Here is a 72,089-nt window from a genome sequence, read left to right as displayed (position 1 = left end):
ATGGTTTTTATGTGGGAGACCATGACCTGAGCACAAAAATTGTGATGGTGTAAATGTAGAAAAAGTGGGGGACAAAACTTGGGAAACAATAGAAGTTAGTGGATAGAAACAGCAGTAGTTTTCTTGGTTTGAGTGCACTGATTTCAGATTAATTTTACCTCAGTTTTGGAGGGTGTAAAGATCCATCTTAATTCTTAAATCTAAATTTCAAGTTCCAAACCAGTTTTCTTCCATAGAGACCAGTGCTTGGGATGGTATTGCTATTTCCTTTCTTCTGATTCTTGTTTGTTCTGCCTCAGGAAACCCTATTGGAAGAATTATGACTGAAAAATTAAAATATAGGCATTTTTGAGTTGCAAGTAATAATATCATCAGAATGGCCATAAAAGTTACACTCTAATTCCTAGTATGTGATACATCATTGGAGATCCAACTGATCGCTAAAGCAGAATTCACTACTTTGGCTTTTGAGTTTTCATTTAGGTTCATAAGACTTCTGTATATTCAACATCAATCAGCTGATAAACTATAAAAATTACTTAAAACACATACTATTATAAATTATTTTTTCTTTTTTTTAACATTTGTTTGCTTTTTTTAAAATTTATTTTAATTAAAGGGTAATTACTTTACAATATTGTATTGGTTTTGCCATACATCAACATGAATCCACCACGGGTGTACATGTGTTCCCAATCCTGATCCCCCCTCCCACCACCCTCCCCATACCATCCCTCTGGGTCATCCCAGTGCACCAGCCCCAAGCATCCTGTATCCTGCATCAAACCTGGACTGGCGATTCATTTCTTATATGATATACATGTTTCAATGCCATTCTCCCAAATCATCCCTCCCCTCCCTCTCCCAGAGTCCAAAAGACTGTTCTAAACAAAAGGATGCCTGGTATCATTGAAAAATGTGATCCTTGCGTATGTAAATAATAGAATGTATGGGTTCTAAGAGGTCCTTGGTAAAGGAAGATAACTTTAAATCAAATAAATAAATGTAGCTGCTTGTTGAGATGTCTGGAAGGAAATAGCCTGAGAGTCACTTTGCTCAGAAATCTGGTGTGGAGTTAGAACATGTGGAGTTGGCGCACAACTGCCTTCATGTTTGAAATGGTTCGTGTTCTGTTATCTCTGGTCTAGTCTAGCACAGATGGGAATTGTGGAAACCCAAAATATCATAACAGATACCACAGTGCCCCAAACTAATATATTGTGATATTGGCAGAAGAGTTAATAAATTATTTTATTGTTTACTGCCATCTAGTTAAATTTAAGTATATGTCACAAACTGTACTCCCCTTCTCCCAATTCTTATCAAGATTACTTTGTCTTGGAAAGCTGTCAGTATTTAAACTCATAGCTTTTACTATCAGATGAAAACTTAACGGCTGTCAAGCCCTAATTATTCATTTTATAGATGCTTTTTGCTTTGCTTTATGTAAATGAAATAAAATTATTTGTTTGCCCCTTTCTCATTCAAATATAACAAGTTTAAAATGTAAATAACCAGAACAGAACTTGAAATTCAGGGTGCCTCCATAAATGTATCCCATAGAAGATTGAAATAATGACCTCAATAAATCTTAGCAACATGCCTGAGAAGGTTGCAGAAGGTTCTTGGCAAAATTCATCTTACATTTGGTAAGCTTTGCTTTCTCTTCTCCCTATTTTTGTGTTGATATAGTTTCAAATCCTTTCACATTCCCCACTATTCAATTTGGAAGGTACTTTAATTCATGTTTATCTTTCAAAATATTGTGTCCATGACTCAGAACAGTATAGTGGGCATAGTTGGATCTAAAAAGAAGAGATGGGTTCTGTGCTTGGCTCTCAAAAGAGAATATGAGGTACCCATTTAGTCTTCTGCCTCAAAATCATATTGTTTCAATGACATTGATTCATTTCCAATGAATTAAACAACTCAGCACAGACTCACATCTGCCTGAAAAGGATATCTTATGTGTGGTGTGATTCCAAAGAATGAATTTTAATGCCACAGAGGTTGTAATTTTCAGGGATGCATGTTTCCTAGCTGGTCTGTTTCATCCTATGGGTTTGTTTCAGTAGTATAGGAGGGGCTTGTCAAGTCTGATATAAAATTTAACAATGCAAGACAAGGTCTTCCAGAGTCATTCTCATGTTAAATCTAACACAGAACTTGTTTATAAATGGATGCAATTGGCTTTTGCAACTTTGTTCTCCTAGATATCAACATAAACTGATTAGGGCCAAATCCTCCAAAGGAGCATCTTTTATTTTCAACATAGAGTGGGCAACATGACTGCATTTGTGTGATTCTTTCTAGAAACTAAATGTATTTTCCTTTGCCTCCCAATCCCCAGGGTAGGAGTTTAGTGTCTGCTGAGTTTTTAACATAGATCTTCCCCTGATTTAACAAAAAACTACCTCTTTCACATTTCAACAGGTTCCTCTGAGACCCAGCATTGTAGATTTGTTGAGAAAGCCTGTGTTTAATCTTCTGTCCAATTCCTGATGCTTTAGATTTTAATTTTAGATTCTATTCCTTTTCTACTTTTGATTCCCACCCTTTCTCTCTCTCTCTCCTCTCTCTCTCTTTTTTTTTTTTTTTTGACCCCTCTTTGTCTTTTTTCCATTCCATCCAAAGGGCACTGCACATAATATTACAGGAACAAACATACAAATTTTAATGCAGTGCATACACCTGCCTGTTTTCAGATTTAAAGCATCCCCTGGGCCTTAACTGTGTCAAGCTGTGCAGGTTCCCCCAGACCACCAGAGCTAAGGCATCTGTTTTACTGTTTCCTGATTCAGGACCACGGAGAGTTCCCAACCTCTTGACCTCCTGTCCTGGGTTAAATGAAATCACTTCAAGGCTTGACAATTTCTTCACCTATGACCAAATATAAACTGTGATATTAAAAAGCAAGCAGATAATTTGAAAAAAAAAAAAAAAAAGCTATGACAGTTTTCTTCTTTGTCCTTGTGGTTATTTGCAGCCTATAAGACTTGTGAATGTGTCAGATGGATCTGTTCTCTTGTTTTTTAATAAGTGTACTCTGAGTCTTTCCTTATCTTTTATATATATATATATATGTGTATATATATATATATAAAATCAGCAGCTACTCCTCAAGAATGCTTAATTCGCGCTCTAAAGAATACTGCCTGTCTTTCTCTGTATCATCACACCAGGTTAGAGGGCATGTTTCAGAGCTGCAGAAGGTATGCATTTTGAAAAATATTTTTCTTCATCCCCTAATACCAGAGGTTCTGATATTCCCATGAATACACGAACACACTTGTCTCGAAACTTCATTGATTTGGGTTAAGAATTAATACTTTAAAACCACAAAATACTAAGATGTTAGAGAGCAATAGAGGACCTCTTTCTCTCTCTCTCTCTCTCTCTTTTTTTTTTTTTCTGTACATTGCTGTGATGAAATAAGAAGTGGGTTTAAATTTTGAAGTTTACAACCCCTTAACTATTTTTAATCTCAGCTTATGAATTACAGACTGTTATAAAGGAATTATTTACATTAGTGTAGAAGTTTAGAAAGACTTTCAGGAGGCTGAGGAACAAAAATTTCTTCATTTCTATTAAGCAGTGATTAATAAGCACTTAGGATTGATTTTATCATAATTAGGGAGATGTTTTTGAGGAATATTTCTCTATTTATTTGTGTACCTTTTCTCTGGCCTCAGATAAAAGACAATTTTTCAGACTTTATTCCTAGAAGGAGAGAATTGTCACACTAGAAGGAGCCTTAGAGTTAATTTCACCAGTAATGAGCCTGAGACCCCAAAGATCTTCCTAGGTCACATGGAACTATAACTTTCTTCTTCTTCCAGACTCCTGGTCTTCCATTCTGCACCATCACCTAACTGCCCTGAAGAAAGTGGCCTGGAGACAAAGGGGAGTATCACTTTCACTGTGAATTCATCTAATTCCTTGATTTTAGGCTACCTTCATTTTGTAAAGGAAGGTAGAGCAAGTAAGCAAAGAGTTATCTCAGTATTTCAGAAGCTTATACAAAATTTAGGGTTAAGTACAGTTATAAAAATGGATTAACATTTGAGAGCTTTCTTATGCAAACCTTTCCTGTTTTTGCAACACTTGCCTGCTGACAGTGGCAGAAAAAATGAGTTTTGCTCTGTGGCGGTGTTGTTCCAGCCTAGTAAAAGGTCTTATGCCTCAAAAGTGCACAGACTCGACCTGTACTTGGCATTTTTCACTGCCAGCAAAACCAGCAAAACAGCAGATCGTGCTTGGGAGATGTCACTTGAGAAAGAAAAGGCACAATGGGCTTCATTTTTTCATCAAAATTTCCTTGGAAATGAAAGACGAGTTTCCAGAGGCAGAGATTCTCAGTTTGTATAGCTGTGAGGCTGCTTAGGGTAAAGTCACCAAAGGATAAGACTTGGTACTTATTGGACATTTGGTGATTTCTCTTTAAGCCTTTTTGCTTTGTAATCATCTCTCACCAGCACTAATCTACCCCATTCCACTCTGACCAGGCACACACACAGTGAGGGGCTTCAAAAGGAGGGCAGGAAGGCAGGATGAAAAATGTGGCTTTAGGGCATGGGCAGAAAAAAGGAAGAATCTTATCAAGGCAGGGACTGAGGAGATCACATATGCGTCTGGTCAGAGCAGGCAGATAAGGTGTTGGCCAACAGCAGCACCCCAGTCCCCTGTTGGAGATGAAGCTGATGAGGGCTTCTGCTATGTTTACACCAGAGAGCGGCAGGTCTGCGTGACCGATGGAGGCATGCGGTGGGCCTGTGAACCACAATTAAATGGTGCAGGGTTGATTCAAATGCTTGCATCCATGTGAGCTTTCACCTAGACTACAAGATGCTTTCTTCTTTAAATTGTTTTTATACATTTAAATGCTATCTGATACTTAAGAAAACAGCTTTTTCAAAGAAAGGGCTTTAAAGTATTTTCTTTAGTGTACAATATGAAGGGTGTTGTGCTATGCAAAGAAATGGGCAAATGTTTATAATCCTTATGTAGGCACAATTGGATAGGAACAAACAAAAATTCGATTAAAAATACACATGTCTAAGCAATTTTTACATAAAAGAAAAAAAGACCATTTGTTTTGGATTACCTCACAATTATAATATCTGGGTAATTAGAGGGACTTCTTATAAACAGAATAGACCTGTGGCGGATTCATTTCGATATTTGGCAAAACTAATACAATATTGCAAAGTTTAAAAATAAAATAAAATTTAAAAAAAAACAGAATAGAAAAATAAAGGATACACAGCCAAGGAAAATAGAGATAAATAACAGTTTATAGAAGTTACGCACCATGGGCCAGGAACATTGACATTATGTGGGAATTCTTTAGAATCTCTGGCCCCACCTAAGACCCACTGAATAAGAGTCTGCATTTGAAAAAGATCCAAGATGATTCATACAGACATTAAAACTTGAGAAACAGTTGTTTAAATGACCAAATGAATCAAAGAAATGCTGAAATTACAAAATCACTTTATCTTTTTAATAATTTTATTAAAAATTATTAATGATTTTATTGAATGATTTTAATTATTTTTGATTTATTTTAATGAATTATTATTGATTTTATCATGGCTCAATTCTAACTGAATTATGCACGTGACTTCAGAGACCTGAATACAGATCTACCTTGAAGTCCCATGGGGAATGAGATAGTGACCACTTGGGGAAGAATTGTTTGCAAGGCTGTTTATAACATCACAATTCACAATCACAATATCAAAAAAATGGATTCTAGACTGGTGGCCAGTAGTACTAAGCAAGACACAGACTCAGATAGAGGGTCCAAAACTGAAGTAGGTATAATTGTTGAAAAGGTGATCAATCAGAAGGATCATAGAATTGGCTTGGAGTCCGTCTAATTCACTGTCCACAGGTTTGAAACCCAGACACATGATGAGATCTTCATGGTGAAAGTAGTGATCCTTAAACAAGGCCAAGCAGAACCAAAGTCACCAGACAGTTGCCTAACTCTCAACTATGAAAGCTGTGCTGAAATTGATGGGATAATAAGCAATATCTGTGATTTGGGGAAAAAATAATAATGTCTAGCTTTGAGAATCAGAATTGACTCTAAAGTTCATGCTGCAAAATCTGTGGTAGAAAATTAGTATAGAGGCCAAATTGCTTATTCCAGGACTAGGATTCTGAGGTAGAATTTATTACATTAGATGTTCACAAAGCAAACCACAGGTGGGTCTCAGAGTTTATACCCAAAACAACAACAACAACAAACAAACAAAGAAGAATGTCAAGGTTGTAGGAGATAAAAGAGTAGAAAGGAGTTGAGAACTCTTCTTGGATGCAATAGTAGAGGTTGATGAGACTGAAAGTGAGTTGAAAGAGGAAACTTTGTGCAAATATGCTAGGCCATTCTGTGGAGAGAGAGACAGACAGAGAGATTATAGGATTTGGCTCATGTGTTATTGTTGTTGGTTGGTTCATTTGGATCATGCTGTTCAGCCACTCAACTGTGTCCAACTCTGCAATCCCACAGACTGCAGCATGTCAGGCTTTCCTGTCCTTCACTATCTTCTGGAGTTTGCTCAAATTTATGTTCATTGAGTCAGTGATGACATCCAACCTTTTCATTCTCTGTCACCTTCTTCTCCTGATTACAGTCTTTCCCAGCATCAGGGTCTTTTCCAATGAGTTGGCTCTTTGCATCAGGTTGCCAAAGTATTGGAATTTCAGCTTCAGTATCGGTACTTCCAATGAATATTCAGGACTAATTTCCTGTAGGATTGACTGGTTTGATCTCCTTACAGTCCAAGGAACTCTCAAGAGTCTTCTCCAGCACCACAATTCAAAAGCAGCAATTCTTCAGTGCTCAGCCCTTCTTTACAGTCCAACACTCACATCCATATATAACTACTGGAAAGACCATAGCTTTGACTATATGGACCTTTGTCAGCAAAGTGGTCTCTGCTTTTTAATAGGCTGTCCAGATTTGTCATAGCTTTTCTTCCAAGGAACAAGTGTCTTTTAATTTTATGGCTGCAGTCATCATCCACAGTGATTTTGGAACCCAAGAAAATAAAATCTGCAGTGTTTTCACTTTTTCCCCATCAATGTTGTATGGAGGTCTATAAGTCCCATAATTTGCAAACTGGGGAACAGGGAAATCCAAAGGTATAATTCTGCCTGAGTTCAGAGGCCCAAGAACCAAGAGCTCCAATGTCTCTAGGAAGGAAAAATGAATATTCCAGCTCAAGAAGAGGGAGAAAATTGGCCCTTCCTCTGCCATTTTGTTCCATTTGGGTTTTTGACAGATTGGATGATGCATGCCTACACTGATAAAGGTGATCTCTCTACTCAGTCTGCTAAATCAAATGCTAATCTCTTCCAGAAACACCCTCCTCACAGACACAACTCCATTTTTTTTTTTTTTAACCAGCTATCTGGGCATCCTTTAGCCCAATCAGGTTGACACATAAAATTAACCATCACAGACCCTTTGAACATCATGTACATACTTGTTTTTTTCAGGTGATATTTACAGATATCTAGCTCCATAAAATGATTGCCATGAACAGAAGGGTAGACCAAGCAGGTGGGTTGCTGCTTAATCTTCCTTCCTCTTGATCTTATAATAATTCATTTCCTTAGTGCCAGAAAACCTCAAATCTTCTCACATTACTACCTTGTTTGTGTGTGGCTCATGTCTGACAGCTCCTTAGTGTCAGAGGTAAGCCTGATAGCTGTGTTTCTTCCCCTCATCCAATGCTTTATACACTTCATTGTATAGTCTGCTGGAATTGGCACCTACTGGGACAGCACCACTGAGAGTTATTTTTGAGAATCTTATATCTTCATGCAGATAACTCCAAGTGTTGCAAACTGACTATTTCTTATGCTGACCCTGTCCTCTGACCCACAGCACCACCACTCTGGGGGCATGACTGCTGGGTCAGCCTCCTCAGCCCAGGATCTAAATACCAGCTCTCACTGGGATATATGCTCACTTGGAAATTAATTTTCAGGATCTCTACCCATCAAAAAATACCTAATGACAAGTCAAAAATAGAGCCTGGTATCACTGAACTGAATGTGTCCACAGAATTTAAAATTCTGTCATCTTTTACTCCTCAAGACCTTAGGTCTCTATGGGGTCTGCAAAGACAATAGGTCTGTATTCCATGGTGACTAGAATGACTTAGAGGTTAGAACACAATTGTAAAGGAGTGGAAGGGGTATGTGCAGGGAATGAGTAAAAGAAAGAGCAAGATGAAGTTGAAGTCATGGGAATTAATTTCACAGGAAGGTTGTTATTGCCCCCTTTAGCAGCTAAAATTCACATACAGGCACATCTTAAGTAATGTGTCGAGCTGTCCGGAAGATAATTTGAATCCTGTCAAGGCAAACAAGAATATGCTCACAAATTCAAGAGCAATATATGTGCAATTTGCACAACATCAATTTCTTTGGTTGTTTTTGGATGGAGCCATCACCATCAATTAAGTTAGTGACTCTTTGATTCAAATTACTTTTTGACATGTAGTCAACTAAATGGCTCACACAAGCATTATTTTCTGCAGGGTTCCCTAGGCAGTCATATAGTAAATGTAAACAGGTGGGAAGGCAGAACAGCACTGCTGTAGAAGCAGCCTCCTCCCTGCTGCAGCAGAGAGAATAATAACATGAAGAAATATGGAGGCATTATTAGATGGCCTGGAATAAGGCTTCTGAAAGGAGAGATTTGCATATTTATTACATCGTGCTACTGATTCAATATTTCTCCACTTGAGGTTGTCTCTTAACCCCACATCAGGCTGTTATAATCAGGTATCAGAGGTGAAGCAAAGGTAAGGCTGCCTCTCCAGTCATAGAAGGAGAGCATGCCACAGTAAAAGCTTGACTTGGTAGAAGGGTGATGGAGAGGAGTGATATTACTAACAATATCAGTGAAACAAAGCTTCAGGGAGTCAACGTGTATTTAGAGTCCTGGAGGTGAGAGAGGATTATTTCAGAGGATAAAGACAGTGCTCAATAAAGAAATGCATGAAATGCGAGATTGGCTTCCAGCATCATTTTCATTATCAGGATCAACATCAGTATTACAATCAAGGCCAGTGTCATCCATATTCAACATAGGCCTGGCCAAGGATTTCAAAATACTGAACAAATTCTCAGATATTAGGAATTACTCAGTCCCATGCTTAGATGAGCCCACCTTGAGATTAAGCAGGGACTCCATATATTTTGTTCATAGCACATTCCCAGAACCTACACATATCTGATACGCGGTAGGTAAAAAGTATATAACAAAACAAGGCTCTAATGGATAAAGTCTGAAAAAATCAAAGAATGAATTAACTCTCTATCTGGTTGTCAGCACAAAGGAAACCTAAATTCTGATCATTCTGATTTTGCATTAATCAGCTATATGACCTTCAGCACCTCTTAAGTTCTGTGAGGCTCTCTTGTACCTCTCTTTAAAATGGCGTGGGAACACAAACCTTGACCACCTTGGGCCATTAGAAGGGTAACATCACAGAATCCAAGTGAGAATAGCTTGACAATCTGGGAACACTGAACAAAGTAAATCGCCGTTTTTGTTTTATCATCACTTTCCACAGACACTGGTTCTTAAAAAAGAACATTTCTAAAGGGAGGAAGCAGTGCAAATCCCTTAGCTGCCTGCACCACAGTCCAATTTGATATTTCTTATGCACAAGATAAAATGCTTCATGCTAAGATATACAATTCCAATACCTTTGTGTTTACTGGTTTATAAAATTCAGGAGCATAAAATCCCAAGTTTCCCTGGGTTTTTGCCAAGCACAGAATACAGATGGAAAGCTGAACATTAAGCCTGTTATGCCAAACTTAAATTTGACCATAAATTGCCAGATAGTTTCAGTTCAAAGGAACATGGCAGTATTATCTTTAAAGCAAATTACAACTGAAAACCAGAAACCAGGGCAGAAAAAAAAAAAAAAAGAAAACTGACAGGGAGGAAAGTGTTGCAAAAGAAACAGGGACAAGGCAGTGTCCATTTTCAGCTCAATCCAAATGTTCATTTATGTTATCTCATCTTTTCTCTTACATTAAAATAACTTTTACTTACTCACTCATTAAATAAACATTTACATTATGCCCCCTAGGCCCATGGCCTATGGAGGTCATAATTAAAAAGGCAGACTTATTGCTCTGTATTAGAGTTCTTAAACAGAAAGTAAACTCAGCTAACTTACGCAGAAAGAAAACTTGCTGTTAGGTTAGAGGAAAGCTCTGGAATTTTCTAAAAGGCTATGAGGAAGCTCAAGATTTTGCAGCAGATACACACAGTGTATTCGGAACAGATGGGATCCTGGACGCCTGGCAGTTGAAATTCTCTCCATTTGCACCAAATCCTACTGTTGGATTGAATACATCAAAATCACGGCCTCCATTTGTGTGACACGATGCTTAAAATCTACAGTCATGAGAAAGAGAGTCAGACTGAAAGCTTCAATTTCATCCCTTGTCTGAACCTGGGTAGTGAGCAGAGGAGTCTGGTAGAAAGGGCCAGAAAGAATCCAGCTTTTATGCAGAAAGACAGCCTTTGGATGGACAGATGCGCTGAGCACTCATGTAAAAGCAGGAGGGTAATTCCTAAGGAGACCAATGTGCTGTCGGGATCAGGGCGGTGCCCAAGCAGTGAACGCAACTGCTCATCTTCACATTTCCTGTGCCTTACTCAAACACGAGTGTACCACACCAGCAGGGACAGGCATGAGTAAGCAGTGCCAGAAATCTGAAGTGTAGAGAGAGAATGGAGTTCAGAGAAAAGAGCAATGAAGGAAAGTGTTACATGAAGGATGATATTTAACATCAGAAAAAATTTAGCCTCGACACTGAAAATCATCCTTGTTTACTGTTCTCATTTTGCTGGTTCTCTGAGTTGTAATGGTCTGTGAATATCATTCTGCTCACTATCAGGAGTGACTCACTTTTACCAGTCAAACGGGAAACAGGATCCTTCTGGGGCTCTGTCCTCCACAGTTCTCCCCTCATTCATTCCCTTTGGTGGGGTCTAACATGTAACCAGGTGGTCACAGAACAGAAGCATAAGGGTTGATGAGGAACACTCATTTCAGTTGAATTTTGCTCTATCTTTCCCTAAAATTTAGAACAAATATTAAGCTCCAGAGAATTTTAAAATTCAGAATGCTCATGTTGGACCAATAAAATTTGACAAGAGAAGTAGAAAAATAGACTGGAAATGATGCCTTTTAAAACCAGTGAAGTCAAATAATACAGCTAAGGAGTAAGAAGAATCCCTAATATAAATTCTGATACCATCCACAATGAACCCAAAGTCTTTGAATGTGAAGATTCGTTTATTCCACAGATGTGTAGTGGCCTCTGCCAAGTGCAAAGCCCTTTGGGAAAAAAGTGAAGAGAGAGACAGTTGATACCATCCAAGGCCTCTCCACCTACAGGTGGGGAATCACATATTGAAGGTATTCATGAAAGTAGCAGTGTTTTCTAGAGCTTACTTGCATCAGCACAGAACACTGGGGATGGGAGAAATTTTAAAGACAGTTCTTGAGTTTTGTGATTTTGTTTTTCAGTTTCATTTCAGAGTTCCTGATAAGCTGACTGAACCACCTTTGTTTGAGGAAATGAGGCAAAGAGCAATTCAGTTGTAAAATGGTTCGAGTGAAAATTGCCCAGTCATGTCTGACTCTTTGCAACCCCATGGACTGTAGCCCTGGACCTCTGACCATGGAATTTTCCGTAATTCCATGGAATTTTGCCAGAATAATGAAGTGGGTAGCTGTTCCCTTCTCCAGTGTATCTTCCCAACCCAGGGATCGAACCCAGGTCTCCCATATTGCAGGCAGATTCTTTAACATCTGAGCCACAAGGGAAGCCCAAATGGTTCAAGGAAGTGTCATTATTAGCAGTAAGTCAGGTAGAAGGAGGTATAAAGAAGGTAGCAAGAAGGTATAAAGAAAAATCCACATGAAGAAATTATAAATGAGCAGGTAAGGTGTAGGTACGGGAGATGGAAGAGATTTGGAGGAAATGGTGCATCCAGGAAGCGACAGCAGGGAGAGGGTGAGGATAGATACTGAACATCCATTACCTCACTGAGTTCTCCCAACAAGCATATCAAGTAGAATGTGTTACTTTTACATTTTACACATGAGAAAACTTAGACCCTATGTTTATTAACATATCTATTCTCTTAGAATGAATAAATAGTAGTATTTCTTCATTTAGGGCTACACAGCATTTTTCTTCATCCCAATATCATATTGCATTAAAATCATTGACTTATGTTTCTCTCCTAATGCATATGATCTTCTGGGGTGGGGGAACCTGCTTGTGTATATTTGAATAAATGAAATAAATTAAACTGTTATTAATTTATTTAGAATATAGTATAGCATTATTTCCCATCCCCCCCAAAAAAAACAAGTTTCAGTAGTGATCTAAGAGACCTCTGACTTTTCTTCCAAATGTATCCTTATTCTAAAACTTTTGCCCTTCAGTCTCTTCTTAACCATTTTGAGTTGCCCTTACTCTCCTCAGTCTTATATACCATACCCAACCCACTATGACCTTTGGGACCTTCTGATGCAAGTTAGCACCATCCTTTTTCTGATTACTGGACAGATTTTCTAAACTCATCTCCCTTCTCTTGGGTGAGTCTCTCAACATCAAGAATGATCCAAATGAAACTGATCAAATCATGGGACCCCCCTGCTCAAAACACTGCAGTAACTCCTCAAGGCCCTCAAGGTAAAAGTCTGTACACTGTCTAAGAAGGTAAATGGTACGTCATTTACCCTCCCCCTGTCTCTCTACTCTTCTCCCCTAGTCTGCTCCGGGTACACTAGGCACAGTCCTGCTCCATGGCATTGCACTGCCTCTTCCACCCACCTGGACTTCTCACCCTAGGTATCCATGAATCTAATTCCTTGCCTCCTTTGGGCTTTTACCTGATTTCAGGTGAATGAATGAATGGATTCTCCCTTTGAAATAAAATAAAATTTTACTCTTCTCTAAATTACAGCCTTGAAGATTCTGAAGAAGACGTCATAGACTCTATTCTGTCTAAGCTCTCTGTCTCAACTGCTCTTCCTAGGGTGTGGTTTTCAGGTCCTCTCATCTGAAGATTCACTCTAGATTTCTCATGTCCCTCTCAAAATGTGACTCTTCACCTTGAATACTTCATCTGTGAGATAACCATTCCCAAACTCATCAGATCTTGACTGACTGAGTAAACCAATCATAAACCATACCAAGATCACTAAGATTGACAATCGAATTTATTAATTAATTTTGAATCCTTTGTGCATTAGTTCCACAAAATTATGATTTTCAGAAGTAGTTTAGTTGTCAGTCAGGTACTGACTGGAGCCTATATGCTATAATTTTTTTAAATATATATATATAATTTTATTTATTTATTTTTGACTGTGCTGGGTCTTGGTTGCTGCAGGGGCTACTCTTCATTGCAGTGCACAGACTTCTAATTGTGGTGGCTTCTTCTGTTGTGGAGCCACGGGCTCTCGGGCACACGGGCTTCAGTAGTTGTGGCATATGGGCTCAACAGTTGCAGTTCTCAGGCTCTAGAGCACATGCTCAATAATTGTGGCACACAGACTTAGTTGCTCCTTGTCATGTGGTATCTTCCTGGACCAGGGATCAAATCCATGTACAGATTCTTTGCCACTGAGCCACCAGAGAAACCCTGCTTTAAATATTTTACTTCTTTATGGGGAAGAAGACCTTGTTGTACAGATACCAATTCATGTATGGGTACTGGTTCTTTCTGTTCCTTGTTGCAGCATGCTGCAGTCATCCCTAGTGTGTTTCAACAAAGTAGTATCTACATGAGGCTGCAGGTCAGGCCTTGCAGGGCTAGGGTAGATATTTTAAGACTTCTGAGAAGTGAAGGCCCTTAGGGAAACCTAGCCACTGTCAAAGGAGCCACTCATCAGCCAGACCTTTGGAGGTTGATGGCCAGTTTGCTTATGACAAGTGACTGACAGGCTGTGAAACTACAGGGAAGATATATACAGTACACACATGGACGCAGATTGATTAAATCAAATGGACGAGAAAGGGCATGATGGTTGAAAAAGCAGTGTATGCAGTTCTACCCCCTCCACAAAGATGGCCTAGATTAAAATAAATGATAGATGTGTAAATGATAAGTGATCTCACACCACTGGCATGAGGCTATGTGCACGAGAAGCAGAGGAGATGAAAACCTTTTTAATTTTTTTTCCCCAGCTATGATGAACTAATCAAAGGAGAGAGCATTAATTAAAAAGGAAATGTAAATTGCCTTTATAAGGGCAAGACACCAAATCTGGAGTCACTGAAGCATAGTATACGCGTGTTGTGAGAGAATAGTTTCCTTTACATCTTGCCCTTAGCAACCAAGGAAGACAGAAGTTATTCCGGACCTTGTTAAGGATAGAGCCAAGTTCTCCATGTAAGAAAGAAATCAACAAACATCTAGGATTGATTTATCATAATATATTCAGATAAAAAATGTTCCTCAGGGTATATGTGGGGGAATAGCATCTCAAGAAGCTAATATTCTTTTTAAAAAGTCTAGCTTTAAGAATGCAAATTATGCAATAAATTGAAGCTTCTAAAATGTTATTAACAATAGTCATAAAACCCTACTACTATGAAAAATCAGAGGATATTGTATTTAATTGAAAGATGTAAGGAATGAATGCTGACTATAGTCATCCTGATAGAAGTCTGGGATTCAAAACCAGACAAAGACTGGAGGTGATGGAGTGAAAATACTAAGATGTACTCTCAAGTGTTTGAAAAGTTCAGAGGACATGTTAACTGGGTAGCTAGAAATATACGAAGGAGAGCTAACATTTGCAGAAATAAATGAAATAAAATTACATAAAAATTAAAAATTCTTCCATCCATCACAATTCTTGACATCTTTACACAATTGAAGATCATGTGATGATGAAGTTGACTATGAAGAGAATGATTTCAATGGTAACACAAGTAGATTATGGCCATTAACAAAATATTTTTCCCTTTGGTAGAAATTTGGTCACTTCTGGAGGAATCACAGCATGGAAGTATGGAATCACTAAATCTCTTTAGTTCAAGAGGAAAAGAAAGAAAAGGATGTTAAACCTCATGTTCAATAGGAAATCCATTATCTTGTTCTTTATCCAAATTGTAATTCAAGGTACACACTAAAATCCCTACCTCCTCTGAAAGCCTTTCCAATATTAAGTAATATGGCACATGTTCATAAAATAAACTCACACACATGTACACACACAATGCATCTACACACTAATCCATATGTTAATGAGCATCATATGCCTACTCCTTATATCTTTTTACCCTCATCATTCTCTTTCCATTCATTTCTCATGCTCCACATTGCGTATTCTTATGGGAGTTTCTATTGACAGTACTAAAACATAATTCTTTTTGCACAAACCCTCCAGTGCTTCTCATTTCACTCTGAGGAAGGCTCTTCCAGTGACCCATAAGACTCAATTCAACCTCTGCCTTTACCACTCTGCATTCCCCTCTCCTGTTCTTTTCCTGTCTCTTATTCTGGCCTTTTTCGTATTCCTCAAACACCCTAGACTTGTCCTTGTTTCAGAGTCTCTGCTTTGAACACTGTTTTAAAACTTTTCTTCTCTGTTTTAGGTATTTGTGCAAACATCACCTTCTTGGTGAAAATGTCCCTGACAAACTACTTAAATATAATCTGACTCCCAACCTTCCAAACCCTACTTTTTTACTTCATCTCTCTCCGTAGCACTTCCTAACATTCCAGATTTTTTCATATATATATATATATATATATATATATATATATATATATAGAGAGAGAGAGAGAGAGAGAGCACAAAGAAAATAGAAAATAAAACAGAAAATAAAAAATGAATATATATATTCATTTTTTATTTTCTGTTTATTCTCTTTTCTTATCTTCTTCTACCTGTTCCCGCTTCTTTGTGCTACTAGAATTCAGCTTCATATTGACATACACTTATCTACTATGCGGATGGCTGCATCCCCAGTGCCTAGATGAATGTACATTCATTGAGTTGATAAAGCACAGCCCCCTCCCACACACATAGTCTTACACACACACACACACACACACACACACACACAGATACACAACCTTATGAGAAGGTGATATAGCCTGTCTTTTTATGGATTAGGAAATGTGACCTAGAAGATAAGCAACTGGCCTCAGATAACAAAGGGATAGTTGAGACTGAATCCAGGGAAATCCAGCTTTGAAAGTGAACCTATAGGTTTGCCAACATACATGTTCTAGAATGTTTCCAGTGACAGTATTTATAATAACACTAAAATGTCTATCAACGGTAGAGTGGAAATATTCACACAATGGGATGCTATGCAGTATGAGCTTACTTTGAGGAAAAGAAACCAGAGCTCAAAAGTCCACATTGTATGATTCAGTTTATGCATAAATGTACATGTGCAAATAAGCAAAGAGCAAAGGACAAAGCGGATTCATTTTGTTAGGGTCAGGATGGTGCTCACTCTCCCTGAGGATGGTGGTAATGGTAGGGAGCAAAAGGGAACAGAGATGAGCCTTTCAGTTCAGTTCAGTTCAGTCGCTCAGTCGTGTCTGGTTCTTTGCAACCCCATGAATCACAGCACGCTGGGCCTCCCTGTCCATCACCAACTCCCAGAGTTCACTCAGACTCACATCCATTGAGTCAGTGATGCCATCCAGCCATCTCATGCCTTTGGGTACTATTAACATTCTCTTTTTGATCTGAATAGAGGTACATATGTTTAGTTTGTAAAACTTTATTGATTTTTACCCTTATGATATGTGCATAATACCATGTGTGTGTGTGTTAGTGACAAAAAGGCTCCTGTTATGCATACTGTTTATAATTATCTCCAAATGAATGCAGGTGAGACTTATGGACAAGGTGAGATCAGCCTACCTAATCACTGGACAAAAGTGATGGGGCAGTTACTCCTATGACTGTGCTTCCTTTTGTAAGACTGTATTACAGGTTATAGCAGATTGGAAATTCTCCTGCTGACTCTGAAGAAGTAGCTGCCCCCCTGGAAGAGAGCTGTGTGCCTAGTTCTGAAGATGATCTAGAAGCTTTGAGTGACCCTGGACAATTGCCAGCGTGAAAACGGGACTTCAGTCCCACAGCTGAGTAATTTAATCCTGAAATAGCCTGTATGAGTGATAATTCAAGAAAGTCAAGCCTGTAAGAGTCAGGTATTAACAATGGGAAAGAAGCATCACTGTCTTATCTCTCCCACATTGAAATTTTTGTATAAGATCCTTTCAATTTGGATAGAGTGAGTCATTGAATATAGGAAGACAAATGAACTTGGCTTTGCGACAAAAAAAGAGGTAATTTTTAATAAGCAAAATTAGTATTTGATTTTATTATTCAATATTTAAGACTTACTAAAAATGTGACTTTATTCTGTACTCCAAATTACTGAATGCAAGCACATCAGTTATATATTTATATATACATATATATATATATATATATATGCTGCTACTGCTGCTGCTAAGTCACTTCAGTTGTGTCCGACTCTGTGTGACCCCATAGACGGCAGCCACCAGGCTCCCCCATCCCTGGGATTCTCCAGGCAAGAACACTGGAGTGGGTTGCCATTTCCTTCTCCAATGCAGGAAAGTGAAAAGTGAAAGTAAAGTCACTCAGTCATGTCCAACTCTTAGCGACCCCATGGACTGCAGCCCACCAGGCTCCTCCAGGCAAGAGTTCTGGAGAGGGGTGCCATTGCCTTCTCCTATATATATATATATATTTTATAAATGAATGTAAACATTAGTTATATATGTGTGTGTGTGTGTGTATACACACATATATATGTCTTCATGAATATAACACTTCCACAACCCAATAAAATAGTTTGAGAATTTTATATAGTTAATGAGAATCAGAGTTAAATTTTGTATTCAGAAATGGTATTATTGTCCATCACAAGTTTTATGATTCTAATGAGAAATAAATAAACTTAAGCCATTAAATGAGCAAGATGGACTTCAACCTTTTGTTCATAATCACAAAAACTCGGACTAGACCTGACAAGAGCCCCTTAAACAGCATGTGCCTGGGTAAGGAGACAGCCCTGTTCACTTCTGACTGCTCAAACTGAAGCTCTGGGCCTTTCTATTGCGTGTTGTCCTATGTTAATTCTCTGCCTATAAATTAATATTATTCCATGCCTCGTCCCGTCTCTTCCTTCTCTTTTCTCTTTGCTTCTTTTTCCCTTCCTTCCTCTTTCCTGCTCTTTGTCCTCTGTGTCATCCGTCGTAGAATGAGGTGCTTTAGGGGAAGTTTCAAAATGTGGGACCCTTTTCTGTGTCATCCTCTATGGTGGGAATAGTACCGATGGGACCTGACAAATTACTCTCTGTGGAATGGACGAAGGAAAGGATGAGCAAACAAATGAGCGAATGACCTGTGTCCTCTGCTAACGAGACTTGGACCTGTTCTCAGGGGCAGTGGCTCCATCCAATACCGCCCATCTGTTCAGAGTCCAGGTAGCCGCCAGGTCTCCCCTCCTCGTTGCTTTACCCCAGACCCGGGTGACAGTGATGGAGCTGACAAGATGTCAGCCGACCCTTATTGATTATGCATGATCTCATTAGTAAAACCTTGGCCCAGTGTGACCTATTCCTTGCTGGGAAAGACTGTGATATACGAGGACCAGCACTTTGTCACTTGAGGTTAGGCAAACAGGAAGACCGCTTAGGACCTGGGGTGCTGAAAGACACAACCCCTCCTGCTCTGGGAAGGCGGCAAGGAGCATAAAGCACACAGGCCCTATGTGGGTCAGACAAGTCACTGAGAGCCCATCCTGGCTGCGAAGCTAGTTATTTATTTATGTTTGTTTGCTAAAAATGCATCTGCTCTGGCAGCCCTGGGACACTTGTCCTAGTAAATAGCTAAATCAGAAATGGGGCAGAGAGAAGCGTGGCTGGACCAAACGTGCTGAGATCCTTGAGGTCTGAGGCTGTTATTCCCTTTGGTACAAGGGACGTGTTCTAACGTGTCCCTTCCCCCACCCCTGCTCTCTATCCCTCAAAAAGGCAGCCTACCACCATAGGCTGGAGAGATGAAGCACTTCACATGTGAGAACACTGAGCCCTAAGGAACAGAAGCCGAATGGAGCTCAGCATCTGACCAGATCAGGGCCACTACCAGCACCAATGGCTCCACTGTGTGAATTACATTACAAAAAAAAGTAAAATAAAAAAATAATATATAACTCTTCTTCCACGAGGAAGATCTGTCAAAAGGTACCGCCTTTGTGCATTACATGAACTGTGCAACCTTGTTCCTGAGTTCTGACCACAGTGGGACTGACCCAGTCTTGTTCTGGGGAACTCCAGTCATAAACAGGCCATCCAAATGAACAGCCTGGGCTCGCTGAACCATTGCGCACAGTGACTACGGAGGCATAGTATTTTGAAACTGTGGCATATTTATTTCATCCGGAAGCAAGCATGTGGTTCCATTCCTGCTGAGCGAGGGACAAAGTCTTAGAGATAACCAGTGCTATAATCACCCCACTTAAGTTCCTGAAAGAAGAGTAGGGTGACCTGAAGGAATTCACCCCAAAGTGTTTGTCTACACTAAAGAGAAAACATAATTTGTGTCTAGAAATAGGTGGCTCTCCCACTTGAAGCACAATCACTTACTCTTAGCAGGGAAAAAAAAAAGTCCCTCCCTTGTTTCAATCACCCTCTTTATTAGGTCTCTCCCTTGACTGAGCCAGTCAGGGAAGAATCATCAGTAAATATTGCTTATTAAATGCTTGGGTCAGGTTATCTGCCTGTCAAGCAGAGGGGGTGGGCGTGCACTGGGGCCATGGCTGCTGAGTGAGCATTCTTGGACTCCCCACACACACCTCAGCAGAACCCAGTCTTTAATAAGCATTGTGTGTTGCTGCCCTTTTTAAAATGATTGAATTATGGCTTTTTATGGCTCTATAAAAGCCTTTATTAATTTGGGGAAGCTTCTGCATCTTCCAATCCTGTCCAGTCTCTGCCGGGAGGTTAAATTATTTATGCAGCTTCCAATTGCTATGTTGATGGTGTTCTTTAAAGACCAACGAGCAGGACTCTTGTGGGGGGAGGTTATAGAGGGAGGGGCAAGAAGGATATGGGTATCTTGAAAGGTGTCACCTCAAAGACCTCATGGGGAGACAAGGGAGGAGACCTCACGATGGTCAGTGGAATTGTTGGGACAACATTTCAGCTCAGGGGGAAGGGACAATGAACTTTAACAGTATCCTCTCTTGAGACATGCCCACATGTGTTTTCATGCACGAGTGTGTGTGTGTTAGTTCTTCCACCATGGTTTTCTGCTGATGCTTCTTAATAGAAGAATAAAATATGGTTTGTATAGAACTCATTCTACCTATAGTGTGCTTTCAAACATACTATCTCATTTTCATTTTTAACCCCCTATCATTGTGCCTGCTGCTGAAGCAGCTATTTTACCATGTTCATTTCATGGGTCACGAGCCTCAGAATGGTAGTATCACCAAGTACTGCGTCGCTCCCACCTGACCTCTCTGAAAAGCAACCAGACCTTGTGGTCCCAAGTTGGGCTCTGTTTCCGTGATAGCTCTGTTCTTCTAGCTGTTGGCAGCTGAAGGGACACTTCTACCTGCCATCACTCATCAAACTCTCTCCCACCTTGTACACATGTACATACACACACGTGCAATAACATATGCACACGTGCAATAACATACACAGGCACACAAGCACTTATAGGCCAAATTTATCCATCCTCCTGTCTTACTATTTGCCCAATTATCCCAAGTTCCTGGAGCTTGCCCCCCCCGCCCACCACACACACACCTGTTGTTTTCAGACAAGAAAGCCTGCTGATTATTCCCTTTCCTTAGTCTACACAGTTCTTTTGCGCAGGTTGATCTACTGATTCCTTCAAGGCCTGGCTTAAAAGCCACCTCTCCCAGGATCCTTCCCTAGATAACCCCACCCTATGCTGCCACCTTTTCTGAATCAGAAGGGATAGAGTAGAGGAGAACATGGGTGCCACCCAAGATCAGAAAATCCACTTGCAAAAGCTAATCAAGTCACTTCCTCACCAGGAGCCTCTAACCCATGAACGGGAATACCAGCCCTGCCCTGTCCATTTCACAAAGATGATCTTAGGGACAAATGAGAGAGTGCATCAAGAAAGGACTATAGGACTTGCAGACCACTATGCATGTTTTATACACTCGTGACCCTTGCTATGAGAAATAGAAAATAAATAAGAGTGATTAAGAAAGGCTGAGTTTGTCAGAGAAGGCTCTAACAGTCCTGTTAGCTTTGAACTGGTGAAGGGCTGTGGGAAAAGAGTCTAAGAGGGAGGAGGCCGTGAGTGAGGAGGCAGAGACAGGAGGCAGCATGACTTTTTACCAAGAGACTGGCCATAACAGGAGCAGCTGATGAGAGTAACAGCTGGTCTGACTCTTTCTTCAAAAGAAGAAACTTCTGAGAAAAAGATTTGAGTGGTGAACAGTAAAACAAGGGACCAGGCAGGGTAAACTGAACAGCCCATGTGCTGGGGACTAGGAAAAATCTTATTACTAAGATTATCAGCATAAAAACGGCAAGGCTGGCTTGATGCTGACTATTGAGATGCTTTATATGAGAATATATAGGGCTCCCCAGATATTATGACAACCTGAGAGGAGGATTGACTTTAGAAAGCTGTACAGATGGGGCCAATTTATAGTGAATGGGCCGAGGAATGACCAGCCCATAGGGCAGCTCCAGACCCTCTATTACTGCAGTTCCGAAAAGATCACGGCACAAAGAGAGCCCCTTTACCTGAGTGTGTTCTCCTCAACCTTACACACACACACACACACACACACACACACACACACACGCTCGCTCGCTCGCTCTCTCTGTCTCTTTCATCAGGACCAGCTCCACAGAGTCAAAGAAAATCTGTGCACATAAAGGCTTTGAAGAACACAGGGTCAATTTAAATATACAGGACATTTTCAATGCTCACTAAGGTGATAATTTTAAAAGTTTTCAGGCTTCTTAAATTTCACTGAATCTGTATAATACTCTATCATGCAGCCACTCAGAGGGACTAATTTCTACTAACACAGTCGAGTCCTGTATTTTCTCCTTTTGTTTCCCTTCAACTCCTCTCCATCTTCCCCACCTTAGTTCATGGTTACACTTTATCTGTTATTTCCCATGTATAGCATTTCAACTGGTCAACCTGCTTTTTAACCCCTACCTTTATATGACTTGAATACCACTCAGAAGCTCCTGCCTTCCTCAGTGACCCTGTCTCTGCCATCTGCCACTAGCTGTGACCTGTAACCCCTCCCCAGATTTCTGCTCCATCCTATGGCAGCAGCCCAGGTCTCACCTGCAGAGATGAAAGGTGTAGAACCAACCTCTTCACACCAGAGTATTTGATACAAAGAGGTGTTATTCAGGGATAATTATCATATGAAAAACTCTTCATATTCCCCTCCAATATTTATTCAAATCTATGTTATGTGAGGCGCCAGAGACACAGAAACAGCACAGAGCTCACATTTTCACATGTTCAGATTCTAGTGTGAGAAGACAGACACTAAAATGACACATCCATCAAATCTCAAGTGATGGCATTTCTGATGTCAGGGCAGAAATCAAGCATTTTTAGCTTGGGTAGAGATTCTTTTTTATGTGCTTAATGGTATTCTTCATATTGTCAAAGTTGAGTGAGGACGTGAAGGGAATATTGGGCCAAAGACTTTACTAAGATTGAGAACAGAAGCTACCCCCATCATCTTCCTGCCCCTCAGATGTTTCTGCTGGTTATTCATTTGTGGATGTGTTTTATGTCAAATTGAGCCCTGAGAGGAAGGCAAAAGCTTCAGCTTAAAGCATGTGTGTAGAATCACAGGAGTAATGTATCAAGTTTGTGAATTCCAGAATGATTATATGTACAACTGGCCAGGCAAATGGTGCAATTGATCTAGCCATGACCACTTGGAGATTTCTCTTTATGTCCTTCTCATGTGCCTGAAATTTGGAAGGAAACAGGAAGCTTGGCAAATCGGGACTTGGCAAATTTTCCCAGTCTGTTTACCAAAATCTTGTTCTAGGTCCTTTTGTGAAACAGTCATGCAGGGGACCATGTGGCTATAGATGTGAAGGTAGGACCTGAGAGACACGTGTTGTGTCTGAGTTGACTTTATGTGAACACTGAGCAATGGCTAACTGAAACCAAAAGAAAATATTTTTTTTCTAAAAATGATATAAGTCCCTGGGGAAAATGGCATTCATTTAAGAGTCATTCCATTCAAAATACTCAGTTTTAAAATGAATAGACATTTTGAGGGAAGACTCCTCAGATAGTTACTGTCTCCATTCTCCAGAAAGTCTCTGTTTAGACACCAAAAGGCTACTGAGAGCTGGTCCAGAGCTGAACAAGGTCTGTTGGCAACACATTTCAGAGGAGATACCAGAAGGAAAGGCACATTGAGAAAAAGCAAAGGACACAACCCCTTCCTCTTTACGCATGGCAAATCAATTCAGGGTCTTTCATTACCACCTGAAAACCGAATGCACATGTGAACAATAAACTTTAATCTGGTTGACAACACTTTTTTAAAAAATGCACTGAAAGCAAGTTTCAGCAGCCTGACATACTTTATGACACTTATTAAAAAGACACACTTGTAAGTCAATTAACCTGGCCAATGGTATCTTTTAACTTGTTTTCTAAGAGGAAAGGCAACAGCAAAAGGGCAAAGTTTCCATCTAGAATGTTCTAAGTTGATTTCTTTTCCCTTACAATAAAGGCCACTGACCTGAGTTCCAGCTAATATTTGTGAGCCCGCAGTTCACCTGCCTGCAACAACTGTAAAGTTCAAAAGAGGAGGTTATGGCTGTCCTTTCTTGAATTTTACATTTTATTCAAAGAAGAATTGAGACTTAACCTATAAAGAGATCAATTTATGACAAAATAGGTACAATATGGGATTTAAAATAGAAGCACAATGTATAATATTTAGTTAGCAAACATTTCTTTAGTTCATACTAGAAATGTTTGTATTGAGAGGAAAAAAATCTATGTACTTAAAAAAAAATTGTTTCTAAGGATATGATACACCCACCCCAGCCAAAGAACTCCCAAGCACCAGTAAATAAGTAAATTAGCGATTAAATAAATAAGACTTTTTTTGATTCCTTGTATTTTTGTTTTGCTTTTCATTTCCTTAAATTTTGTAATGGATAAAATATTACAAATTTACTATGTAGTCTTTACTCTCTGAAAATTGTATTATAAGTGTAATTATCTTAGAAATCAATTCATTATAATTATTTAAATTCCATAAATTTAGCACAACAAAAATCGTAGCTGCCCCAAAATGCTTGCTAAGAGTATTTTAGTTGCATATAGCTCTTTACTGCAAAGTCAAGTACAGTTGGCCTTCAGGGAGCACTGCAATTTTTTTTTTTGTACACAGATGAGAACAAGTATTTTAGACTTTCTTTGCTAGTGAGCTTCCTGCTCTTGACTGTTGATATATTCGGGTCCTTCTGGCTAAGCCTTAAGGCCTTGGGATTGGAAAGGCTCAGGAAGGGAAAACAGCTTATTCATATAGAGATTAAAAACAAGGGGAGTATTGACCTATTTACTTAATAGTCCAGGCCTAAAACTGAATAAGAACAAATTTCAACAATTTAGAATTTGAGGAGAAATTGGGTCCCAACTCCTCGTGGCCCTATGAGATTGAGATTCACAGATATAGATGTTGAAATGCACACTTCCTGGGTGTAAGGTCATTGCACTCCCTACTACGTTTACATTTATCTGAATTGAGACTATGAAATAACTTTGCTGCGTTCATTTTTTTTTTTTTCACATAAACTTTGCAAGCTATAATTGAATTCCTACTAAGGTAGGATTTTGTGACAAAATCAGTTGCCTGCAGGGATGCAGCGCTATGCACAGTTAACCCTGAGGGGAGGAAGACACCAAATGCCTTAAATGCCTTCATCCTGTAGCCTAATTTTTGTATTCAAGTCAGTCACTAAATGATATCTCTCTTTCTACCCCACCTCCCAGTCAGTAAAATAAACGATCTATTGCTAGAGTCAAGCAAGCTTTCAGTTACAAACTATTTTCAATTTTTAGTGAATAAAAATACGTTCTTGTAGACTTCAAATAATTGTGAAAGAAAAAAACAGTTTTTGTAATTGTTTCTCAAAATGTGTATTTTAATAAGTTACTAGGATTATCTCTACTTGTACATTTTCTGCAGAAGTTATAAGGAGAAAGTTTGACAAATCCAAATAGCCACTTCAGACTGGCAATGTTTAAAAACAAATTCAAGAACAAATGACATATTTTGAGAAAATGTATGCGATAGTTTTAATAGGCAAATGATGAATATCCATAATACACAAAGAGCTTACTCAAATAAACTACAGAAAGAAAACCTCAAGGAATAACAACAAATAATATGAAGTTGGTATTTTAAAGAAAAAATAAAAACAAATGTGTATTAAATATATGGCTACTGCTATTTAGTTCCTAAGTCATATCCAACTCTTTGCAAGCCCGTGGGCTATAGCCCATCAGGCTTATCTGTCTATGGGATTTCCCAGGCAAGAATCCTGCAGTGGGTTGCCATTTCCTCCTCCAGGGTATCTTCCTGACCCAGAGATCGAAGCCACATCTCCTGTGTGTCTCCTGCTTGGCAGGCAAATTCTTTACCACTGAGCCACCTGGGAAGCTGATAAATATATTAAGATACTCACAAAACATGGTAACACTTTAAATCTATTAGACTGCCAAAAATTAAAAGAACAAGAATATTGAACTTTATCAAACACATATCTTCTACATTATTGGCAGGACAGTAAATTATCAAGACTTGTTTTGAAAATCATTGGTAGACTATGCATGCTCAGTCACTTCAGTCATGTCCAGCTCTGTGATCGCATGGACTGTAGCCCACCAGGCTCCTCTGTGCATGGGATTCTCCAGGCAAGAATACTGGAGTGGGTTGCCATTTCCTTCTCCAGGGGATCTTCCTGACCCATTAATTGAACCCACATTTTTTATGTCTCTTGCATTGGCAGGAGATTCTTTACCTCTATTGTCACCTGGGAAGCCTGTCTATGAAAATCTTAAATTTAAATGTGAAAATTGGTCACATTATGCTACTTTCAGATATCTACCTTATGTAAATATCTACGCAAATGAGCAAGAGTGATTGACTGACTATTCATTCTTTTAAAAAGCAAGATTGAGACCCTCTATGTGTCCATCAACAATAAAAAGGAAAACTGAGTTATAGAATATCCAGTAGGTGTAGGGTCTGGAGTCATTTACCAAAAGGAGGACAGTTTTGTGTGTGGTCGTGAAAGACTGTCATTCAGTTCAGTTCAGTCGCTCAGTCGTGTCCGACTCTTTGCGACCCCATGAATCGCAGCACGCCAGGCCTCCCTGTCGATCACCAACTCCCGGAGTTCACTCAAACTCATGTCCATCAAGTCGGTGATGCCATCCAGCCATCTCATCCTCTGTCGTCCCCTTCTCCTCCTGCCCCCAATCCCTCCCAGCATCAGAGTCTTTTCCAATGAGTCAACTCTTCGCATGAGGTGGCCAAACTGTCATTACATTCCAACAATTCTGAAAATTGAAAAGACAAATTTTTCAGCACTATGAATAATATGAACTATTTTCTTTAGAAAAACATTAGTGAATAAATGTGCCTGAAAAACCATAGATGATACCACTAATACTTGTCAGGGCTTCCCTGGTAGCTCAGTGGTAAAGAATCCACTCACAAAGCAGGAGATGCAGGAAATGTGGGTTTGCTCCCTGGATTGGAAATGTGGGTTTGATCCCTGGATTGGGAAGACCCCTTAGAGGAGGGCATGGCAACCCACTCCATTATTCTTGCCTGAGAATTCCATGGATAGAAGAGCCTGGAGGGCTACAGTCCATGGGGTCACAGAGAGTTAGAAATGACTGAAGAAACTGAGCACAATACTTGTCACTTCAAATAAAGTGTCAGTGGGGATTTCTGCATTTCTCTATTGTTTGACTGCATTATTGAGCCCAGGGCTTCCTGGTGGCTCAGCGGTAAAGAATCTGCCTGCAATGCAGGAGACACGTTTCCATCCCTGGGTCAGGAAGATTCCCTGGAGAAGGAAACAGCAATCCACTCCAGTATTCTTGTCTGGGAAATACCATGGACAGAGGAGACTGGTGGGCTATACTCCATGGGGTCACAAAAGAGTTGGACACGACTTAGCGACTGAACAAATATTGAGCCTATCCTGTATTTATAATTAAAAACTATTAAACTTTATTTCTTTATTCAAGGATGCACAAATAACTGTGGAAAATATCTTAGTAACTAACTCTCCTGTTCTTAAATCCAAATGCCTCCTTCTAGAGCTGCTTCTGTTATTGTAGCAGTCCAAATATCCATCTCATCAAGCTCTTCAGTGCTCAAATGTTATCCATTCTGCAGCTGGAAGAGCTCTCATTATTTTTGCATGTAGAAAATATGACACCTGAAGATGAAAAGAAAAAAAAATCTCATTCAGCTTTTGCAGCTTTATAGGTTTTGGAACATCGTTATCAATAACTGTAATATAAACTAAGCAGATGTTTCTATAACTCTACAAACTTTCTTATCGTTTTCCAGCAGACATTCTGCAGGGCATGCTTTTTAGATACAAAATATTAATTGATAAAGGAATCTGGCCAAAGAAACTCAATGAAGCACCATGTCCTACAGTCTTTAAATATGGATGGACAAATATGCAGACAAAAGAAATAAAAACTGCTATAAACACCTCACAAAGTTGCAACAGAAAAATTGGCTCAGGAGAGTACAAACATTACATAATTTTTAAATTAATTTTTATTTGATCATAGTTTCTTAACAATGTTGCTAGTTTCTGCTATACAACAAAGTGAACCAGTTATACATAAGGCTTTAATATAATTTTATTCAAATCTCTGATATATTTTTGCAAAACATGTTTTGTTGCCTAGTGATGGTGATAAGTCATTTGTTTTTTGACTAGCTCAGTGAAAGAAGCATGACAGAACTCTTCTAGACAGTAATAGATAAATATCTGTATGCTATTCCCCCAAAAAATGTTTACATATATTTCCTCATGATACCGTTAGATGCCTTTTCAAAGAACTGAAGAAAAGTTAAAAAGAAAAGTACCCTGTATTGAAGCTGATGCTTTAAAGAAGAAGACAGAAAATAAAAAATATAGCACAGGATAGTGAGGTTGAAACTACAGAATTATTGGCTAGGATAGAGTGATATCTTTTGAACATTTCTTGTTTTTTAAATCTACAGAATCGATTGCTAACAGAAGTATGAAGAAGTGAAAAGTGTCTAGAGTTGTAGATAACATTATACATACCCTCCAGAAATCCCTGAATAATAAGAAGCCAGGTTCTGAATCAGACAATGTATATAAACTCTTTTTCCCTCCTCAGAATGTTTACTTACAACTACAGAAGAAAATAAATTGGAAATCTTTACTTTCAAATGAAAAGAATTTTGTTGTCAGTCAGTTCATGCTGCTGCACATATCCAGATCAGAAGGCAAAAAAGTCTGCGAGCTGGGAGCACTATTATAGTATTTGACTAAACTGAAAAATAAAGTGCTCAATTAGAATTTGATGTAAGGACAGGTTGTAGAAATGCTGCAGCCTACAGATTATTATTAGTACTCCGACCAGCCTGTCACTATTTTAAGCATCCCTGTGCAACTTCAATAAGAAGGCATCTTTACTGACATACTTTGTTTTTCTTGTCACAAAGTTTGATTCCTCTAAATTCAATGGCATGTAAGTTTTTGGCTATTTTGAAATATATACAAATCATACATAAATATATTCTTACAAATAGTTGCAATATATTGGGGTTTCCCTGATAGCTCAGTTGGTAAAAAACCTGCCTGCAATGCAGGAGACCCTGGTTTGATTCCTGGGTCAGGAAGATCCACTGGAGAAGAGATAGGCTACCCGCTCCAGTATTCTTGTGCTTCCCTTGTGGCTGAGCTGGGAAAGAATCTGCTTGCAATGGGAGAGACCTGGGTTCAATCCCTGGGTTGAGAAGATCCCCTGGAGAAGGGAAAGGCTACTCACTCCAGTATTCTGGCCTGGAGAATTCCACGGACAGTATGGGGTCGCAAAGAGTTGGACATGACTGTGCAACTTTCACTTTCATACTTTAATTTTTTCTAAATAAGGATTTTCTACATCTCCTTGGTGGTATGAAATATCAGAAGCCCCTATAATGAGGGTTTTTTTTTTTTTTTAAACTATACTGATGAGAGTTGAATTGGGAGCCCTTTACTGATCCTGAGGCTTTTGTTCCCCCATGGCTGGAGGCTTTCACTGGCCACTCTGATGCTGATGGGCCATGTCTTCCTGCCAAAGATGCTGAAACAGCATATTTTGTGAGATCATCTAATGAGCCAGAGCCAACTGTGGGCTGTGAACCACTTTGAAAGGGTGGGGTGATTCACTAGGACAGTCTCATTGAGTAGCCCTGGAAAATGCATAAAGAAATGAATTTGCACACATATTTAGATGCTTTTCTGTGATGCTCAATATGACCAACTTGCCAGATGCTCATAAGCCTATAGTGATCTGAACCTCTGAACTTTAGGAACAGGTAAATTACAGTCAACCACATTTATTGCTGGAAAAAATAAGTGATGATGTCATTTGAAAGCAGAGCCCCTAAAGAAGAATGGTTGCATCAGGACTGGAGCAGGTGTGAAGAAAAATGACAGGCCTGATTTCTAACTTCTCCTAAGCTTAGAAAGCCTTTCTTCCCTTAAAAAGAAGAAACAGCTCGCCAGGTGGATTTGCTAAGCTCTAGTTTAGGGGGAAATAACCACAAACAAACAGCACCAAACATTTCTGACAAATGGATGGCTTTGGCACCTGAGGTGCATAAGAAGGGAAGGGAAGGATAAAAATGGACACAAAGGTAGAAAGGGACCCAAAATGAATAATGAAGAATGAAAGCAATCTGAAAAGAACACCTGCTAGACTGACAACAGAAGAGGAACAGGAGAGCAAAGTAAGATAAATGCTCATCTTGGAGATATGCAAGATGGAAGGAAGGGGAGAAAAGGCAAGTATGAGCCAGTGATATAAATGAATTACACAGGAGCAGGCTTGTTTCAACACACACTTGAATCAACACTATGCAAAGATCTATGATAACCACCCCACCGTTTTGTCGACGCTCAAAATAAGCCAGAGTAATCAGGAGAAGTGATGGCAAGGCCTAGGAGTTGGATCCATCTGTCTTTTCCTTTGCTGGCACTGTGGTTATTATTATTACAGTAAACCTGTCACTATTCAATGTCCACAGCTGTAAGTCATTCTGCATAGTTGAGTTTCCCAATAAATGAAGCTTTGCCAATTTAAGGACTGAGAATTTATGTTAATTCTTTAAACTGAATCTTTTGTTTTAATAGATTACAATCTATTTCATTGCTATTAATGTTAGTCAGTTTTCCTTGGGCCCTGGCCAAAGTAGACCCCAACAGCTAAAATGTAGCTTTGTGTTAGACGTCTGTTTACTAAATCACTGCAGCTTTTTTGCCTTTCTATTTTAGTTTTCATTCAAAGATGACTCAAGATTCATCTGTCCTAAATTTTATTTTTCTAATAACTCCACTTAGGTTTCTTTGTAGGTTTAATTTTACAAGCTTTTATCAGCCCTTAGCTACACAACATACTGTTATTGTTGTTTTTGCTAAACCTTACCTATCTTTGTGGATCATTACATGTTTGAGGAAAGATATTAATTTATAGGATTTCATGAAAGAAAGGGGAATTCAGCAGTCATATTATAGAAACAGTTTTACAAATGAGGAAAATGGGCTCACTGAGTTATTTTCTTTGCTGAATGCCACAGAGCTAAGTGGGGACAGATAGGAAACTAGTACACAGGCACCCCAAAATCTTCCCTAGTGGCCTCTTTTTAATGCAAAATATTAGTTCATATTCTGAACCTTTTCTGCTTTACTTTAGAAGGAAGGTAGTATGAAGTATAGAAGTAATCTTGAGGTATGGAGAAGTGTTCAGAGCCTTCATTATCCCTGACTATAAGATGCATATGGTAGTACATGATTCATAAGATCTGTAATGCATTTACCACAAGCTTAGTTTGAACTAATCTGTGTTCATCTAATCTGTGTTCACCCTTAGATTCCTCTACAGGATTAGCAAGGGATATAGTTGCTTTAAAAAAGAATGAGAATGTATTTTCACTTCAGACCTGGCATCATCCTAGTAAAGGCTCACTTTAGGAAAACAACCATAGAGTCTTCAAAAGAGGTACAAGTGTCACTAGGAGGAGAAATGATCTGCAAATTAATAATTTTACTTCTGCCAGTCTGCTATTCTCTATCCCAGGTCCCACTGGCTTATGTCTGATTTATGAGGAGATGGGCAAACAGGGGGATAAAACACAAAAGTTCTATTTCAAGTCTTCTGAGGAGGGTCCTCATGTACCAGACAACATGAACAGATTTCCAGCTCAGTGTCCACTGCAAAGGTTGAGGAACCATCAGCTTTGCAGATGTTTCACAATCAATCAACCCTGGGTATTTATGTCCCCAGTGCTGACATCAGTGGCGTAATTGTCCTCCAGGGAATATCACTGACATTGGTAGCAGTATTGGCGGCCTGGGAAGTAAATACCATCACTTTTCACTGTTCACTTATACTTCTGATATTAACTAAGCATCTTTCATAGTCCAGGCATTTGAAAGATATTGCTGATAACTCATCCTCATTATTTTACTATATTGGGGTAGTGGAGGAAAAAGCCAAATAAACCGTTGAGAACGGTGCTGTGTAGATAATGGTAATGCATGTACTGGGTGCTGTGGGAGTATACAGGAAGCACGTCTTATGCCCATTTGGAGGTGTACGGTGGGAGTGGGACACTTCCTTGAATAACTCAGCTTAAGGTGAAACCTAAGGATGATGGCCGACATTCTACAGGGAAGGTTATTCTAGAATGAGGAAGAAACTGAACATTGGTATGGAATGAAGAGAGAACATAGCATCTGTAGGCAACATAAGAAAATTTAGTTGGGCTAACAAGTGATTTGCCTGATAAGGATGTGATGATAAGGCTGGAAGGAAAGGAAGGGGCAAAATATTGGATCTCTATCCTCAGAAAAACAGGGCATCACTAAAAGGCTTTAAGGAAGTATGGCATGATCATATTTGCTTTTTAAAAATTAGTGTTGATGTCATACAGATAAAATAGATTGGAAAACTATCTATGGGGGCCATTTCAGTCATCAAATTGAAAGATGTCTATTTAGGAGGCTGTTTTCATGGTTGGAGACAGAAAATGTTGATTGGGGCAGAATTGTGGTGAAGATGGTTTGGGGAAATAATTGTGATAGTAGGTAGATTTACAGTCATAGTTGGCAAGATTGGCTGACTAGTTGGATGTAGGGTATGAGGGAAAGCTAGAAGTCAAAGGAGAGGCTGAAAATTGAAATCAGCCTCTTAGATAAGGTTATTGAGATGATACGAGGTGGGATGGTGGAATAACCAGATCAGGAGGGAAAGTAATGACGAGAGGCATATTGCAGGCCTAGTGGATGTAATGGGCATAGTTAGAATAGTCAGAAGTCTTGTTGTAAAGAGGTTGTCAGAGGTACAGGAGGAAACTGAGAAGACAGAAGTAGAGTGGGATGATGGGCCATGCACAAAGTGCTCGCCCAGAAGATGGGGCAGGTCAGCACATGTTGTTCACTCATCAGGAATTCTCAAAAGTAACTGGAGTGGATTTAAGGGAGGAGATTTGAAGTTCTTCTATTTGTGCATTGAGGCAGAGCCATAGAAAACTTATTCTTGTTATCATGGCCTTATTATAACCCTCTTCTAGAATGGCCCATGGAGCACAGTGATCTATAAGTCAATGTTCTGGAATAGGTGCTCAATAATTGTTAGCTTCTTCATTCTCACTCTTCACCTCACAAAACAAAGTTCAAGCCTAAGAATTCAATAGGCAGTCAACAGAGCATTTTGATATAAAATTGATTGGTTGATTTAGAGACAAAAATTAATCTGTATTTCTACAGCTTGAAAAAATGACAAGCTTTCTCAGTCCACTATTTTCTTTGGTTGTTTAGTATCAAAGTAGTTTGATGGCTTCTTTTAGTCCTTTTAGGAAATTGCACTTTGGGGACTGGTAAAAAAATATAGACTTGGTAAGATAAGCAAAACTGAATAGATCTTGATTTTTCATTTGGAGATTTCCATGTCAAACATGTCTCTGTCTGCAGATTGAACGACAAAGCCACTGAAACAGAAACCAACTCAGATTTGCTGCCATTGCATCTTGAGAAGCACAGAAGGATTCAAGACCACTCAAAACAAACCAAAAAGAGAGAAAAGCCTCTAAGCCTTTTTTAAAGGTTTTAGAAAGGAAAAGGAATGCTAAGCACATGTGAATAAATACAGACATACATAGACATACACATCTTTTCTAAAACACATACAAAAAATTTTAAAAGAACCTCCAATTTCTAATGCTTTGGGAAAGTTCAATGAAAAGGAAGATCCATTTTTGTCTCCATCTCTAGCCAGATTCACCAAGAGAGGGAACTGACTCCAGGTATAGATTCTGAGGCCGTGTTTGGCACTGCTTTGAAAGTTTCTTTTTGTTTTCTGTGTCTGGCAGATTCACTCCTGGGTCCTCCAGCAAATCCTGCCTTGTCACTTCAGGATATTTACATAGAACAGTTAATAAACAATAGATGATAACCAGCTATTCAATCCCTCCATTGCAGAAGTTAGGTGATCGTCTCCAATGTCCAGAAAATAATGACGATGGTTAATATTTTGATTACTTACTTGTTAGGCACAGTTCTAGCTGCCTGACATAGATTTTCTCATTTAATCCTCACAACAACATAAACAACCCATTCTTATTGTTGTTGTTCAATCACTCAGTCATGTCTGACTTGTTGCAACCTCATGGATTGCAGCATGCCGGGCTTCCCTTTCCTTCACCAACTCCTTGCTCAAACTCATGTCCATTGAGTCAGTGATGCCATCCATCTACCTCATCCTCTGTCATCCCCTTCTCCTCCTGCCTTCAATCTTTCCGAGCATCAGGGTCTTTTCCAATGAATTGGTTCTTCGCATCAGGTGGCAAGAGTATTGTAGCTTCAGCCTCAACGTTTGTCCCTCCAATGAATATTCAGGACTGATTTTCTTTTAGGATTGACTGATTGGATCTCCTTGCAGTCCAGGTGATTCTCAGAAGTCTTCTCCAATCAGATCAGATCAGATCAATCGCTTGGTCATGTCCGACTCTTTGTGACCCCATGAATCGCAGCATGCCAGGCCTTCCTGTCCATCACCAACTCCCGGAGTTCACTCAGACTCACGTCCATCGAGTCAGTGATGCCATCCAGCCATCTCATCCTCTGTCATCCCCTTCTCCTCCTGCCCCCAATCCCTCCCAGCATCAGAGTCTTTTCCAATCAGTCAACTCTTCGCATGAGGTGGCCAAAGTACTGGAGTTTCAGCTTTAGCATCATTCCTTCCAAAGAACACCCAGGGCTGATCTCCTTCAAAATGGACTGGTTGGATCTCCTTGCAGTCCAAGGGACTCTCAAGAGTCTTCTCCAACACCACAGTTCAAAAGCATCAATTCTTTGGCGCTCAGCCTTCTTCACAGTCCAACTCTCACATCCATACATGACCACAAGAAAAACCATAGCCTTGACTAGACGAACCTTTGTTGGCAAAGTAATGTCTCTGCTTTTGAATATGCTATCTAGGTTGGTCATAACTTTCCTTCCAAGGAGTAAGCATCTTTTAATTTCATGGCTGCAGTCACCATCTGTAGTGATTTTGGAACCCAGAAAAATTAAGTCTGACACTGTTTCCACTGTTTCCCCATCCATTTCCCATAAAGTGGTGGGACCGGATGCCATGATCTTCGTTTCTGAATGTTGAGCTTTAAGCCAACTTTTTCACTCTCCACTTTCACTTTCATCAAGAGGCTTTTGAGTTCCTCTTCACTTTCTGCCAGTTCAAAAGAACCAGTTCTTCGGTGTTCACCCTTCTTCATGGTCCAACTCTCGCATCCATACATGACTCTTGGAAAAATAATAGTTTTGAGTGTATGGACCTTTGTTAGCAACGTAATCTCTCTGTTTTTTAATAAACTGTCTAGATTTGTCATAGATTTTCTTTCAAGGAGCAAGCATCTTTTAATTTCAAGTCTGTAGTCACTGCCTGCAGTGATTTTGGAGATTTTGGAGAAAATGAACTCTGTCACTGTTTCCACTATTTCCCTGTCTATTTGCCATGAAGGGATGGGACGAGATGCCATGATTTTAGTTTTTTGAATGTTGAGTTTTAAGCCATATTTTTCACTCTCCTCTTTTACCTTCATCAAAATGCTCGTTAGTTCCTGTTAACTTCCTGCCATAAGGGTGGTGTCATCTGCACATCTGAGGATATAGATATTTCTCCCAGCAATCTTGATTCCAGCTTGTGCTTCATTCAGGCTGACATTTCACATGACATACTCTGCATATAAGTTAATAAGCAGGGTGACAATATATAGCCTTGACATACTCCTTTCCCATTCTGAACCAGTCCATTGTTCCTTGTCTAGTTCTAGCTGTTGCTTCTTGACCTGCATACAGGCTTCTCAGGAGGCAGGTAAGGTGGTCTGGTAGTTCCATCTCTTTAAGACTTTCCCACAATCAGTGGTATTATTATCTCCTTCATTGTACAGATGAAAATCTAAGACATGGAGCATGTAAATCCCTTCCCGAAAGTCTCATAAGAAGGATGGATTAGAAACAGGGTCAGTACCCACGTTGTCAGTTTCTAGAATCAGAAAATTCGAATTCACTCTGCTAAAAGAACATCTAATTTGAGAAGCCAGTAATTCAACTCAGGTATCCTTGAAGTGTGATTTCTTAAAATCCTAATTATTTCTTGGTGGACTAATGATAGTTACTCAGTATAAGACTCAATTTTCAGGTTCAAACTCAGTCTCTCTGAGGATTACCAGAACACAGAGGCGTTGCCTCTGCCGTCAAGAATTTATCTTCTAGCTCTACAACTCCAGAGCTCAGCGGTTAAGGTTGAAAAAATCAGTGTCGGTGTCACAGACTTTGGCATAAGACACACACAGTGACATAACACATACTTTGACTTCGTGGATCTATTATCAGCAAGCTATGTTACGCCATTTCTTTTTAGAATTAGGCCAGAACTCCTCACACAGTTAAATAGGATTTAGAAATTCTAACTACCAAATAGCGACACAGAAATTGGAAAAAAAAAAAAAAAGATGATGTATATAGAACACTTTACATTACACTTGGTTTTTTTAAACTGTAGCTATTATTATCATCATTATTGTATTATTTGGGCTTCTCTGATAGTTCAGTTGGTAAAGAATCTGCCTGCAATGCTGAGCAACTTTTACTTATTGCATTATTTACACTTCTAACAACATAAGCAGTAGTACAAGACATTCTATAATAAATTCCAAGCTAGTGACATGTACAGTGCATATTCCAGGAAGTTGGCCACTAACCTTCTTTCTTCCACAAAATACTCCCCAAGCGAGAATTTTCAGAGGGATACAATTTTAAGAGGCAGTCACAAAGTGAGGACGAACTGAACACTATCTGAAATGATTTTTCCCACCTCTGAACTTATACCTGTTTAATGCCCATAGTGTCTTTTTCTTTAAGACTTAGAGTCAAATTGTACTTTATAACATTTCTTATATAATTATTTAATCTCTTAATACTATTTAACTGTTCACCTGTTTAGGTGTTGGCTACCAAATGATTGATTAGTTCCCAAAGGAAGGGACTGTATTATTTTTATATCTGTATGTTTTGCACTGTCTGATACATGACACTGCACATTGAAGGCACTAGAAAATGTATTTGTTACTTTTGATTCTATTTAATTAATTTGCCTAGATTTGATTTTATAATAGGTACTGGAGAATTTTCATAGGCAGTTAATGCCTTCCATTCTTCTGTAATTACATGATTCCATTACATTTTTCATACTGAAAACTTAGAGAAAGTGAATTGTTTAGCACTGAGCTAGTTGGCCTTTAGAAAAGAAAGACTATTTTAAAAGACTATTTAAAAGACTATTACTAAAAAAAAAAAAACCTCAGAAAAATCTAACATTTTATTGTTTACCTAAAATATTCTAAGATAATGTTAACAATATATAATTTTGAGGCTTTTTAAAAACTTCTCAAATAAAGTTGATGGTAGAAATGAGTATCTTATGTTTTGTTCACAGTTTCACATTTGAAGTCAACTATTCTGGAGGGGAAAGCATATCACTGCGTTCATGTATCAGATGTGAAAGCCTTGAGGCATCATCTACATGAAGAAGAAAAACAGAAAAATAACTTATCCAGCAGAATAACAGTGATGACTACTCATCTCTGTTGGTTAAGTCCAAATAAGCTTAGTTTTATTTGATTATTTTTACTGCTGGCATTGTTTTGGCATTAGCAACCATTTAAAAAATATTTTGCTTTGTCAATATCTATAATAATTCTATTAAAGACAGTGAAGTGAAGGTGGGCAGAGAGTAGATGCAAGAGGCATGGAACCTGGAGCTGCCCTCAGAGCTTTCAGTTAAACTGAGGAAGGGGCTTTGGGGACAGAGCAACGTCTGCCCACGATTGACGAGGAGACGGCTCTCATGTGGATTATGCTTGCAGTGATTGTTGGGAATATCTACAAACTGTTAAGATATTAAATGAGCTTCATTTAAATAGTTTGTCAACTTGTCTAACTAATTATCTTACTAGACTTGTCAAAAGAGACTGAAATCATATAGACCAGAAAGATTACTCCATCTCCTATATGGTCTATGACATGGTCTAAGAACCCAGTTTTTACCATTTCTTTGCCGTGAAAACCATTTACAACAAATTGAATAGAAGGAAAGTTTTAATTCTTTATCCAATTTATCCAAACTACTTAGCTTTTCAGAGTAATAATTTCTTAGTCTATTTCATTAATTCCAAAGGGTACTAGGCTGTTTCAGGACAAACCTGGGGAGCAATTATGTTGCTTAGGGGAATCTTCTATAAACAAGGAGAACAAAAATGACCAGACCTCACTGGTGATCGGTGACATTACAGATATCCACAAGTTCATGCAATCCAAGGTGCTCAGAGTCAACAGCTCGACTGTCTTTGCAATGCAGAGTCATATGGCGAAGAGTTTAGATAGCCCTGCTGTATGGAAAGTTTTCCAAGAATTAGATTTTTGAAAAAGAACAAAGTATTCAGTGTAGAATACACACACGAACACATAAAAAAGACACTTATTTGAAATGACTGTATGTATTTTTTAAGGAGTTGGCAAAAGACATCTACGTTTTAATGAGCATTTACCCTATCCAACCTCAAGATACTAACTTGTTTTAAGCACTGAGTCAAGGAGCATAGTGGCTTGCTTGAGGCTCCTTCGTTAGTTTGTGCTGGAGCTGCTATTTGTACCTAAATGATTGTACTCTTCCTATGTTTCTCAGATTACTTACAATTAAAGTGAGGAGGCTAAAATGCAACAAAAATACAAATTACAGTAGCCTGTGGAACTGCTTATAGTCTTTCAAAAAGCAAGAGGAAGATATGTGATTTGATACTGGAGATCTTGAAAAAGTGTGAGCTGAAGGCTTGGATTGTGAAACCCAAATCTCAAAACAGGCCAGCACATCAGAAAATATAATTATCTTTCCTTTCTCTCACCTTTTTGGGGGGCACTATTAGCAGATATAGAATTTATTATACATACCGTAAGTGATTTGCCATCAAGTGGTTTACTAATGGAAAAGACAAATGTGAATATACATTAGGATGAGAGAAGTTGATAGGAATTTGGACACTGGGATCAGCATTTTATCCGTTCTCTATTGAGATCATATAAAAATGAGTAAGCACATCCTGCTTTCCTCTTTCTCTGCATCCTGTCTTAGCAACATAAATACTAATTGGTTGCTATGGTGATCTCAAGCTTGTAACTAAAACTGAGGTATCTAGGTAACAGTGTCTAAAGGTGAGAATGATAAATGCTTCAACTCTGGGGTTTTGTAAGGAGATAGTGCTGGCATATAAAAACTGGCAAATGTAGCCTCAGCTCCAAAAGACTGGTAAATTTGTTAATTTTATCCTCATCATTTCTGACTACATCAATTCATCTACCTACAGAGGCTGGATTGCCTTCATATAAGTTAGTCTCTGAAGTTGACAACTTCCATAAACTTGCAGTCAATGAGAAATACCAGTTATGGGCAGAATTTAGCACTTAATACACTTTTTATTTTATTGCTGAAAAGGGTTCAGCAGCACTAAGATGATTTAAGCCATCAATGAGATGCAGTGGAAACAGCCTAGTAAAATCATAGTCAGTCTGTGCCTCCTCTCTATGACTCACAGGTTTATTAAGAAATCTCATTTTTTTAGGGTCCAAAGGATGAACAACATCTCTCCAAGTCAAGGCCTTTGTGCTTTAATCGGTGGTGGCCACCAATCAGCTGCATAATGTGTCACCAACCTTTCCAGGTCTCTGTTTCCTCATTTATAAAGGGATGATAACTGGGCCTCCCTCCCAGGACTGTTATGAGGATTAAGGACTGAATTCTTCTAAAGTACTATTCTAATACAAGTGCTTTATAAATGCTAAATACTAACCTATGCTTTTAATTTTATTCACTCTTCACATTTGAAAATTATAAAGAGAGTTCTGTGGTTACAAGGGTTCAAAAGAGAATGCTTTTCCGTAGAAAATAAATGTATATATGTGACTCCATGGACTATACAGTCCATGGAATTCTCCAGGCCAGAATACTGGAGTAGGTAGCCTTTCCCTTCTCCAGGGGATCTTCCCAACCCAAGGATCAAACCCAGTTCTCCCATATTGCAGCTGAGTCCCAAGGGTTGCCCATATATATTTATATACACATATAAACAGGTATACTTATATATATCTATTGATACATAGAATGTTATATCTGCTTGCTTATTTAATTAGTTATGAAGATATAGAGTGGGGCTTTTTTATTGGCTAGTGGCTTTAAAAGTACTGACAGAATTATCATGTAACAATTAGGAAATTGGAAAGTTTCCTATATCTTATTTAGAAATGGAACAAGGTCAAATAACCCTATCACACTTCCTGCTCTCTCCTCAGCCTATGAGCAAAGGAGGACATGTGGATCGTCTGCTATGTGAGTAAGAAGGAGAGTGCAGTGATCCTTCTGTCTCTATCTCAAGTCAAGACAAAGGGGAGGGCACGTATCTGCCCCACTGAAACAAATACGGTGCTCGAAGCATCAAAGGAAATCACTTAAAACAGCACATAAACAAGGAAAGGATGCTTATTTTTCTTTTTGCTTTGTTGGATGTATGTGTAAGCTGCGTCTACTTTGATTATTTAAACAATGAAAAATAAAATTGGAAAGGACAGAGTGGAGAGAAGGAACCTCACTGAACAATCTCTACTCCTACTATTTGGCTTGGCAAAAGCATATGAGTTTTTCTTAGCTAAAGCAGCTATATGGAATCATGTTTTAGCCATCTTGCCAGTATGTGACCCCAAACAGCTACTATTGGCCAAGGGAATTTGAACAGCAAAATGCTAGCAGGCAGACCCACAGGGCAAGGGAATAAGGAAGTCTAGTGGGCTTACATCACATGGGTTCATCTCTAACAGAGAACTACATAGTGAAGAATTCTTGCAGAATCTCCCAAAGGTATAAGAAAAAAAAAAAAAAAAAAACCTTCAAATAAGAGTTTAGTCCCAGTAACTACACTCCAATAAAAAATAACCAAAATAATAATAATAAGCTTAAGCTTATTTTTTAAATCAAAATACATACTACAGAACTCAATAAACAAAATGTATATATAACCTAAAAACTAGCTGTGGTATATTAGGCAGCTGGGTTTATTAGGTAAAGTAGGGGATGGTCAAAGCAATGTTACTATAGAGTTGGAGTGAATTATAACATAGAAACTTAAAAGACTGAACAGAGTCCTGTAAGAAAATAAATATTACAAATCAGTAAATCAGATATATGATTTTTTAAAATTTCTAATACAATGAAACATATATTTTGAACATGGTTCTAACCAATTATTTAGACCGACCCCATCATATCTTAATATTTAACTAATTTGATAGCCTTCATATCACTGATAAATAAAATGAACAGTGTCTGCCTATAAATATTTTAAGTGGTAATAATGTGACAGATGTTACATGAAGACCTTGTCACAGATCATGTTATTTAATGCTCACAAAAATTTTATGGGATGTACACTATTATTCCTGTCATACTTGGGGAAACTGAATTCCTGAAACCTTAAGTCACTTATTAAAATTAGAGCCAAGGTAAGTATAATAGGTTTAGTTGTTTTGCTGTCTAATTGAATAGACCTTTTTGAATTCCATTGTCTATGTGTGCCTAGTCCCTCAGTCATATCTGACTCTTTGTGACTCCTTGGACTGTAGCCTGCCAGGTTCCTCTGTCCATGGGGATTCTCCAGGCAAGAATATTCAAGTGGGTTGCCATGCCTTCCTCCAGGAGATCTCTCCAACTCAGGGATTGAACTCAAGTATCCCACATTACAGGGGGATTCTCAACCATCTGGGCCACCAGGGAAGCCCAAACATTTTTCTAAGGCAGGGTCCACAGGTAACCCGGGGATCGAACCCAGGTCTCACTCTGCAGGTAGATTCTTTACCAGCTGAGCCACCAGGGAAGCCCTGGAGGAAGCCCTCCAAGAATACTGGAGTGGGTAGCCTATCCCTTCTCCAGTGTCTAAGAGCAGATCATTAAGATGGAAATATTGTTTTGCTTTCTCATAAGATTATATATTTTGATCTTGCTCACAATAAATGTCTTTGTTGTTGTTCAGTCACTGCAACTCTTTGAGATCCCATGAACTGCAGAAGAAAGCCTTCCGCAGTGATCAGTACAAAGAAATAGAGGAAAACAATAGAGTGGGAAAAACTAGAGATCTCTTCAAGAAAATTAGAGATACCAAGGGAACATTTCATGCAAAGATGGACTCAATTAAGGACAAAAATTATACAGGCCCGACAGAAGCAAAATCTATTAAGAACAGGTGGCAATAATACTCAGAAGAACTACACAAAAAAAGATCTTCATGACCCAGATAATCACGATGGTATGATCACTCACCTAGAGCCAGACATCCTGGAATGCTAAGTCAAGTGGGCCTTAGGAAGCATCACTATGAACAAAGTTAGTGGAGGTGATGGAATTCCAGTTGAGCTATTTCACATCCTAAAAGATAATGCTGTGAAAGTGCTGCACTCAATATGCCAGCAGATTTGGAAAACTCATCCATGGCCACAGGACTGGAAAAAGTTAGTTTTCATTCCAAAACCAAACAAGACAATGCCAAAGAATGCTCAAACTACCACACAATTGCACTCATCTCACATGCTAGTAAAGTAATGCTCAAAAGTTCCCAAGCCAGGCTTCAACAATATGTGAACCATGAACTTCCAGATGTTCAAGCTGATTTTAGAAAAGGCAGAGGAACCAGAGATCAAATTGCCAACATCCCTTGGATCATAGAAAAAGCAAGGGAGTTCCAGAAAAACATCTATTTCTGCTTTACTGACTATAGCAAAGCCTTTGACTATGTGGATCACAACAAACTGGAAAATTCTGAAAGAGATTGGGAATACTAGACCACCTGTCCTGCCTCTTGAGAAATTTGTATGCAGGTCAGGAAGCAACAGTTAGAAGTGGACGTGAAATAACAGACCGATTCCAAACAGGGAAAGGATTATGTCAAGGCTGTAATTTGTCACCCTGTTTATTTAACTTAAATATAGAGTACATCATGCGAAATGACAGGGTGGATGAAGCACAAGTTGGAGTCAAGATTGCCAGGAGAAATATCAATAACCTCAGATATGCAGATAATACCATCCTTATGGCAGAAAGCGAAGAGGAACTAAAGAGCCTCTTGATGAAAGTGAAAGTGGAGAGTGAAAAAGTTGGCTTAAAGCTCAACATTCAGAAAACGAAGATCATGGCATCTGGTCCTATCACCTCATGGCAAACAGATGGGGAAACAGTGGAAACAGTGACAGACTTTATTTTGGGGGGCTCCAAAATCACTGCAGATGGTGACTGCAGCCTTGAAATTAAAAGACGCTTGCTCCTTTGGATAAATTTATGACCAACCTAGACAGCATATTAAAAAACAAAGACATTGCTTTGCCAACAAAGTTCCGTCTAGTCAAGGCTATGGTTTCTCCAGTAGTCATGTATGTATGTAAGAGTTTGATTTAAAGAAAGCTGAGCATCAAAGAATTGATGCTTTTGAACTGTAGTGTTGGAGAAGACTCTTGAGAGTCCCTTGGACTGCAAGGAGATCCAACCAGTCCATCCTAAAGGAATTCAGTCCTGAATATTCATTGGAGGGAATGATGCTGAAGTTGAAATTCCAATACTTTGGCCACCTGATGAAAAGAACTGACTCATTGGAAAAGACCCTGATGCTGGGAAAGATTTAAGGCAGGAGGAGAAGGGGTAGACAGATGATGAGATGGTTGGATGGCATCACCAACTCAATGGACATGAGTTTGAGTGAATTCCAGGTGTTGGTGGTGGACAGGGAGGCCTGGCCTGCTGCGGTCCATGGGGTTGCAAAGAGTTGGACATGACTGACCAACTGAACTGAACTGACTGAACTACAGAACTGCAGGCTTCCCTGTCCTTCACTATCTCCTGGAGTTTGCTCAAACTCATGTCCATCATGTCCATGATGCCATCCAAGCATCTCATCCTCTGTTGTCCCCTTGTCCTCCTTCCCTCAATCTTTCCAGCATCAGGGTCTTTCTCAGTGAGTCTACTCATCACATCACTTGGCCAAAGTATTGGAGTTTCAGCTTCAGCATCAGTGCTACCAATGAATATTCAGGATTGATTTCCTTTAGGATTGACAGGTTTGATCTCTTCGCTGTCCAAGGGGCTCACAAGAGCACCACTGTTTGAAAGCATCAATTCCTTGGCACTCAGGCTCTTCCTTAATCCTGAGGCAGAGATGTGGCTGAAAAAAATTGACATCACACATCAAAGCAGTTTGAGACCACTACAAATATGTGATTATAAAACCTCATCTAGGCCCTGAATGCTGCTAGAAAGACTTAGTAAGGCATTTAAAATAATTTAAGTCCTTTTGTAAAATAGCACTTTTTAAAATTGACACATGGTTTTTAAAGTTCTTCAACACATTTTCCCCTCAAACTTAAGAAGATGCAACCAGTCTTTTTTGCTGAAGGAGCTATCAGTTGGAAAATGTGTTTTCTCTTTATATCAACGATAAGGATTTTGAGCAGAGTTTTTCAGGAAGGATAAATGAAAGAGCGGGAAAATATCTGTAGACCTTCCTTCTACAATGGAGTTATTCTGTCTTCTCTTGTATTGCATAATGTGTATGGGTTGGGCAACACTAAATCTATAGCTTTAATTTATCGTACAGAGATATATAACAGTTATTTCTTTTTAAATGATTTAAGTCAGTGCTTACTAATTGTGGAGCACAGAACAAAAATATGTAAAAGAAAATAAGTGTGCCATCACAAACCAGATGTTCGGTGACAATCATTAGGAGCTACAGGCAGCACGATGGATAAGGTACCTACTTTCAATTACAGAAGCCTGGGTCTGATACAAAAGCTACACGAACAAACATGGATGAGTAGAGTAGACAATTTGACTTTTTGGCTGATACAAGCATTGCATTTCAAGTGATTGTAAGATAAGTGAGTTTCCTTTTTCTTTTTGTTTGCATCCAAAGACAACTGATTGCAATGCACTTCTTTAGTAAACTAAAATAGCAATATCAAACCATAATTGGAAATATAGTATTTGGTATTTCATAACATGCTTCCCTGAATTATAACCACAAACAGTGGGAAACAATCATTTGGTGATACCACCTTTACATAAACTAAGCAGGCTTCTTTTACTGCAGGCCTTCTCAGGGCATTTAGAAGGCTGATGTGAATTTCACATCTGTTAGATGGGACATAATGCTTCCCAGTGTGCTTCTTGTTCACTTATTATTCGTTCAGCCAATATTGTTGAGTGCCTGTGTTAGGTGACACACTGTGTTTGGGAGTACAGAGAAAAGGGGACAGACAGACAGACAGCCTCATAAACCTGGTAAGATGCTTGACCTACAGGGAAAGGAATAAGACAACTGCTACCTTTCTGTATTGTTTCAAGGCAAGGAAAATGTTAACTAGAGAAACGTTTGTGAGATGAAGAGTGGGATTATCAGCAGGAAGCAGACATCTGCCTACCTTTCTTGTTTCTGATAATTAGCCATCATCTGCACACTTTCTCATCTTCTCTGTATTGATCTTTCATCATATAATGGCCACAAATAGCAAAAGGAAGGCTTAATAACAAACATTAAAATGAATAAATAATTACAGACACTAATCTTCCTCAACCAACTGATTATTTGTTCAGTGACACTGTTACATAAACGAGGTTTACATAATTTAAAAGGACATTGTCATGCCATTTTTATAGCTATTTTTCTATTTGTCCTTGCTTCTGATACCCTTTAAAAGGAATGTAAAGATATAATTATTGCTGCATATGTAGGGACAGAGGCAATGGCTTTATAAAGATAGAGGAGGAGTAATTTAAGCCCAAAATACACATCAATTTGGAATTTCAGATGCAATTTTTACTTTATATTCCAATGTTTTGACCCATTTTATAATGAATGTGATATTACCTCCTTACCAAGTCTGATGTTATCACAAAATATCCCATTTCTGTCTTCATTTGATGCTGTTTTATAATCTATCTTTAGTCACCATATGGGTATTTTTGATACTCATTGCCTACACATATACTTCATTTTTAAAGTCTATTTTTTGGTATTTTGAGAATAAATTTTTATGATGTTCTTGCAGTATACTTTAGAAAAAATAATTTCTAATGACTGGCCTTCAAGAATTGTTTGCTTGTCCTCTGAAGCAGAGCCTGGGTGGACAGAAACAACAGCCTGCAGCCCCCATGCTCAGCCTGTTCTGGCCATGGTTATGAGAGCAGGATAAGGAAGAAATCTTGTTAATCCAGAGGCCACCTTTAGAAATATTTGCTAAAGCAAACTAGGAACCACAGTTTTGAAAAAACTGTCTTAGGACCCCAGAGTTCATTTTTAAAATATACATAAAATACACTGTGAAGAAGATATAAACAACTGGCACTTACTATTAAATACTAACATACTTATGGAGTACCTACTATGTGCCAGGAAAATTCTCTCTTATGTCTCTCTTCCTGTGAATCAGCGCTGCCACTTCTCGTTCCTCCTCTTCTGACCTGTCATCATTAGCTTTTTGAGAGTTTTCATTTCTTTGTTGACTTATTCATTTTTGGCTGTGCTGGGTCATCATTGCTGCGTGAGCTTTTCGAGTTGCGGCAAGCGGTGGCTGTTTTCCGTTGCGGTGTGCAGGTGTCTCATTGCAGCGCTGTGGTGGAGCACAGTCTTTAAGGCCGTCTCCAGGAGTTGCGGCTCCTCGACTCCAGAGCACAGACTCAGTAGTTGTGGCCCATGGCTTCGTTGTTCCATGGCACATGGGATTGTCCTGAATCAGGGACCAAACTCTCGTCTCCTTCATTGACAGGTGGATTCTTTACCACTGAGCCATCAGAGAATCCCCATCTTTGATTTTTCTAGCCTGCGATTTCACATAACTCGAGTATGAACAAGGGCAGTCTATCTTGGATCTCTTAGCCCCAAATTTACATAACATTTCAGAAGAACCTTAGAGCTGAACATGCTGATTTTCCCAATTCTAAATTCCTATCAGGGAATTTGATTGAAAGAGTGCAATTTTTTTTTTTTTTTGACTCTGTTCGTGGGCCCCAAGTATGGTGATATACATATATAGATATTGACACTGATTGGATAGATAGAGACAGCAATAGAGAGATGAACATACATATCAACTACTGATCGTGGCAGGAGAACTCTGAACAGGAATTCTCCCCGAAGAGTGGAAGAGTTAATACCGATAAATTAGGGTACTTGGACTGAAAGGTAGAGAAAGACTAGAGGCAGATTCCTGTGCCTTCACGCCAAGTAGCAAAATGACTTTTTTCCAAGCTTTACATCTACAAGTCAACAAAGAAATGAAAACTCTCAAAAAGCTAATGATGACAGGTCAGAAGAGGAGGAAAGAGAAGTGGCAGCGCTGATTCACAGGAAGAGAGACATAAGAGAGAATTTTCCTGGCACATAGTAGGTACTTTTACATCTACATTTTTTTAGCTTGACATCTAAAACCAGCAACCAGCAGAGAAATCATCTCTTTCAAGTCACTTTTTTTTAGGGACAAGTACAGCTTTGCCAAAAACAACTTGGATTTCTTCTGGTGTGTAATTGGCCAGGGGTGGGTCAGAAGTGCATTTTTAACCAGACCATAGATACGAAAGTAACGTTTCCTGTGACAAATACCATGGTTGGCTGATGAGTCAAAATATGTTCCTGGGTTGAGAAACAGGTTTCATTCCCCTTCATCATTTGATGAATACCGATAACATTGGAAGTCTGTTAGAATAGGCAGCTTAAAATCTAGTACTCCTTACCATGTTATTCTGCCATTAACTTTTCTCCTGCTTGGACTTAACAAAAGTAATACTTGGTGGATTCCTTAGGTGGACTGAGAACCATGGAATAACAGCCCGGTCAGTGATCAGCCCAAGATTCATAATGTTATAGTGGGTGTCTGGTTTCATTGTAAATAGCGCTTACTATGAGTGTGTGTGAATTTGCATATGCATAACTTTATGTACAAATATAGGGCATTTTCAAGCCCCTTTCTCATGAGCACTCTAAAATACCTCATGCAGCTACAAAATGTCCACAGGAAAAAGTATTTTCATACAAATAAATAAAAATATGTAAAAGGATGTTTTGAATAAAAATCCCTTCATGGCTTGAGATTTGGTCTTATTTTGAAATGAGGTCAGCCTGGTTGGGTTTTGAATTTCAATAGAGACATTTTGCATGGTTCTCTGAGTTACACAAAGATATTTTAAATGTTGGGAAGAAGAAAGCCCCTCACAGATAGCAGCAGGAATCACACTGGCAGAGTTGAAGGAAGTTGAGAAACAAATGCAAAATGAGGAGAACAAATACATATTTTCTCTCAGGGTGTTAAAAGAACAGGAGAATAAAAGAAACACGGGGAGATGGTCACAGAGGGAGCTAATACTGCACCTCCAGAGACAGTGGGGCTCCTGGTGAAACATAAGAAACATAAGGCACTGGGTGTAGAAGGGTGTTCAGGTATTCATTGGCCCAGTGTGGAGCAGTGGCAAGAACACTGTGCTGATAACTTGATCTCCTGGGGTTTCATTCTATCTCTGCTAGTATTGAATCTTTTGACTTTGGGCATGTCATGGCATATATCTAGGAGCCAAGTTTTCTCATCTATGAAATGAGAGTTTGAGGTGAGCATAAGATGCATCTCATGGGCTTCCCAAGTCGTGCTAGTGGTAAAGAACCAGGCTGCAAATGCAGGACACATAAGAGACATGGGTTCAAACCCTTGGTTGGGAAGATCCCCTGGAGGAGAGTATGGCAACCCACTGCACAATTATTGCCTGGAGAGTCCCATGGACAGAGGATCCTGGCAGGTTATAGCCCATATGGTTGCACAGAGTCGGACATGACTGAAGTGACTTAGCACCTGCACAGGCAAGATACCTCTCAGAGCAAACTCAGTTCATGAAAGAGATTGGGTCAGGGAACATGTATGCCTTCCGTTCCAGTCATACCACCTTTGCATTAAGAGAATGGCACTGAGGCTGTGGCATACACCAAATGGGCTCATGGACACCAAGTTGATTGATTGAAAGGGGTACCAGCAAAATTGTTGAAGACCAAGGCCTTTGATAAACAAATGGAACAAACAAATAGAACATCACAAGGCAAGGCAGTTGGGCAAAAACATATCATGGTGGCTCAGATTGCAAAGAATTTTCCTGCAATGCCAGAGACCCAAGTTTGACCCGTAGGTCAGGAAGATCCCCTTGAGAAAAGAATATCAACCCATTCCAGTATTCTTGCCTGGAGAATCCCATGAACAGAGGAGACTGGCAGACTACAGTCCGTGGGGTTGCAAAGAGTTGGACATGAGTAGTGACTAATGCATTTTCACTTTATTGAAGTGATGATTTTCAAAAACTTCCAGAAATATGCTTAAAATTACTTATGAAAGTATGCGCGTGTGTGTGTGTGTGTGTGTGTGTACGCGTGTGTGTGTGTTAGTTGCTCAGTCATGTCTGACTCTTTGCTACTTCACAGACTGTAGCTAGCCAGGATCTTCAGTCCATGGGATTCTTCAGGCAAGAATACTGCAGTGGGTTGCCGTTCCCTTCTTCAGGGGATCTTCCTGACCCAGGGGTCAAATCTGGGTCTCTTACATTGCAGGCAGTCACCAGGGACACCCATGATCCTTTCTAAAGATTGGATTCAATAAGATCTAGATTGGAGCCTGAAATCTGTCTGTAAAGATCTCCCCATGCAATTCTTTTGAGCTCCCCAAATGATAATCCAAACCCTAAACAAAAGATTTTTTTATGAAAAATCTATTGTATTTCTCTTTTACACATATACACATTCTTTTTTTATATTATTTTCCATTATGGTTTATCACAAGACATTGGATACAATTCCCTGTGATATACAATAGGACCTTGTTTATCCATTCTAAATGTAGTGCTTTGCATCAACCAGCCCAAACTACCAGTCCATTCCTTTCCCTCCCCACTCTTCCTTACCAGCAACAAATCTGTTTTCTATGTCTATAATCTGTTTCTATTTGTTCAGTTCAGTTCAGTTCAGTCACTCACTCATTTAAAACTCTTTGTGACTCCATGAACTGCAGCATGCCAGGCCTCCTTGTACGTCACCAATTGATGGAATCTACCCAAACCAATGTCCATTGAATAGGTGATGCCATCCAACCATCTCATCCTCTGCCATCCCCTTCTCCTCCTGCCCTCAATCTTTCCCAGCATCAGGGTCTTTTCAAATGAGTCAGCTCTTCACATCAGGTGGCCAAAGTATTGGACTTTCAGCTTCAACATCAGTCCTTCAATGAACACCCAAGACTGATCTCCTTTAGAATGGACTGGTTGGATCTCCTTGCAGTCCAAGGGACTCTCAAGAGTCTTCTCCAACACCACAGTTCAAAAGCATCAATTCTTCAGTGCTCAGCTTTCTTTATAGTCCAACTCTCAAATCCATATGTGACTACTGGAAAAACCATAGCCTTGAAAAGATGGACCTTTGTGGAAAAAGTAATGTCTCTGCTTTTTAACATGCTGTCTAGGTTGGTCATAACTTTCCTTCCAAGGACTAAGCATCTTTTAATTTCATGACTGCAAACACCATCTGCAGTGATCTTGGAGCCACCCAAAATAAAGTCAGCCACTGTTTCCACTGTTTCCCCATCTATTTGCCACGAAGTAATGGGACCGGAAGCCATGATCTTAGTTTTCTGAATGTTGAGCTTCATGTCAACTTTTTCACTCTCCTCTTTCACTTTCATCAAGAGGGTCTTTAGTTCTTCTTCACTTTCTGCTGTAAAAGTGGTGTCATCTGCATATCTGAGGTTATTGATATTTTTCCCGGCAATCTTTGATTCCAGCTTGTGGTTCCTCCAGCCCAGCGTTTCCATGATGTACTCTGCATATAAGTTAAATAAGCAGGGTGACAATATACAGCCTTGATGTACTCCTTTTCCTATTTGGAACCAGTCTGTTGTTCCATGTCCAGTTCTAACTGTTGCTTCTTGAGACCTGCATACAGGTTTCTCAAGAGGCAGGTCAGGTGGTCTGGTATTCCCATCTCCTTCAGAATTTTCCACAGTTTATTGTGATCCACACAATCAAAGGCTTTGGCATAGTCAATAAAGCAGAAATAGATGTTTTTCTGGAACTCTCTTGCTTTTTCCATGATCCAGCGGATGTTGGCAATTTGATCTCTGGTTTCTCTGCCTTTTCTAAAACCAGCTTGAACATCTGAAAGTTCACGGTTCACGTATTGCTGAAGCCTGGCTTGGAGAATTTTGAGCATTACTTTACTAGCATGTGAGATGAGTGCAATTGTGTGGTAGTTTGAGCATTCTTTGGCATTGCCTTTCTTTGGGATTGGAATGAAAACTGACCTTTTCCAGTCCTGTGGCCACTGCTGAGTTTTCCAAATTTGCTGACATATTGAGTGCAGCACTCTCAGAGCATCATCTTTTAGAATTTGAAATAGCTCAACTGGAATTCCATCACCTCCACTAGCTTTGTTTGTAGTGATGCTTGCTAAGACCCACTTGACTGCACATTCCAGGATGTCTGGTTCTAGGTGAATGTGAGTGATTACACCATCGTGATTATCTGGGTTTTGAAAATATTTTTTGTACAGTTCCTTTGTGTATTCTCCCACCTCTTCTTAATATCTTTTGCTTCTATTAGGTCCATACCATTTCTGTCCTTTATTGAGCCCATCTTTGCATGAAATGTTCCCTTGGTATCTCTAATTTTCTTGAAGAAATCTCTAGTCTTTCCCATTATATTGTTTTCTTCTAGATAGGTTCATTTGTGCTGTATTTTAGATTCCACATATAAGTGATATCATGTGATAATTGTCTTTCTCTTTCTGACTTGCTTCTCTTAGTATGATACTTTTAGTATGATAATCTCCAGTTACATCCATGTTGCTGCAGATGACATTATTTTGTTCCTTTGTAATGACTGAGTAGTATTCCATATATATATATCAGATCAGATCAGTTGCTCTATTGTGTCCGACTCTTTGCGACCCCATGAATCGCAGCACACCAGGCCTCCCTGTCCATCACAAACTCCCGGAGTTCACTCAGACTCATGTCCATCGAGTCAGTGATGCCATCCAGCCATCTCATCCTCTGTTGTCCCCTTCTCCTCTTGCCCCCAATCCCTCCCAGCATCAGAGTCTTTTCCAATAAGTCAACTCTTCGCGTGAGGTGGCCAAAGTACTGGAGTTTCGCTTTAGCATCATTCATTCCAAAGAAATCCCAGGGCTGATCTCCTTCAGAATGGACTGGTTGGATCTCCTTGCAGTCCAAGGGACTCTCAAGAGTCTTCTCCAACACCATAGTTCAAAAGCATCAATTCTTCAGTGTTCAGCCTTCTTCACAGTCCAACTCTCACATCCATACATGACCACAGGAAAAACCATAGCCTTGACTAGACGGACCTTTGTTGGCAAAGTAATGTCTCCGCTTTTGAATATGTTATCTAGGTTGATCATAACTTTCCTCCCAAGGAGTAAGCGTCTTTTAATTTCATGGCTGCAGTCACCATCTGCAGTGATTTTGGAGCCCACAAAAATAAAGTCTGACACTGTTTCGACTGTTTCCCCATCTATTTCCCATGAAGTGTTGGGACCAGATGCCATGATCTTCGTTTTCTGAATGTTGAGCTTTAAGCCAACTTTTTCACTCTCCACTTTCACCTTCATCAAGAGGCTTTTTAGTTCCTCTTCACTTTCTGCCATAAGAGTGGTGTCATCTGCATATCTGAGGTTATTAATATTTCTCCCAGAAATCTAGATTCCAGCTTGTGTTCTTCCAGTCCAGCATTTCTCATGATGTACTCTGCATATAAGTTAAATAAGCAGGGTGACAATATACAGCCTTGACGTACTCCTTTTCCTATTTGGAACCAGTCTGTTCCATGTCCAGTTCTAACTGTTACTTCCTGACCTGCATACAAATTTCTCAAGAGGCAGATCAGGTGGTCTGGTATTCCCATCTCTTTCAGAATTTTCCACAGTTTATTGTGATCCACACAGTCAAAGGCTACATATATATATATATATATATATATATATATATACTATGCTAAGTCGCTTCAGTCGTGTCCAACTCAGTGCGACCCCATAGACGGCAGCCCACCAGGCTCCCCCGTCCCTGGGATTCTCCAGGCAAGAAAACTGGAGTGGGTTGCCATTTCCTTCTCCAAGGCATGAAAGTGAAAATAGAAAGTGAAGTCGCTGAGTCGTGTCCGACTCTTAGCGACTCCATCGACTGCAGCCTACCAGGCTAGAGTACTGGAGTGGGGTGCCATTGCCTTCTCCAATATCTTCTTTATCCATTCTATTGTTGATGGACATTTGTGTTGTTTCCATGTTTTGGTTACTGTGAACAGTGCTGTTTTGAACATAGGGACACCTGTTTCTTTTTGAATTATAGTTTTGTTTGAGTATATGCCCAGGAAGGGGATTACTGTATCATATGGTGATTCTATTTTTTTGTTTCTGAGGCACTTCCATACTGCTTTCCATAGAGTCTGTACCAACTTATATATCTACCAACAACGCAGGAGAGTTCCCTTTTCTTCACACACTCTCCAGCATTTGTTATATGTAGACTTTTTACTGATGGCCATTCTGACTGGTACAAGGTGGTACTTCACTGTAGTTTTGATTTGGATTTCTCTTAAATAGTGATGTTGAGCATTTCTCCATGTTTCTACTGGTCATCCTTAGGTCTTCTTGGAGACAAGTGTCTGTTAAGGTCTGCTGCCCATTTTTTGATTGGGTTGTTTTTGTTGTTGTTGAGTTGTATGAGCTGTTTGTATATTTTGGAGATTGAGTTCTTGTCTGTTGCATATGCAGATATTTTCTCCCTTTCCGTATGTTGTCTTTTAATTTGTTTATGGTTTCCTTCACTATGCAAATGCTTGTAAGTTTGATTAGGTCCTATTTGCTTATTTTTTTATTTTATTTCTATTACCTAGGGAGACAGACCCCAAAACATTGGTACAATTTATGTCAGAGAATATTTTGCCTTTGCTCTCTTCTAGGAGTGTTATGATGTCATGATTTATGCTTAATATCTTAAGCCATTTTTAATTTATTTTTGCATATGGTGTGACACTGTGTTCTAACTTCATTGATTTACATGCAGCTGTCCAACTTTCCCAGCACCACTTGATGAAGAGGCTATCTTTTTCCCATTTTATATTACTGCCTTCCTTGTCAAAGATTAATTGACCATAGGTGTGGGTTTATTTATGGCCTCTTTATTCTGTTCCATTGATCCTTATGCCTATTTTTGTACCAATACTCCACTGTTTTCCTTGCTGTAGCTTTGTAGTATTGTCTAAATACTGGTGGAGTTATACCTCCTGCTTTTCTTTGTTGTTGTTGTTCCTTTGTTCACTCCCCTGTCCAGGATAGTTTTAGCAATTTTGGGTCCTTTATGGCCCCATAAAGAAAATATGACTAACATGATTCAAACTAAAAAAAAAAAAAAAAATCATGCCTTTGTCATCATCTATCTCTTTGTTCCATAAAGCCACAGTGAAAATTCTGTATAATTTGAGGCTGTGTTGCAATACATTATGTATTTTGTTATTATTCAGTTGCTCAGTCATCTTTGCAACCCTATGGACTGCAGCACACCAGGCTTCCCTGTCCTTCACCATCTTCCAGAGCTTTCTCAAACTCATATCCATTGAGACAGTGATACCATCCAACCATCTCATCCTCTGTCATCTCCTTCTCCTCCTGCCTTCTATCTTTCCCAGCAACAGGGTCTTTTTTTTCCAATGAGCCAGGTCTTCAAAACAGGTGGCTGAAGTGTTGGAAGCTTCAGCATCAGTCCTTCCAATGAATATGCAGTGTTGATTTTCCTTAGGATTGACTGGCTTGATCTCCTTGCTGTACAAGGGATTCTCAACATTATTCTCCACCACCACTGTTCAAAAGCATCAATTCGGTGCTCACCCTCATTTACGGTCCAACTCTCACATACATACAGGACTACTGGAAAAACAATAGCTTTAACTATATGGACCTTTGCCAGCAAAGTAATATCTCTGCTTTTTAATATACTGTTTAGGTTTGTCATAGCTTTTCTTCCAAGGAGCAAGCATCTTTTAATTTCATGGCTGTAGTCACTGCCAGCAGTGATTTTGGAGTCCAGAAAGTAAAGTCTGTCACTGTTTCCTTTGTTTCCCCATCTATTTGCCATGAAGTGATGGGATCAGATGACCCAATTCATTTTTTTGAATGTTGAGTTTTAGGCCAGTTTTTTCACTCTCCTCTTTCACCTTCATCAAGAGGCTCTTGTCATCTGGATATCTGAGGTTGTTGATCTTGTCATCTGCCTGTCTGAGGTTGTTGATATTTCTCTGGGCAATCTTGATTCCACTTCGTGCTTCATCTAGGCTGGCATTTCACATGATGTGCTCCACACATAAGTTAAATAAACAGGGTGACAATATACAGCCTTGACTTACTCCTTTCCCAATTTGGAACCAGTCTTTTGTTCCATGTTTGGTTCTAACTGTTGCTTCTTGATCTGCATACAGGTTTTTCATGAGACAGGAGAGGTGATCTGATATTTCCATCTCTTGAAGAATTTTTCACAGTTTGTTGTGATTCACATTGTCAAAAGGTGGCTTCCCTTGTAGCTCAGTTGGTAAAGAATCCACCTGAAAAGCAGGAGACCTGGGTCTGATTCCTAGGTCAGGAAGATCCCCAGGAGAAGGAAATGGCAACCTACTCCAATATTCTTGCCTGGAGAATCCTATGGACAGAGGAACCTGGAGGGCTACAGTCCATGCTGTCACAAGAGTCAGACATAACTTAGTGACTAAACCACCACCACCACACAGACAAAGGCTTTAGCATAGACAGTGAAGCAGAAGTAAATGTTTTTGTTTTTGTTTTTTCCTGGAATTTTCTTGCTTTCTTTATGATCCAAAGGATGTTGGCAATTTGATCTCTGGTTCCTCTGCCTTTTCTAAATCCAGCTTGTATATCTGTAAGTTCTCGGTTCACATGCTGTTGAAGCCTAGCTTGGTGGATTTTGAGGATTACTTTGCGTATCTGAGGTTATTGATATTTCTCCTAGCAATCTTGATTCCAGCTTGTGCTTCTTCCAGCCCAGCGTTTCTCATGATGTCCTCTGCATAGAAGTTAAATAAGCAGGGTGACAGTATACAGCCTTGACATACTCCTTTCCCTATTTGGAACCAGTCTGTTGTTTCATGTCCAGTTCTTAATGTTGCTTCCTGACATGCATATAGGTTTCTCAAGAGGCAGGTCAGGTGGTCTGGTGCTCCCATCTCTTTCAGAATTTTCCACAGTTTATTGTGATCCACACAGTCAAAGGCTTTGGCATAGTCCATAAAGCAGAAGTAGATGTTTTTCTGGAACTCTCTTGCTTTTTCGATGATCCAATGGATGTTGGAAATTTGATCTCTGGTTCCTCTGCCTTTTCTAAAACCAGCTCAGATATGCAGATGACACCACCCTTATGGCAGAAAGTGAAGAGGAACTAAAAAGCCTCTTGATGAAGGTTAAAGAGGAGAGTGAAAAGGTTGGCTTAAAGCTCAACATTCAGAAAACAAAGATCATGGCATATAGTCCCATCACTTCATGGGAAGTAGATGGGGAAACAGTGGAAACAGTGTCAGACTTTATTTTTGTGGGCTCCAAAATCACTGCAGATGGTGACTGCAGCCATGAAATTAAAAGACACTTACTCCTTGGAAGGAAAGTTATGATCAACCTAGATAGCATATTGAAAAGCAGAGACATTACTTTGCCAACAAAGATCCATCTAGTCAAGGCTATGGTTTTTCCAATGGTCATATATGGATGTGAGAGTTGGACTGTGAAGAAAGCTGAGAGCTGAAGAATTGATGCTTTTGAACTATGGTGTTGGAGAAGACTCTTGAGAGTCCCTTGGACTGCAAGGAGATCCAACCAGTCCATTCTAAAGGAGATCAGCCCTGGGTGTTCTTTGGAAGGAATGATGTTAAAGCTGAAACTCCAGTACTTTGGCCACCTCATGCGAAGAGTTGACTCATTGGAAAAGACTCTGATACTGGGAGGGATTGGGGGCAGGAGGAAAAGGTGACAACAGAGGATGAGATGGCTGGATGGCATCACCGCCTTGATGGACGGGAGTCTGAGTGAACTCCGGGAGTTTGTGATGGACAGGGAGGCCTGGCATGCTGCAGTTCATGGGGTCGCAAAGAGTCAGACACAACTGAGCAACTGAACTGAACTGAACTGAACTTGCTATTATTTGGAATGAGTGAAATTGGATGATAGTTTGAACATTCTTTGGAATTGCATTGCCCTTCTTTGATATTCAAATGAAAACTGACCTTTTCTAGTTTTTGGCCACTGCTGAGTTTTCCAAATTTGCTGGCATATTGAGTGCAGCACTTTAAAGCATCAGCTTTAGGATTTGAAATAGCTTAGCTAAAATTCTATCACCTCCACTAGCTTTGTATAAGGACCACTTGACTTCACTCTGCATTATGTCTGGCTCTAGGTAAGTGACCACACCATGATGGTTATCCGAGTCATTAAGATCTTTTCTGTATAGTTCTTTTGTGTATTCTTGCCACCTCTTCTTAGTATCTTCTGCTTCTGTTAGTTGCATACTGCTTCTGTCCTTTATTGTGCTTATCTTTGCATGAAACTATATATATATTATGTATAGCTTTTGTATTACACTATTTACCATACATAATTAAACATTATAAACTCAAGCAACATAAAACCAATATATATATAAATGAGTTTCACTGATCTTAAGATGATGAGTGATTTTAAAATTATTTTTTCATATTTACCTTTGTTCTAAAATATCTCAAAGGCTAATCTGACTTAGGGCATGGCAACTAGGTAGATAAGTTTGGCTTCATATCTTGTCTTTTCTCTTTCCTATGGGCTAGTTTTATTAGTAGTAATATAGTATATTACTATTTCAAATGTACATTTTACTGTATTCTTCTTTAGTGCCTTAGTGGAAATCACAGGAGGAAAAAGGTTTAAGTGAAAAGTGTTAAGGCAATGAATGAAGGGGAGACAAGACAAGATGCATTCAAAAGGGGAGAAATAAAAAGAGAAAAGGAAGACAGAAAAGCTAGAAGGCAAGAAGTCAAAAAGAAACAGACTCATTTGAAGAGGAACTCTTCTGATCCTGGTGCAATAGTGCATTTGGAAACACATCTGTCTGGGAAAGGAAAATAATACATCATTTTGGTCCAAAGTTTGCGGAGGTTTGTGGATGGCAACCAGAATATAGCATCAGAGGACGCTTCATGTTCTAAGTTGTGAAGTTGTCACATGCTAAGTTGTCTCCGTAAGAAACACTTCAATCAAGAAACACAATATCTTCTAAATCTAGATAAGGCAGAGTTTAAGAAACACACAAGTTGCTGTGATGACACAATTGTTTCCTAGAAGCATGTCTTCCATTTGGTGAAATGATTTTGAATTAGACCTGGTAGCTGCTTATCAACAAAATCTCCTGAAACTCAACATCAATATTACTTTACTTTAATTTTTTTTTTTGCACAGAAAAGTTGAAAATCAGATTCTCTAATATCATATCAGTAATGACCCCAAAATGGCTTGATTTGCAGGAGACCAGATTGTAGAAATGTTCATAACACCTCCCAGCCGTGTAGTTTCCCCAAATCAGTTTTACATAAATATAAAAATTTGCAATCTGCCTGTTAATATTAATGTGCTCATTTGTGGATGAGTTTGAAATAACATGACACATCTGGGACTGGCCTCATTGACCCCTTTGGTAGTGGTGATTCATTAAGTGGTCACTCCTTGAGACAGCAATATCTGCTTGAACAGCTATTAACATTTTGAGACCTTACCTAATTATTTATTGCTTTTGAGTAGAAATATGCATCATGGTTAAATAAAGGCAGATTTTTCCTGTGTTTCTCTGTGTCTGTATGAGCGTAAAGCATAGACAGAGAGGCCAGGTGGGCTGCCCTCTATGGGGTCACACAGAGCCGGACATGACTGAAGTGACTTAGCAGCAGCTGCAGCAAAACATAGACGTGGGAGTATCTGGAATAATCCATCTGTGTAATAATGTAGGGGAGTTGGAATGGATGGATTTACAAATGACTTGTTAAAAGAGGTCTTGTGCAGAACTTGAATCCACTCCATATTCATCCATTCAATACATTTTGGGGGACATGTGCCACATTCTATTATTTTAGGCATTGACACCATCATCCAGAGAACAAAAGAGAAAAATCCTTGATTTCTTAGAGACAGAAAGTAAATAGTTGAGCAAATAACTGCAGAAAGTATCTGGTGATTAGAAGGTGATGGGTCATGGGAGAGAGGGGTGAGACAAAGGTGATTCAGGTACTTTCAACCAGATTCTCAGGGTAGCCATCTTGAATAGGAGAAATTTGAGTAAAGACCTAAGAACATGAAGGATATTATGTGATACAAATATTTGAGAAAGAAAATCCACTGAATCCTTGATGTATTTTAGAGATAATGCCAAAGGGTTTTTTGATAGATTGGATGTGGGATGTGAGATAAAGAATAAAGATAAGGATAATTGGATAACTCCAAATTTTTGCCTCTTTTTGATGACCCAGTGGCTAAACAGTAAAGATATTGGACCAAAGCTTTGTCCTTTTTAGGCTACTTTATTAGAATTGAGATGCAAATAACCATTCATGTTTCATACAAGCATTTTTTCCTTGTGAAATATTTTGATAATCATTTGGATATATTTCTACTCAACACAGGTGTCCTCACTTATACACTCTTGATAGACATTCATCCAAACATGTGCTTGACGGAATTAACCAGATTGTAAAGCATAACAAATGAAACCTAGATCTTATCTATGTTTAGGCATGTAATTTAACTCATCTCTTTTCCCTTTTATTTTAATAAACTGAAGAATTCTCACCTTTACGAAAGACCTACTTTTTAAAACAGTTGAGTGTTTAATCTGTGTTGAGTAATTATCTCAACTCACATGTCCTAGAAGTTTTGAGTAGTAAACCTTCTGATCACTTTATTATATATGAAGAATCCAAGGCTTATGGACCCTTCCACCATATAGATATTTATATATATATATATATATATATATATATATATATGGTTTAAATGTTTGTGCATGTGTGAATTATAATGCACACAGAAACTGGATAGTTTGCAAAACATGGATAGTTTTATCACAATTTGATAGATGTATCACAATATAAACACCTATGTAACCACTGCCAAGATCAAATGAAGAAAATGAACAGTACTCATCCCCTAAAAGCGCCACATCCCTTTCAGTCAGTGCATTTTACTTCTTCCAGGATTGTCAGTAGTTGCACAAAATTATTTTTCTTCATCATTTTATCACAGAAGCGTAGATTAGCAAAGAATACAGTTAAGATCTATATGCTTTGACATTTACACAGATCACATCTTGCAACATGAACTATTTTCTACTTGATATCTTTCCTTAATATAATTTTTCTGAGGGGGTTCATCCATGTTGTTAGACATAGTTGTATTGTAGTTCATTTATTTTCTGTGCTTCCTGTTACTGCACTGTGTAACTTCAATCACAAGGTATTATTTCATTCTACCATTAAACGATGTTTGGATGTTTTCCTGTTTTCAACTACTGTGAAAAATGCTGCTCCAAACATTTTTGGTACTTGTGTTTTGATGCAAATTGCAGTGATTTCTGCTGGATGTATGCTTAGCAGTAGAGCTGCCAAGATAAAAAAAATGTGTATTTCCAATTTTGCTGGATGATGCCAAAGAGTTTGATAAAAGATTTTCACTAAATTATGCTCTCACTAACACTGTAGGAGAAGGCAATGGCACCCCACTCCAGTACTCTTGCCTGGAAAATCCCATGGATGGAGGAGCCTGGTAGGCTGCAGTCCATGGGGTCGCTAGGAGTTGGACAAGACTGAGCAACTTCACTTTCACTTTTCACTTTCATGCATTGGAGAAGGAAATGGCAACCCACTCCAGTGTTCTTGCCTGGAGAATTCCAGGGATGGGGGAGCCTAGTGGGCTGCCATCTCTGGGGTCGCACAGAGTCGGACACTACTGAAGCGACTTAGCAGCAGCACTGTAGGAGACTTCCTTGTGCAACAAATCCTTCCTAATATCTTATATTGCTATTATTTTCAGTTTTAGGTACTGACACAAGATCATAGCAGTAATTTTTATTTTAACTCTCATTTCCCTGATAGTAGTAAGGTTGAATATTTTTTCCTACCTTCTACATTCTCTTACCTGAAATACCAATTTTAATCCTTAGCTAACCTTTCTTTTAGATGGTTAGTATTGTTCCTATTGATTTGTAGAATGTACTCTGGATTTTTAAATACGTTCTAAATCAAGATCTCCTTCAAGTGTCATTTTCCATGCAGTGAATTGCCTTTTTAAATATCTGAATACCTCTTTTTAATCAAATTCATCCATTTTTTCTTCTAGGGTATCATTTTTTGACTCCCATTAAGAATTCAGACATTATTTCTTCATTAAGGGTTTAGGTAGAATTAAGTCATGAAACCATCTAGGTTTTGAATTTTCTTAAAATATTGCATGTGTCCATTTGGGTGAGTTGTGTTTTTCTATTTTTTTTTAATTTTTATTTTATCTAACTTCTAAAATGTATTGACAATAATGTATTTGGAATATCTTCATATGATTATTTTAATGTTCTAGAGTCTGTACTGATGTTCTGTGCCTTATTCCTGATATTGATTATTGGTGTCCTCTCTTTGTCTTAATCAGATTCTCAAGGTATTTATTGATTGTTCTGTTAGTTTTGTCTCTAACACACACACACACACACACACACATACATACACACACACACACAGAGCTTTGTGCTGTCCTGAGAGGCTGTCAAAAGTTTAGCTCTACCTCTCAAATTTTTGGTCATTCCTTGCTGCTGCTTCTGCTGCTAAGTCGCTTCAGTTGTGTCCGACTCTGTGCGACCCCATAGACGGCAGCCCCCCAGGCTCCCCCATCCTTGGGATTCTCCAGGCAAGAACACTGGAGTGGGTTGCCATTTCCTCCTCCAATGCATTGAAAGTGAAAAGTGAAAGTGAAGTCACTCCTTAGGGACCTGATAAATGCCTTTAATGAAAGAGCGACTCTAAATGCCAAGTTCAGCCCTCCCCTAGATTCTCCCTGGTAATTCTGCAATTTCTTATTACCTCACTACTTTTGAGTGCACTAAAATTTTTGTTAAGGCAACCTAGCCTTCTCAGTGGAAGCACAATTTTTTAAAACTAATAATTAATCCTAAATCAGTTCACTCCAAAATTTGTTCACTTTCTACCCTATACCAATACCAAGATAAAATCAATACCAAAATCAAATGCCTATCATATTCTGGCTGGTATCTTTTCTCATTATTTTGTATCTATTTATCTTATCTCTCAATATATTCCTTGTGGTTCTCTGGGTGATGTAAGCCTTATTCTCTTGGAACATGCCCAAACTCCTTCACACACACACACACACACACAGAGCACCAAGCTGTGCAGAGAGTATTCAGTAACCCTTATTGAATAAAAATGGGTCAAACTTAATAAAGAGGGGAGTTTTTAAAGGTTATTTCTGGCTATTCAAACCAATCAACTGCTCCACAACCTAATTCTCCAACAGTCAACTGATTTTTGTATGGTGTGAACAATGCTTGAAAATCCAGCCCAAGAAAATAGTACATATTGACAATTTGAAAAATTCTTCCAACCTTAATCCACAAGCCCCCTCAAAACCACCAGCCCAAACAACCCGAAATGAATGGAGAATGTGGATTGAGGAGAAAGCACTGTTCTCCGCCGTGATGTTCTTTGCAGAACTTGTGTGAATATTATCAGTAAAGAGCAGTCCTAAATGTCCTCCTTTTAATAAACAGCTTCTTCTTTTTGCCGTGTTACATCCTTTCTGACTAGGTTTCTAAGCTACAGCATTGGTTTCTGATGATTATTCATATCATCATTATTCCAGACTAAAAGCCTTTAAGTAAATAACCATGACTTGAAACATTGTAGAGGATAATTCTTACATAACACAAACTTCATTATATGGATCTGTCATTCTCCCCTCCCTTCTCCAATTCCTTTCACTCCAATTTTTTTGTCTACTTAGTAACGTTATTTCTTGTATACTTTTACACCATGTTCAGTATAAATGGTATAATTAGCAGTGGAAAATATTTTGTTGTCTTCCTACATTTATTTATGTTCAAAGGATCATGTAAAGTTCTGCTACATTAAAATTTAATTTGAAGGAAAATGAGTTTTGTTCATTTCTCAATGTAAAGCCCATTTCTGTTCAGCTTGTATGAATGATAAAATATTATCAGCCCATGTTTTTTCTATTTGGTTTCTAGGCATTTGTGTAAACTAGTTAAGAAAAGCAAGTGTTGCTTTGTTAGGAATGTGTTCAAAGAAGTATTGTAGAGACATATTTTATTCTGGGCACCCTGTCACCATGTCGACAGGGCCCAATCCATTATTTAACAGTTAATTTGTTAATCGATTGACCAATTGGTTCAGGGATTTTTTTTTTTTTTTTACACTCTTAGGTTACCAAAAAAAACAAAAAAAAAGGAAAGAGAGAAAACAACAACAGCAAAAAAGCCTCTTCTGTAGGGCAAATTTAAGGAAATTGCATCAGAATCGAAAATGTACTTGTGTTTACAGATCTAGATTAAATCTGACACAGATTGGCAAACAATGAAAAAGGTTCTCTCGCTTGGAGCATAAACATTTTGAATTTCACCAGCCTGTTGCGAAATCTTAGAAATAAAGTAAACCGAATTGCCCTTCTGGGGTGGATGTGAGGGCACAAGAAGAGAAGGGTGAAAGTAACCCTGCATTTTCTATAAGTCCAGATTTTTCTCTCCAAGGTCAGAGAAAGGCCAGGGTGTTTTCTGTTCTTCCAGGTCCTCTTACAGGTTCCACTTTGCCCTTCTTTCTTTCAATCTTTAGCTGAAAGTGGTAAAGAGTGAAGAAATGCCCTGTGAGTACATATACACTCATACCAAGGGTGCTTGTAGCATCTTAAGAAGGGAAGGATTGTGAAATTCACAATTGAAATTCATTTATATGGGTGATCAGATGATTGTGTGTGTGCAAAACAATAAATCAATTGGTTGCAATTGCTATTAATGATTTTAATAAAAAATGCAAATTGAGTCAATTAATTTTTATGTTGTAAATTCATTTTTTCTCTTTAGGTTCATTTGCATTTATTTTTAACTATATACTTTCAAGTACTATGAGGGATGTGTGTGTGTGTGTGTGTGTATAAAGAGCAAAGTTCTTTCTTTCCTCCCCTAATTTCTCCCCTCAGTTCTTACTCTGTATCTTTCCCATGCCATTCCTTCTTTGTCCACTTTGTTAGTTTGAGGGAATCTAATTTGTGAGATATTCTGTCACTTTTCCTCAAGATTTGGTATTATGCCAAACATAAAACTGGAAACCTAGCTACTTGAACACACACACACACACACACACATACACGTTCTTTTAGCCCTTGGTGATGGTCCAGATGTTTACCCCTGTGCCTTATCTGCTCTTCACTCATCTCTCTATAAAGACAAAGTTAAGGTTGCCTTGAGTTTGCCTCCACTTTCAAGCTCCATCCAGACTACATCCCCCACTGCCTATAGAGGAACTCCAGAGAAAATGTTTCCATAATTACAGAAGATAAAGCTCAGCACTTGCTTAGTGTCCCTTAAATCAAAATTCACCCAAGGGAACAAAGTTACTGAGCTGATGCTAAGTAGAAGAATTCATTTCACTCTGCAACTACATTGCATTCTAAAGACCCCAAAGAAACTCAGGGCCAAAAACACTCCATCCACCTATAGTTGCACAACTAATCTCTGATAAGGGTAGTGTTGAACTTTAGGAAGTATAACCAGGATAGGAGTGTGAACAGTAGGGCATCCTGTTGAAAAGTAAAAAGTGTGTTTAGTGTAATTTTCAAGAAAGATGATCAAGGCCTTTGTCATTTGAGCCCATGAATGTCAGCAACTACCTCTCTAGAAACATTACTGTAGCTTTCAAATATCATTTAAAAATTATATTCCTCTGCTCACCCTGTTCCTGCTTTCTGGAATGAAGCCCAATCCCTGAAGTCAGTTTGACTTCTACTCACTGCTCTGTGCTTCACAGATGTCAGCTTTTCTGGGAAGCCTCTCTGAACTGTTCCCCACAGTCCTATATACACATTCCTATTATCGATGGCATTATGCTATAATTTAACTCTTACCATGTATGTTTGTTATCCCCTTTCTGCAGCATTTGTCTCAGCACCAAGTTAAAGAGCTATTTGAAGCTAGGGCTCAACATTTCATCTCTATAGTTTTAACTACCTTGAGCTCCCAGTGTGCAGTAGAGCCAAATTTTCAGAGAGAAATGACAAAATTCAGTATTTGAAGAATTACCTTACATCAGTAAAGAGTAATATTTGCAAATGCAAGTTACACTCATTCATCAAGTTCAGGGCATCCACTTAATCCTATTCTTTCCTGATAACGCTCAAATTTCTTTAGGTGACTTGAATTTCAGGACCAACAACAGCCTATTGGTTCTAGAATCTAGAAGAATGGTGAACAAAGTTTGACATGCATTCAAGTCTCCTGAGGCCTTGTTAAAGCACAGGTTGCTGGGTTAAGCCCCAGAAGTTCTCATTCAGTGACCTGAGGTTGTGTGTGTGTGTGTGTGTATGTTAGTTGCTCAGTCATGTCCAACTCTTTGTGACCCCATGGCCTGTAGCCCTTCAAGTTCCTCTGTCTGTGGAATTCTCCAGGCAAAAATACTGGAGTGGGTAGCCATTCTCTTCTCTAGGGGGGTCTTCCTGACTGAGGGATCTAACCTGGGTCAATGCAGGAGCATTGAAGGCAGATTCAAGAAGGCCCAATTTGAAATTAGGGTCTGAGAATTTACATTGCAGATGGTGTAAGATGACTCAGGTTCAGAATCACTGTTCTAGAATGCAATTAGCTGCAGCTTCTAGCTATGGGCAGGCATTAGAGTTGGCCTCAGTCCTTAGAGCCTGGAGGTTTTAATTCACTCCTCACACTCTGGCTTCATGATGGTCCCAATTATTATTTTATTTTTCTAGAATGCAGGAGTGGTGAGATGGTCAAATAGCAGTAGGGAAGGGTCTTTGTTTTGTTAGCCTTATGCGAGTTAAGGGTATAAGAGAATATTTGTTTTCTTAGGCATTCTTCTCTTGGGACTTATCTATCAACCCTAATCCATGTAGTTACAGCAGAAGGACTCTTTGTGGCTTTATATATATGCTATGCTATGCTAAGTCACTTCAGTCGTGTCCGACTCTGTGTGACCCCATAGACGGCAGCCCACCAGGCTCCCCCTTCCCTGGGATTCTCCAGGCAAGAACACTGGAGTGGGTTGCCATTTCCTTCTCCAATGCACGAAAGTGAAAAGTGAAAGTGAAGTTGCTCAGTCGTGTCCGACTCTTAGCGACCCCATGGACTGCAGCCTACCAGGCTCCTCCGTCCATGGGATTTTCCAGGCAAGAGTACTGGAGTGGGGTGTTTTATATATATATATATATATATATATATATATATACACACACACACACACACACACACACACACATATATATATAAAATATATGACATGATTCCCAGGAATGTGGTTGATTGGTCCAGGAATGAACATCTGGATACAACTAATGCAATCACTCTCTTCTGAGAGAATATGAAATTGTCCTCTGAGGCTCACCTTCTTGTGGCTCTATTTTGAACAAAGAAGATAAAACAGTACAGCATTTACCAGCCATTTTCTATTTGATGACCTGAGATACAATCCAGACTATTGGAGGGAGAAAGGTGAGGAAGGCTAATTCGAGCAGAGCAGATGTAAGAGGAGACCAGAGGGTAGTGATGAAATCTCAGACCCAAACCCATGCCTGCCCTTGTGCCCTATGGCACATTCTGACCAATTATGACAAACTCTGCTTTTCACTTAATTGATCTTAATTTATTTTTCAATGAACAAACTAAATAATTTACCTTTCCAGGACATCCTTCTGTCATAAGCCAGAATACACAAGAAAATCCTTTGTTAACTTTCATATTTAGCAACATTTGTACAAAGTATCCATTTATTTCATTTTTAAAATATAATTGGTTACTTTGTGATAGGAGAGCTCTGTGATATTTGTGAACTTTCTCTAGAATTTCTTAGGCCATTCTCATGATTCTATTCTGTTAGGAATTTTACTACGTAACAATATATTACTTAGATATGTTCAATTAAACAAATGTCTTCTACTTCATGACTTACTCTGAGAAAGATTATTTTGACATACAGTCTGGATTTAACTATGGGAACAAAAAACCATGAATGGATCAGACACAGTGTAACTCAGAGTAAGAAGGAGAAAGAGAATAAAAGGTTAAAGAGACAGGAGAATTTACCCAATAGCATTTGAGGAAAGTGGGAGCATGGGAGAAGTGTGTGGATGTCAACCTGAGTCAGAAGCTCAATGATGAGCAGATGACATAGTCCAACTCTCAAAATTGCCCTGGAATGGATTAGCATAACTAAAAGACATTGAATGCATGTCTTATGTGTAGGACCACTCATTCCATTTGATCTCCAAGACCTAGTTTTCATCCCACATCCTCTGAGAAGTGTTCCTTCATTTCCCCAATTCAGGCTGATTACTAGCCCAAATATCCGCATTAGTTATTGCATGTAACTGCCATTAGGTTGGGAGTTCTAGCCATCTCATAACATTTTCACAATTTTTTCAGCTGACATTTTGTGTTTTTTATTTTAGATTCACTTGTTTTTGTGTGCTCAATAAGTTAGCAAACACATAAAAATCAAAGTACCAGTACTTTACTATGTCTATCATTGCAAACTTCACAGATATCACCAACCCAGAAGAATAAATGCTTGAATTATGGAAGAACTGAAATGATGCAATCTTAGAATCTAATGTTGAAAGCTAGAAGTTATCTAGTGTAGCATTTCACCTCCAAACTCTTTATTGAATATTTATGTGCTCTTTACTATATCCAGTTTGGCTGAATTGATTAAGGGGCTTAGTTACAAAATTATTCAGGATAATTTTACAGTTGGCTAGCTATTTTGAAAATGTGTTAACATTTTTAAAACACCCAGACTAGTAACTAGTAGTTCTCTTGGGCATGTAACTAATAGAATAGCAACTTCTAGCCTGGTGGGCTACAGTCCATAGGGTCGCAAAGAGTCAGGCATGACTGAAGTGACTGAGCTCACACAAGCACGCTCATAGTAACTTGTAGGGCTTGCCAGATGGTTCTAGTGCTAAAGAATTTATCTGCCAATGCAGGAGATGCAAGACACACAGGTCGATTCCTGGGTCAGGAAGATCCCTTGGAGAGGGAAATGGCAACCCACTCCATGTATTCTTGCTTGAAAAATTCCACGGACAAATGAGCCTGGCAAGTTACAGTCAATGGGGTCACAAAGAGTCAGACATAGCTGAGCACACATGCAGGCAAGCCATAGTAACTTATAATATATAAGGACATAACTCTATCCTTATAAATATAAACACACACGCATTCCTTCTGGGAAGGAATATATAGACAGGGGACACATATATACTATGACAGTTTAGAGCATTATTTTCACATAAGTATATATACACACATATGTATATGTGTATATGTGTGTGTTTGTATATATGAGCATATGTATATGCACACATGTATATATATGAAAGAGTAGAGTGAAAAAGCTGGCTTAAAACTCAACATTCAACAAAACTAAGATCACGGCATTCAGTGCCATCACTTAATGGCAAATAGGTGGGGAAAAAATGGAAATAGTGACAGACATTATTTTCTTGGGCTCCAAAATCACTGTGGATAGTGACTGCAGCCTTGAAACTAAGACACTTGCTCCTTGGAAGCAAAGCTATAACAAACCTAGACAGTGTATTAAAAAGCAGAGACATCACTTTGCCAACAAAGGTCCATGTAGTCAAAGCTATGGTTTTTCCAGTATTCACATATGGATCGACATAAGGATTTGAACCATAAAAAAGTCTGAGAGCCAAAGAATTGATGTTTTCGAACTGTGATGCTGGAGAAGACTCTTGAGAGTCCATTGGACAGCCAGGTTTTGTCCCTTGGACAAACCTTCAATCCTGAAGGAAATCAGTCCTGAGTATTCATTGGAAGGACTGATGCTGAAGCTCTAATACTTTGGCCACCTGATGTGAAAAGCTGACTCATTGGAAAAGACCCTGATGTTAGGAAAGATTGAAGGCAGGAGGAGAAGAGGGAGACAGAGGATGAGATGATTGGATGGTATCAGTGACTCAATGGACACAAGTTTGAGCACTTCATGGGATAGTGAAGAAAAAGTAAGCTTGGCGTACTGTAGTCCATGGGGTCACAAAGAGTAGAACATAACTGAGACTGAACAACAAAAAAATGAATTACTTGGAGGTGTTGAAGTCAGATATGCACACAATATTAAACATACACCCACACAGACTCATCTTTCACTCATTATTTTCAAGATCTTGGATCACATAGTTTCACTTGTCCCCATATACAGATAATGCAGCAAGACAAATACAACTATAATAACCTGAAAACACTACAACCAATTCCAAACAGTGAATAAAATATATGAAAAATGGTTATTTTAGACTCATTATTACAGAGACACAACATCTCCAGTAAAGAAACATTTATCCCAACAACTTGTTTCTTACCATAGAGGAAACTTGACTGAGTTTCACAAACTTTGCATCAAAGTTGAGTCTCTCTTCTAAAGTGAATAGAAAACAGTAGTCAATCCTTATCTATCCTCAGCTCCTGGGAAGTCAGAAATTACAATATCCATTTTCAGCAGTGCAAATTGAGTGCACTCATGACCCGAATGTCATACCGAGCCATGAATTGACCTCTTTCTTGACCTGGGCCTTTGTGTTTTCCTTCAGGCAAAAAGAGAATCTGCCAGACATCATTAAGCATGATTTCTTCCTCCAACAGGCTTTCAATCTAAGCTGTATTTTACTTAGAATCCACACACAGGGGAAAGCAACAGCTCAGAGCCCCGCTAGAAATGAGCAATAACATTCAAACGAAAATTGGAAGCTGAAGATCTAATCATTAACAACAGATGGTTCAACTTGAATCCAATAAACAAGTTTTGTTGTTTGCTTTCCTTTCCCTCCATATCCCCTTGAACTTCATGTAAGCGTGTGTGCATGTAAGAGTGCTGGGCCCTACGTCAGCAGCATGGATGACTCACCTGATGCAAGGAAAGCTTTTATGGCCCAGCTGGAATCTTTTCAACTTGAAACACACTTGATAGTCTGATGTAGAAAGCAAGTCCAAGTCTGTAGCATGTCTGCTCTATTTGTTTTCTTTATGAGAGTTTAGTGACTATCGTGTCCCTTAATGTGCTTTGACAAAGCCTCTTTATCTGGTCGTATTCCTGTTCTTTGTTTGGTCTCCAGCCAGGGCACTTGCTTTCCTGAAATCACAAACCCAGAGGGCATTTGTCATGCCTGCCTTGGCTTTATATTCTATTTTAAAGACGAACTTGAGAATGCTATATGAAGAATACCACACTAAATAATATGATGAACATTGGAATTCTGTATTAGAAAACATCAAAATCAAAATAGGTGAATGTGGTCCCCAAAGTGTAGCTTCTGGTAAGCAGATAATCAAGTTTTAGATTTTTTTTTTTGTTACTAGGCATGGTTCAGTTTAGTTCAGTTCAGTTGCTCAGTCATGTCTGAATCTTTGTAACAGCATGGACTGCAGCACACCAGGTTTCCCTGTTCTTCACCAACTCCTGGAGCTTGCTCAAACTCATGTCCATTGAGTCAATGATGGCACCCAACCATCTCATTCTCTGTCATCCCCTTCTCCTCCTGCCTTCAATCTTTCACAGCATCAGGGTCTTTTCCAATGACTCAGTTCTTTGTATCAGGTGGCCAAAATATTGGAGTTTCAGCTTCAGCATCAATCCTTCCAATGAATATTCAGTATTGATTTCCTTTAGGATTGACTGGTTGGATTTCCTTGCTGTCCAAGGAACTCTAAAGAGATTTCTCAAAAACCACAGTTCAAAAACATCAATTCTTTGGCACTCAGCTTTCTCTATAGACAACTCTACGTCCATACACGACTACTGGATAAACCATAGCTTTGACTACACAGATCTTTGTTGGCAAAGTAATGTCCCTGGTTTTAAAAGTGCTGTTGTTCATAGCTTTTCTTCCAAGGAGCTCCTTTTCTTCCAAGAATCAAGCATCTTTTAATTTCATGGCTGCAGTCACCATGTGCAGTGATTTTGGAGCCCCCAAAATAAAGTATCTCACTGTTTCCATTGTTTCCCCATCTATTTGCCATGAAGCTATGGGACTGGATGCCATGATCTTAGTTTTCAAATGTTAAGTTTTAAGTCAACTTTTTCATTTTCCTCTTTCACTTTCATCAAGAGGCTCTTTAGTTCTTCAATTTCTGCCTTAAGGGTTGTGTCATCTGAGTATCTGAGATTATTGGTATTTCTCCCAGCAATCTTGATTCCAGCTTATGCTTCATCCAGCCTGGCATTTCGAATGATGTACTCTGCATATAAGTTAAGTAAGCAGGGTGACAATATCCAGCCTTGGTGGACTCCTTTCCCAATTTGGAACCAGTCTGTGGTTCAATGTCCTGGTCTAAATGTTGCTTTTTTACCTGCATATAAATTTCTCAGGAGGCAGGTCAGATGGTCTGGTATTCCCATCTCTTTAAGAATTTTCCACAGTTTGTTGTGATTCACACAGTCAAAGACTTCGGCATATTCAATAAAAAAGTAGATGTTTTTCTGGAGCTTTCTTGCTTTTTAGATGATCCAACAGCATTTGGCAGTTTGATCTCTGGTTCCTCTGCCTTTTCTAAATCCAGCTTGAACATCTGGAAGTTCAAGGTTCATGTACTATTGAAGCCTGGCTTGGAAAATTTTGAAGAAAACCTTGTGTGCAACAGGACCCAGGAGAGAGAACCAGTGACCCCACAACAC

The 72,089-nt window shown here is 39.1% G+C and overlaps 1 long non-coding RNA gene across 1 annotated transcript; it reads right to left on the bottom strand.

Moving 5' to 3' along the window:
* Positions 1-27,374: 27,374 nt before the first annotated feature.
* LOC133237376 (uncharacterized) lies at positions 27,375-39,089 on the bottom strand. The gene is made up of 3 exons (XR_009733164.1): positions 38,915-39,089; positions 38,234-38,355; positions 27,375-27,592 (listed from the first exon to the last, which is right to left on the bottom strand). It is a non-coding gene; the product is annotated as an uncharacterized LOC133237376 (long non-coding RNA).
* Positions 39,090-72,089: the final 33,000 nt, after the last annotated feature.

The sequence above is a fragment of the Bos javanicus genome, chromosome 24 (genome assembly GCF_032452875.1).
Source record: "Bos javanicus breed banteng chromosome 24, ARS-OSU_banteng_1.0, whole genome shotgun sequence".
Lineage (NCBI taxonomy): Eukaryota > Metazoa > Chordata > Mammalia > Artiodactyla > Bovidae > Bos > Bos javanicus.
This window is presented reverse-complemented; position numbering and strand designations above follow the sequence as displayed.